This window comes from Rattus norvegicus, chromosome 2, assembly GCF_021556685.1.
Source record: "Rattus norvegicus strain SHRSP/BbbUtx chromosome 2, alternate assembly SHRSP_T2T, whole genome shotgun sequence".
Classification (NCBI taxonomy): Eukaryota; Metazoa; Chordata; class Mammalia; order Rodentia; family Muridae; genus Rattus; species Rattus norvegicus.
Window position 1 is genome coordinate 227,948,859 of NC_141535.1, and position 72,089 is coordinate 228,020,947.

The window sequence follows — 72,089 nt, forward strand, 5'->3', positions numbered from 1 at the left end:
GTTCTGGCGGTGTCTCAGGCAGGGGTCCTGCCGCTCCTGGGCCCTCCCCCACGGGAGCCCAGAGGCCTTATACAGTTTCCTCTTGGGCCAGGGATGTGGGCAGGGGTGGGCAGTGTTGGTGGTCTCTTCCGCTCTGCAGCCTCAGGAGTGCCCACCTGACCAGGCGGTTGGGTCTCTCTCTCACAGTGTCTGGGAGTAGAGAGCTGCTGCGTGCCGGGATCCGAGGGTGTGGGACTTCCGGTAAACACAGAACGTGCCCGGTCCTAGAGGAATTCTGCTTCTGTGTGTCCCAAGCTCACCAGGCAGCTTTCTTGCAGCAGAAAAGTTGGTCTTACCTGTGGTCCCGAGGCTCAAGTTTGCTCGTGGGGTGCTGCCCACGGGCTCTCTGCAGCGGTAGCCCTCAAACTTCTTTTGTTCAATTTTAATATGGTTTTTAAAAGAATAGTTTTATTTTTAACTCTGCGTGGTGTGTGTGTGTGTGTATGTGTGTGTGTGTATGTATGTATGTATGTATGTATGTATGTATGTATGTATGTATGATGTATGATGTATGCATATGTGTGGGTAAACTCTGTAGCTGCTGGAGCCAGGTCCTCAGTGAGTCTACACTTCTAGACCACTCCATGTGGAACTCTTTACCATCCACTCTTCCTGCCATCCAATGTCAGACAAGATGGCGAGAACATGGGTGCCATGCACCCCCACTTAGGTGGTCAAGGACTGACTAGGGACAGCTTCCTATTTATTATGTTAGTCCTGCTTTCATTCAGCCTGGGTAGTTTAGTCCCTACTTTAATTTAGAACACAATGGTGAATGGACACTCACTGCTGCAGTTAGTATAATAGTATCCAACAATAACGCTCTGTCTTAGTTAGGGTTTTACTGCTGTGAACAGATACCATGACCAAGGCAATTCTTGTGAAGAACAACATTTAATTGGGGCTGGCTGACAGGTTCAGAGATTGAATCCATTATCAAGGCAAGAACATGACAGCATCCAGGCAGGCAAGGTGCAGGAGGATCTGAGAGTTCTACATCTTCATCTGAAGGCTGCTAGCAGAAGACTGGCTTGCAGGCAGCTAGGACTAAGGTTTTAAAGCCCAACCCACAATGCACACCTACTCCAACAAGGCCACACCTCCAAATAATGCCACTCCCTGGGCCAAGCATAAGCAAGCCATGACATTCCACTGCCTGGCCCCCATAGGCTTATTCTCACATGAGTCTGTGGGCCCATATCTAGCCATAGCACACTTTTAAAAGTTTGTTTAGACCAACTTCCAAAGTCCTCATAGTCTAAGCAGCATCAACAATAGCAAAAGTCCAAAATTCAAAGTCTCTTCTGAAATTCATCTAATAACTTAACTCTAATCCCTTAATCAAAATAAGCAACCAGCTGGGCAAACTCCAAACTCTGCATCTCCATGTCTGATGTCAAAGCAGTTTTCAGATCTCCAGCTCCCTTTTCATCTTTGTTGACGACAACAAGCTTCCTTTCCTGGGCTGGTTCCACTCCCTGTTAGCAGCATTCCTCAGGAGATATCCTATGGCTCTGGCATCTAGAAAATCTTGGGCAAGCTTCAATGTTACAGCTTCTCATTTCGATGTTTGTGATCCACACATGATCTTCTGGGCTCCTCCAAAGGGCTGGTGTCACATCTCTAGCTCTGCCCTCTGTAGCACTCTAAGCTCAGGTTGATCCACTCCACTGCCGCTGCTGTTCTTGGTGATCATCCTATCTTACTGGCATCTCCAAAACACTGGGGTCTTCCATTGCAACTAGGCTTCACCAGTAGCCTCTCTTCATGGTGCCAAGCCAAATTCCTTGCGTGCCCCTTCTGTCCTGGGTTATCAACTACAACTGAGGCTGCACCTTCATCAATGGCCTTCCATAGCCTTTCACAATACCAAGCCTCAGCTGCTCCTCATGACTTCTTCATGCCTTCCAAAGCAGTATCACCAGGCGACTCTTACACATTACCAAGTCTAGCTGCAGCACCAGGTACAACCTTGGCTATCTCTGGAACACAGCTTCTTTGTCCTCTCAGAAAACACGTCCCAGAAGATTTCACTTAAGTGAGTGTGACTCTTCTTACTCATCATTAATTTCTTAGTTCCCGCTAACCAGCATCTATTGTCCTAGTAGTTTCTTCTTTTCTTGACTCTAAAGCCAGAGCCAAATGACTTAAAATGCTGAGTTCTGCTAATTGCTGGGGCTGGAACATGGCTCCCTTATTCTATTACCAGCTTTCTGTTTTCCAACTCCCTCTCTGCCTAAGCTTGGCTTTCCCAAAACTTGCTCCGTAAATTGACCTTGAACTCAGAGATCTGCATGACTCTGTCCCTTGTAATACTGGTGTTAAAAGCATGTACCACCACACCTAAATTTAAGCTTTTCTTTACCTAAAACCTACTTTGTTGAAGGCTGGCCTTGAACTCAGAGATCTGTTTGGCCTTGTCTCCTTCAATTAAAGGTGTGTACTACCATGCCTGAATCTAAACTTAGGTGGGTAGGATCTTGCCCCCAAATTCCTTAATCTGTTATCTCCTTGCACATAGGATTCAGTTAAATTTCAGCTCCTGGTTCCTTTTAATACTGGAACCATATAGTTTATATTTTTCCTTTCTAAGATTGCTATGCTTGTCCAAAATGCTCTTCATGAGACTTAACTGGAGTACAAAGTCTCTGCTGGGCCTTTTTGAGATTTCCTTCGTCAATGCAATTAATATAAATCTGTTTACCTTCAACTCAAGTAGACTCTTCAAACAAGGGCAAAAAACCAGCCACATTCTTCACCAAAATATGACAAAAAACAGTCTCTAGGTCACACACTGAAATTCTTCTCCACTGAACCCTCTTAGGCCAGTTTCGCACAATTCAAATCACTCTCAGTAACAAAGTCTTCCATATTCCTACTAGGATAGCCCATTAAGTCCCATATAAAGCATTCATATCCAAATTTCATATCATATAAAGCCTTACATATCCAAAGTCCCAAAATCCACATTCTTCCAAACAAAAGTGTGGTCAGGCCTATCACAGCAATACCCAAGACCCTGGTACCAACTTCTGTCTTAGTTAAGGTTTTATTGCTGTGAACAGACACCATGACCAAGGCAACTCTTATAAGGACAACATTTAACTGGAGCTGGCTTACAAGTTCAGAAGTTCAATCCATTATCGTTAAGGTGGGAGCATGACAGCACCCAGGCAGGTAAGGTACAGGAGGAGCTGAGAATTCTACATCTTCATCTGAAGGCTGCTAGCAGAATATTGACTTCCAGGCAGCAAGGATGAGGGCCCACAGTGACCTCTACTTCAACAAGGCCACACCTATTCCAATAGGACCACACCTTCTTATAGTCCACCTCCCTGGGTCATACAAACCATCACACTATATTTTCACAATGAGTAGTCAAACTTACTAATCAATCTTTAACTTTCTGTGAAAACAAATATTGTATTGTATAAACTTCCTTTGGGAGATGTCTTTTTAATTAATGATATCTGTTAACTCTCAATAAAGATGGATGCATGGTGAATCCTCTTAATTCACTTATTTCTCTCATAATTCTGAAAACCAAGGCTGCAGGTGCTCCCAATGTGTGGGTGGTCTGTGTGTCTTGGAATTCACATTATGACCATCAATCTATCTGCCCTTGATTTTAAATTAAAGTGTCTATGGATTTATACTATGGAATTTGATAGATACAGTTCAGTGTTGGTTTTTTCCCCCTCCAGAAACTCAAATATATTATTTATTTTGAGAAGTCGTCAACTTCCAGCTTGATATCAGAGATACTTCAAACCCACATGTGATGCATGCAGTGAATGGTTTGATCTAAATCTGACTTCAATCAATAAATCTAGGCATGACTTTAGTTGATAGTCACTGTTTCTATTTTATTTCTTTTCCTTATATTAATTTCCCTTCAGTCCATCTGTTTTTAAAAATTTAAATTTGCTTGGTACCATTTCCATATAAATGAAGCGGATATTTGCTTCAGTTTACGAAGCTAGCATTAGCAATTAGTAAGTAACAACATTTTGAATGTTTATAACAAACATCGTAGAGATGGATTAGCAGCTAAGTGTGCTTGCTTTTCCTCAAGGTCACCAGAGTTCTCTCCTCAGCATCCGCGTTGGGTGACTCCCAACTGCCCGTAATGCCCACTCTGAGAGATCCAATGCCTTTTTCCAGTCTCCTTAGGTAGCTGCATACATGTACATATGCACACATGAGTCTACACATAACCCACACAGGTAAATATTTAAAATGTCTTTGAAAAGTATATGACCATGCCATACTCTACTAAAAATATTCTTTTAGATTTACTTGGGAGTCACACTGATAGCTTTTAACCAAACACATCAGTGCATCTAGGATTTAAAACAATGATAAAGATTGTATCTAATACCATATTTGCATCTGTGATCAGCATTAGCCTTAATGAGTTACTCCCTATTTATTGACAAAATACTCATTACTCAATGCCCATGTACATTGGTGCATATTAGTGCTTTCTGCCAAGGACAATCTTCTGTTTCTTTTCTGACTGTCTTCTATGGTGTTTTCTCTGTGGAACCCCCTCATCACGGGATGCTTAGTACTTCTTCCTTTAGTACTGTTGTCATTGACACTGTTGTTTATAAACATGTCCATGTTAGTGCCAGACCTTGCACTGTCTAGTGAACTTTTAGTGGTGTGAGAAATGTGCCGTGTCTAAGACTAAATACAGTGCTCAGTATCCACGAAGTAGCAACTGAGTACTTCAACTTCATTCAGTATGACTGGGAAATTAACTGAATTTTTTAATAGTTTTAATTGATTTGAACAAGCTATCGGTGCATGACTAATGGTAGCCTATTGCCAGTACACATCAAGGTTTTAAAGCATTTTTCAGCAGTATACAACCCTTTCCTTTTGTGACTATTCCTGTGATTCTTAAATGAAGGACTAAGTAGAGGCTAGAAGACTGAAGACTCAACGTTTCAGCATGAAAAGTTGCATAAATCAAGAGTCCATGACCACAGCAGAAAAAATAAGCTCTTACTCTTTCCCTTGCTCTGCTGGGTTCTGCTGCTCCTGTTGAGCCTTTCCAGGGTCGTGAGGTTTAAGAAAAATTCAGGGATTAATGAGGGGATGAACTGAAGACTACGGAGAAATAAAGCTGAGGCAACTGAAAGATGAGTTCCTGATACTTGTGTCTAATGATGATTTCAGGAAAGGTCATCACCAAGTGTGCATCTGCACTGATGCGAAGTTTTCTGTGTTTAGTAACCGGATCATAGAGGGAGAGAGAGACTGTTTCAGATCTTCCCATGTAACAGCAATCGCTGCCTTCTTCAGTCTGGGATTAAAGATACTCATTGTCTTCTACTTGACTCAGTGGAAATATTGAAGCCCCCTTTTGGAAATAGATAGCAACAACAATGATAATAATGTTTTGATCAACGTGCAGGACAAAATAAGAGAGCTAATGTTTTAGGAAAACAGAATTGAAATGATATCGTCAGCAAGTCCACAGTTCTACCTTATGAACTACTTACCCTAGGAGGAAGGCAAGCAAGAATATTCTGGCTCTCTCACAGAGGGGTTGGAATACAGAAAAAAGGGTTAGCTTGACACGAGGCAGAGTGTGCACAACTTCAGAGTGGATATATGGACGAGCCTCAGAGTTTTCAGCCTTCCCATCAGTGAGGGCTCTGGTTTCATTGCATTGAATATCCTCAGTGTAACTAGTCATCCTTTATTAAAATGTCTAAGATTTTTGAAGGAGGTAAAACCACTACAGAAATCCCACTGAAGTTCATTTCCACTATCATGATACATTTTGGAAAACTTATAGATCCTTTGAATTTTTATGAATATGATTTTTTAACTCTTTGATCCAGCATTTCAATCCGAATGGGCTAACAGTGCTTCATAACAAATCACCCTCAAGATTTTAAAAATGATTCCTTTCAATGAATGGTTTCTCTCTCCTGTCCTGTGATGCTTGCCATCTTGGCTGTAGCCCTAGGAAGCTCTGGGCTCCACCTCACCAATGCTTTTTGGGTTAACAAGATAGAAAAAGTGGAAGGTTTTTATGAGAGCCAACAAGTTCAGTCAGGAGTGTCCAGACAGGTGATCGAGTCCACTGAGAGTCAGGAGTGTTCAGACAGGTGACCGAGTCCACCGAGAGTCAGGAGTGTCCAGACAGGTGACTGAGTCCACTGGGCAGTACTTTCAGGAAACGGTATTTTGATGTGACTTGACCTCAGGTTAAAACTCACTTTAAAACATCTCTGCCCATAACCATTTTTAATCATCAAAAAAATATCATATTTTCCGTAGAGTGGCTGAGAAGTTACTCTTCTGTGGCAATTTTGAAATGGCTTTTTTAGTATTAAAAAACACAAAGGAAGAAGCACATAGAAACGAGTGTATAGAGACATGGCACCGAAGCAGCTGTCACAGTCAACTGTCAAGAATAATCAGTTCTGAAACTGATCATTGATTCACCACTCAAGGAAAACAGTGTTTTCTTTCTTCCCCATAAGAAATAACCCCTCACAACGTTTCTACCTACAGGTGGCAATATTGGTGTTCGTTCCAGTCAAGCACAAAAGATGGGATAAGTGGATTTAATGACCTAATTAAGAAGATGATTGTCTCCGGAATCTTTGAGGAATGCGAAGCAACTTTTGAACTGGGATCAAATGACTCTTTATAGAATTTAGACTATCTTTGCCAAACACCTCCCCACCATTGAATTATAGATTCGAGTAGGGAAAATATTCCAATTGTTTGTGCTGGCTAACAAGCCTCAATGTTGGTGTCCTTGAATATACTTTGCTTATTCATGTTAAACTATCAGTAAAACTAAACTTTTACTTGTGCTCCCTTTTGATACATTACAATAAAACCTGAACTATGTGTCTGAGACCTGCAGCCAGTGAGGATGGTTTGCAGAACACAATGAATTTCATGCCTTTTGAGACGATGATAGCCAACAATGATGAGAGGCCCCGTGGCCCTCTGGTGCAATGCATTCTAACTTTGTAAGCTAAATTAATGTTTCTTGGAGCTCATAAATCCAAGTATGCATTGAGTCAAGAGAAAAATCCCAGGGATCCTCTCCTACCCCTTTGCAAATTATACTATAACTGCCAGTCGACAAGCAGTTTCTGTTAAGAGTGGTTTACAGCTCTTGAATGCTATAACTCACCGTTCAATTACTTCTGTATAAATTCTGTCATACTCTGTCTCTGAAGCTTCACCATTACACTGTGGCGGGAAATGAGTTTAGCTTGATAAATAATACATTGAAGAGAAAACAAAGAGATTTCAGAGACAAGAGGATATTTGGTTTGTATAATACTGACAAAAATGTTATACACTCTTAATTAGGTAATGAGCATGAGCAGTATGCAGTTTCTCTTACTTTATAGACCCAAGACAACAACCAGGAGCCATTCATAATTTAAGTTAAATTAAGGAAATGTAAAGTGTAAATTTCTTGATCACAGGAGTCCATGTTAAGTAATAGGCATCCCCCTGTCTCAGGTGGAACAGGCTGTGTAGCTATAAAGCACCCTCGCCACTGCAGAAAGCATAACCAGGCAGAATAGGGCTGCCCCGTGCTGCAGAGTCTGTGTATAGCGATGCTCTTGGTCCCTGCAGTAGCCATATGAGACACCGTCAAGTGGCATCCAGAGATTCTCTGTTTAAAGAAATATAAGTTAGACGTTCTAGGCAAAAAAATGCAAACTAAAATTGACCACTTTGCTTCCTAGGGGAGATACATAGATGCCAAGGCATATGGAAGGCGCGACACAACACGTGGTGTTTGTCTCCAGTTCAGCTTCCGGCTTCTTCTCTGGCATCGTGCTGCCGTCCTTCTGAGGGTACCATGGCAAAGCCTTCGGCGAGAACTACGTGCTGCAAGGGGACCGCCTTGTCCTGACAATGGCCTTACGAGCACGCCCTAAAGATTAACCTGACATCTGTCTCCCGCTGTATGCTTTAATTGACATTAATGAATTCATTCCTTTTTGAGATGTCAATTTGCCTGGATGATCCATTATAAATTAGAAAATAATGTGCCTAGGTAATAATTTAAAGCGCTCTCAGCTGATAGTTAATGAACTTGATTCAGGATGGGGAAACTAAAAGAATGAATTTTTAATGCTAATTTAAAGGACATCAGTTGCTACGGACAGAATGATTTAGTTGCCAGTGCTTGAAGCAGAAAAATTAGGCTGCAGTTGGCACCCATAGGTAACCAGCGACCTCTGTACTTGTAAGGAGAGCTGCAGAGGCTGTTTTCTCACGGACCTAGATCCATGTATGGTTGGGTAAGCTGGATACTCTCGTACTGCAACATGGTTCCTCCTGTTTCTCCTTGGGAACACTACGAAGCAAAGTCATATCGTAAGGTCAGTTGTGTCCACTTGGCTTGCTTCCCTCACAAACGAGAGGAGTGGCACTAGTCCTGCCTCCTTATCTCTTTAGATGTTGACAGCATTGCTCTCATTAAATGACAATCACTATCTTATACTGAACTTGACCATGCACCAGTGAGTGTATAGATAACACAATTTGAACTTGTTTTCTTTTATGATTACTATTTTTATATGTTTTATATTTGGGGGGAGATCACTAGGGTGGGGTGGACATGGATTAACTGGGAAGTGACTATGATCAAGGTGAAATTCTCTAACAATCAATAAAAATATTATGTTAAAAAAAATCCCAACTCAGTCAATTCCAGTAAGAGTCAGTTCTAAGGTTTCTACTCTCATGGTCCCAATTTGTGAGACTGCAAATAGAGTCACTGTGCCTTTAGGACATGTATTCTGGATGGTACAAGGGGTGAGTGCTAGATTCCAGGCTGGAACACAGGATCTCTCCCGAAGGCAGAGAGCCTTCAGCGAGCGCACTCTAACTAGACATTGATTTTCACTCAGGAGACTGTGACCAGTTAAAGATGGGCTTTCAGGTAACATTACATGATCCATTCACAGCATTCAAAGACCATCATCCCAGACACCATCAGCGCTGAGGTCTGCTAGAACCCAGACACTGGGTGGACAAGATGGAGAAGAGCCTTTGCTCGGTGTTTGTGGGTTCTCACAGGAGGTCCGCAGCTTGTATCTAACACTGCCAAGTGACTAGCAGAAAAGCAGAGACATCGTTTCAACAAGAACACTTCCTTTTAACCAATCACTCATATACTTTAAAAACACTGTGAACAGTAAGAAGTAGACTGGGGACTGGTCAGACAAGACTGGTCAGGGCGCCATGTGCTCTCACCAGGAAGCCTGAGGAAAGAATAGCAAATTTAATAGTGAGCTAAAAAAATAAAAAAAAAGATAATCTATCTTCTAAACAAATAGTTGTTTTCCCCGCCCCTGAAGAAAGGTTGCAGGGGAGGTGACATTTGAACTAAAATGTGGAAAATGAGAACAGGGTAGGGTGGTGTGGCAAAATTTCCACCCTTGTCATGTTTGACATTTTGCACTGGGTCATTTTTTACAGTAGAGAACTCCGTTTTCTGGAGAGACTGCCTCCCCCAACCCCAGCCCCTGAGACATTTAACCTCCACCTTGTCTCAGTGTGGTATATCAGCAATTTCCTCAGGCTATCACAATAAGAAACATCTTGAGATGTGCCAAATGTATCTTGAGGGATTAAATGCCCCAAGGTAAGGGCTTCAGCTTCACAGGAAAGTGATGACAGTGGGAGAGTAAGAAGCGAGAGGAAAATCATATAGAAGAGCGCCCCCTGGGGGCTGGGAGGTAACATGTTCACAGCACAAGCATGAGGACCTGAGTTTGGAGCCACAGTAGCTGGTAAAAGCTGTGCATGACCATGCACCCTATCATCCCAGAGCTGGAGAGGCAGAGAAAGGACAATCATAGGGTTAACTGACCATCCAGTCCGGCCAATCATGGAGCTTCGTGTTCAGTGATAAACCCTGTCCCCTGTCTCAGAGGTATGGAAGTAAGGAAGTAAGTGAACAGAGTGGTAGAAAAAGACAACATTTTGCCCCCTTACATCAGAGAGAGAGAGAGAGAGAGAGAGAGAGAGAGAGAGAGAGAGAGAGAGAGAGAGAGAGAGAGAGATACACACACACAGGGAACAAATACAGAGACAGAGATGAACACACACAGACACACACACACACACACACACACACACACACTTCCTCTATACAGTCTTGGCTGGTCTAGAACTTAGAACCTGTGATCCTCTTGTCTCCACCTCTATGTTTTAAGTGCTAGGACTGCAGCTATGAACCACCACGGCAGTTTCATTGTTGTCTCACTTTTAGAACTAAATATCCAGAGGAGATTTTGAACTATGTTGCTGCCTTCTGTCACCATTCTAAAGCATGGACAGTAATTTTTTTCTTCCTGTGAAACACAGTAACCCAGATTGCTAGACATATCTAAAGGTGACTGATCAGTTCTAATGATGTCACAAACATTTATCTACTGAATAATGCACACCAAATAACGTTCTGTCCTTCAAGACTTGTCTGCATAAGGAATGTTTGGGTCACATGTGGTTTTTACAACTATATTACTGTCTATATTTTGAAGAGCTAAGTCATTACAATTTGACTTTCAGTTAAATGAGAATTTTTATACACACATGGCATCATAATCCTTTAATGATCATCAAACTCAGAAGACAGATTGTATTTTTTTAGTCATCTAGAACTCTTCTCAACAAAGTAGCAAGAAATACAATGGCGTTTTCCAAGTGGGGAATACTATTTGGCTCAAGACTGTTTACACATTTCGTCTGAGCTCACATCTTTCTGCCTCTCTTCAAACAGGAAACCACTTAGGATCCCTTTTAAAAGGCCTCTGAGTGCTGATGGGTCAAGAGAGCTAGTGACATAAAGAAAAAGAGACAAGTGCCGCGGGACGGCTGTGCTCCAAAGGCCTGGGAAGAAAGCTGATAGAGTTGCCCGCTCTAGCTATGACACATCCCAACTCCTGGGAGGAAATCAAAAGCGGAAACTGGGCAACCATGAAGATGAGTCATAAGGAAGGAGACATCGAGCGTTCTGAAGCCGACAGCTGCAGAACAATGGAAGCTACGAGAGGCTATTTTTGTTTGGCTTCAACAATTAATTGAACCTGGTGGAGCTGACAGTATGCCTTCTCTCAATCTTCCCTTACTAAAAGTGGAACGTTTCCATGCCAAAAGCTAGCATCTCCTTCCTGTTTGAGATTGATTAAAACACCACTGTTCTCTTTCATGTGTTTATCTCCAGAAGCAACTTATTGTAAGACAAAATGTATTCAAACGTTGAAAAAAAGAAAAAAAACGGGAAGAGTGTTACTGGATTTCTAAAGCTGAACTGAGAACTCGGATATCTGTGGAACTCCCCTAGCAGTAAGTGTGGCAAGGCAAGGGATAGCCAGAGGCTTTCAGCACCAGATGGCTTGCATAGTTACAGTTATGGATTTTTCCTTTTTTTTTTTAATTTTCAATTACACTTCCACAAAAATAAGAATTCAGTCAAGGAAAATGTAGCTATTCCTAAACATGTCCCACTATTCGCCAAATAGCCCCAAAGTCGAGACAGGCATAAATTTAACAATGTACTAATCTGGAGATATCATGAGCATTTGTTAATGTCTTCCCAATCAATGTTGATTCTTTAGAGCCTACGAGTACCTACCATAAAGAGATTGAATAATTTCCCTAACTTAGAGACATCCCTTAGGTTGTAGGACAGAGGGCAGTTATGGAGAGACTAGGAGATGACTGGGATTGGGGTAGAGGATGTGAAATTCACAAATAATAATAATAATAATAATAATAATAATAGTAGTAGTAGTAGTAGTAGTAGTAGTAGTAGTGGTAGTAGTAGTAGTAGTAGTAGTAGTAGTAGTAGTAGTAGTAGTAGTAAGTTTAAAAGAAAGAAAGATCACTTTGACTGGAAGTTCCCAGATTCTAAAGGAGTTTTAACTCAAGTGGCCACATGTATCATAAAGTGGCCACAGAATTGACTTCAATGATCAAGGCTAACAGTGCCAGGAGCAGTGTGGGTATCTTCAGGTGCCTCATCTTCAAGGAGCTGTGTCAAAATTCCAGAAAGGCAGAGACAAACGTGAATGTCTCCAGGACTTGATCAGGCTTCATGGCATGTTGATGGGAGAAAAGGATGAACCTGTTAGAGTAAGTGTTAATACAATTAAGTTACTGGAGGTAGAGGAGGCTGCAGGGGAACATCAAACTGGAGAGGGGATAAACCGGAAAAGCACTACAGATCCCTCCCATTCTTGCACGTCCTCAAAGACAGCTCTAGCTTCTCATCTCCAAAATGTGATAACATTTTTCTAGTCTCTTCTTCCCAAATACACACATGTAAACACAAGAATCACGATGTTCTTGACGGCCACAAGCTGCCGTGGGACCTCATTCTATTTCCTCCTAATGAATTTTCTCTTCAGGGCATATGATATGACACCAGTTAAATACAGCCGGATGTTGCAGGCCATGACTCATGCAGTTTCTTCTGTCATTACTTTTGAGTAGAGCCTCAGAAATGATCTTAAAGGAGCCTCGGCAATGTAGCTCAGGGGCTTGCCCACCTGCATGAAGCCCAGGTTTGACTCACAGCATCCCATGGATGTTGAGTCAGATGTCAGCTTGGACCATGTGAGACCCTATACCAACAAGTGACCAAACATCAACCAACCAAACAGAAAACAGTATTGTAAGTAATTAGAAACTCGTTTCTCTGGAAGGTCATATTCTGCAAAGTCTGACTTACCATCCCCTGTCCTGTGTATGCCCTGGAGTTGAGCATCCTCCTCAACCTGGCTCTTTTGTTGCTATTTTCTTGCTGGCTTCATTGTCTTTTCTCAATATAAAATAAATTTTTATGGACTGAGAAATTTAGTTCTTCTGGAAAAGAATTTCTTCCCAAGGTACAATTACTTTGTATATTGATTTAAGACATCTTTAAAAGTTTAGCCTTGCATTTTCTATACAATGATGTCTTGGAATTACTTCTTTATTATAATGCTTATTTTTCTGGAATAAGGTTTTAGGCCTCATTTAATATTTCAGAATCACATGTGAGAAGCATAACCTTGTTGTCCACTTGGGCTATTTTAATATATTTATCATGTATTTGGTGCTATGAGCTTTACCTTTTGAGTCGATCATTTATACAGCTAAAGAGCAATCTTCCTTGGAAGATTCTGGCCTCTGGCTAACGTGCACAGTGTTCTTCTCAGTGTTTTTTTTCCCAAAGTAAATACGTGTGCCAGGCAAGAGCGTGTGCATCTGAATAGGTGCATGTGTGTGAGAGAGTGTACAGGGAATAACAGGTATTCAAAACCAAGTATCTTAGTTATATTAAGCCAGTGATACCCTATATTTTATGTGTGCTTAAGATTTCTGTGACTCGCAGGCTTACAATGTTATAATTCATGTTTCAGCTATTCCAATAAAGCCCAGATGAGCTCGCAGTGCTAACCACACCCTCCTCCTGACCCCCAACCCTGTGTTCTCACTTCAGGTATTACTTACACAATTTTAGTCCACGTACATCTTTCCAATTTTATGACCTTTAACCAATTGATAGTAAAGTCTTCCCAGCCAGCCTTTGCTTGCCATTATGCACCACGTTTTTATTGACTTGGCTGCTCCATCTCTTGCTTTGACTCCTGAGGCTGGGGCGAATGATAGCCCTGATTCCTATGGCTCTGTCCATCCTCTGTCCTGTGCTGAGCAGTCTGATGAGGAATGGAGAAGCATTGCTCACACATGCCTGCCATGGTGTTCTGGGTCACAAGCGTTTCCTCATTGTCTTCTGGGAGGAAATGGGTGTGGGGAGTCCAACCTCAGCTTAGTGTGTTCTCATCTGAAATGACCTTGACATTGCTTCCTGTTCTCAAAGATAATTTGTAAGATGAAGTGGTGCCCTCTTGGTCAAGACTTTCTTCCCCTGGTATGTATTACATAATTACCAGCGATTTCGCTTTTTTGGGGGGGGTGAGGAAGGTGGCCTCAAACTCTCAAACTCCCAATTTAGCCAAGGATGACCATGATCCTCCTGTCTCTATCCCCTGAGTGCTAGACTGACAAGTCCAACAGTTGAAAAGACCTAACCCCTTTCCATCTATCAGTGTGCTTCTATGTTCCTGCTCTTGGGACTCACACCCACGGCATAAGCAAGGCAGAAGCTATGTTGCCAGCTTCTGGGTGTGTATTGACGGTTACCAGCATGTCTTTTGATCCTCTCCTTAAGACTTGCTTCTTAAATAATTCCCCCCTTTCTGCCATTTCACTGGATTCCAGCAGTTTCCACTCTACTGCCAGACACCTTGATATCATTGTCTACCATCCCATCATATCACTCTGGATATTCCATTTATGATCATTTCAAATTGTCATGGTGAAATGTTTGGCAAATTTTATCCTATCTGGCATTATTTTTCCTGGAGATGTTTCTCTGAAATTGATTTTCTTTCCTATGATTTTGTGTTTGTTTAGGTTTTGTACTGTTGAAAAGAGTTAAATAAGTGTCCTAGAATTGCTATTAAAAAGCACTTAGTAGGGGCTGGAGAGATGGCTCAGCCGTTAAAGGCTAGGCTCACAACCAAAAAAGCACTTAGTAGATAGTTTATGTATTTATGTTTACATTTCTGTAAAAAACAAAACAAAACAAAACAAAACAAACAAGAAAAAAATAAGCCCTTGCTTTCCGTGAAGCCTACATGGACCTCCACTCTCTGCGTTGATTGCTTCTAGTTTCTGGCGACTCCCTGGTGATTTCCAAGGCACAACTTAGAGTCTTCCTCTGCAGGTAGGTTAGTTCAGCCTCTCTGGCAGTCTCCTTTCAGGCCTCTGACTTCTCAGCAGGTCACAGGTAGCACTGGATTGTCACTTTCTCATATGCACACAAAAACCAATCCTGAAAACTTACCCCTCAGGACTCTGCTTCTGAATGAACTCAGCATTTTGAAATACTATGGGTGACACTCCTTTATATAATGGGTGGGTCACACATATAGCCACATCGGGGCTATACTATTGCTTGGTTTTCATCATTCAAATTCAATTGTTCCCTTGGAAACAGAATACTTGCAAATGAGAATGCAAGATATGAAGTTCCCAGGGCTTGAAGCAAGGACATACACACTGACAGAAAGAATGGAAGGACCTTTGCACTTTAGAATACAATAATTTCATTACACAAAAGAAATAGAGACTGATACAGGAACTATCTGCTGCAGGGATGCTCGATGCTTGGCAGTGAAGAGCTTTTTTGTGTCAAATGCTCACAGGCGCCTGTATCATGGTAGCTTAGGCCCTTTGGACACAAGACTACTATGTAGTCTTTTTAGTTACTATAGTAACAATGGGGTATTCACCATCTTTCAGACAAGAATGTAATGATGTCACAGTACTGAGTGATGACTTCGTCAATAAATTGTACTTTTAAAACAGAGCCAAAAACGTATGGTTCCAGATGTAAATGAAACCCAAATTTATACCTAGCACACACAACATGTGGCAACCACTGGTCCAGGTAAAGCAGGGTACATTTCATCAGATTTTGAAAACATGTAACAGTTGTATAGTTCCCATTGGTATGCGCACAGCAAGGCTTGGTTTACTGGGATGTGGACTGTATAAGCACACATCTTAAGTCATTTCTGCAGTCAGAAGACAGTAGCGTAGAATGTGTGGTCAACTCTATCTTGGTTTACTTTAGGTTGACAGTTTCCTTTGCTGCCACCCAGGCTTACAAATAAGATTGTGTGCATAAAATAAACACTCTGTTTTACAAACAGATTAATTCAACTGTTCTTCATTTTAAAAATCTCACTGTAAATATAGTCACACACTTCTGGTTCAAAACATGTAGTGTTTTATGCAATTTGGGTAATTTTCTCCAGTACTTACATCTTCTGTGATGTTTTCCCTAATCCCTGATGGAGGACAGGCCTGTTCTGTTTCTATGGTGATGCCCCCAGAGATGACAGTCTGGAGTTTTCTGGGAAGATTTCTCTGTTCACACCAGAGCTGCAGAGGAGGGAAATGACTATCCTAAAACCCCATTATCCTTTAGCCAAAAGGATAATGAATATCCAACATTCATCCTGTGTTGCCAACTGATGAACCTACATCTCCTAATTAGCCACCCACAGTTACCAGGTATGATTCAGGCAGTTCTCTTGTATTCTAGTTATTGTGCTCCATCCTCACTGTTTTCTCAGACCTGACAAATCAGGTCACAGACCAAATGCCACAACAGTTTGGGGCTGGTTAATATTGTTAAAGAACCTTTGATTCCATTCAATGAACTGGTCCTAAGTGTTTCTATCCATTTTTAACTGTATTAAAAGCTTCTAATCTACAATTTGCAGCCAAATGGAATCATACAGTAAAAAAAATCTCCAAGCACAAGACTCTCAAATCCCCTTAATAAAATATTTAAGGCAATGGGGCACACATGTCATGTCCAAGGTGAAAATTTAGTGGGACTGGCATGTGTTTCCTGCAGCTATAGGTCTGAATTTAGTCCCATTGTTCATTCTTCAAGGAGAAGAATGGTCTAACAATGCTTCCCAAGTTTGGCACAAAATAACCCCAGTGACTTAGATGCGGTTAATGTGACTTCTCAACATTCTTCAATCGGGATTTATACCACAATTTTCTTCTCATGCTCTGGGACACGGAAGTTAAGTAAATGAAATGGAAAAAAATGTGACAACTTCCTTGAGAACTGTTACAAAAAGGAAGGGAAAAGCAAGAAGTAGTTGATGTGCCCATTGCATTCTGCTTTTGCCCTATCAGAGTTATTCTAGTCTGTGTGCTTGGGCCAAGTTCAGACCCATGGTCCAGTGCTAGTCCCTTACCCTCAGCCATTTTATGAGCTGGTTACTACGCACTGCCCAGATTCCCATGTCTGCTCCCAGGCAAGCTTCTTGGGAGCCACTGCCTTTACTGTCTGTACTTCTCAGTGTTCCCGAGGTCACTGCAGCCTCTCCTCAGGGGCATGTCTCTTCAGGTAAATCACTAACACCTTTGTAAGCGTTCAGACCAGTATGTGCATTTAAGATTTTACTGTCCTAGATCTCTCTGTTATGACTCTCGCAACAGATCTGTAGCTCCCCTTTGTAACCTGCCTTTCTCGAATGTTCACTCCTTTGCTTTGAGTCTTTTTTACATCATAATTATCCCTATAGAAGTCTAAAGTTACTGAATTGGCTCGGAACCAGCTTCCAGATTCAAATCCTTCAGGTTCGGCTTTCTCACTTTCTCTACCAGCCTTCTCTCCCTTGTCAACATTAACTAACCAGAGGAGACCACAGTCAGTGTTCTAGACTTAGTGAATTTGCGGTCTTCGCTTGAATGTTTTCTAAAACAGCCTTTTCTATGCTCTCACGTTTCAGTTTGACAATTACTTCTTGCAGGATGTATCAGACTTGTGGTTTTTTTTGTTTCATTTTGTTTTGCTTTTTTTTTTTTTTTTTGTGGTTCTGAATGTATTTACGGGATAATCCGTGAGGTTTGATCAGTTTTCTGTGGGTGCTTGTTTCTCTTTGGCGTGATTTGGTTTAATGTCAAATGATATGAACAGTCATCTCATGAGGATATGCTGCTCCTCACTTCTTCAACTCTCTGTCTATGCAAGGTCAATGGGTCCTCTTATGCTGAAAATGAGAATACCCTCCCCCATCAGACTAAATGTGGAAATTGCTATCTCAAGCATATGAAAATGTCTCTTATTATATGAGATAGATTACAGAAAAGGACTTCATTGTACCTTATTTTTCATTTTTCTTGAAGGATTAAGTTCTCTTTTATAAACACAGCTGTGATGATTTAAATATGCTACTCAATTTATATTTAACAATTAATTTTAAATTATATCAGCAATTTATAACAATAGGAACGATGCCATGTCACAATGGTCACTGTGTGAGAACTGTAAGGTGTGTTGAGCGTTTGAATAAACTGGTCACCATGAGTGTTTCATTGAGGATAAGAGGTGACATGTAGTGCTACTCATGTACAAATTGGTGTGGAATAATGAAAATAAAAAGTATTTGACAAAAACCAGAAGAGAAATACTTGCTTATGCTGGAACCCAGTCCAATTGTGGACAGAAGCAACACCTTCAGTATAGCAAAGTTGTGCACTTGGACGCTGCAGCTTCTGCGGGGCGAATTCTCTCTTCCTCCATATTGCCGCCTTCCTCAGACTCTCACAGGATGGGACATGCCTGTCAAAGTGGTGATGGTAAGTCTTCTGTCCCCGGTTAACGAGCTCACATATTAACACCTCAAAGACGATGAGACCTAGGATTTTATCAGCTGGAAAGCCAACACTTGAAATCAGCCTTCACTAGTTTCATCACAAGTCCTGTGTAAGTTAAATGGCAGAATTTTGAAGTGTTCTTATGACTTCACCTGGCCAACTATCTAGGCAGAACAGTGAGAACATTTCCCCAAATAACTGGAAATCTTTAAAGATATATTAGTTATTGATTCCTATCTTATTTTCACTGATGGATACTATACTGTTTTAATGGTTGACATTTATGGAGTCTTTTGTTTATAGTATAGCACATCACTTATTGTTGTGAGCATGCCCTGAGTATATTGAAGGAATTTCTCTGAGCCAGACCCAGTGGAAGAAGACTCTAATCCCAAGTATTCTTAGGAAGACTGTCAAGAAAAGATATGCACGGGGAAAGAACAAGGTAACAATGTAGCTTCAGGGTGAAGCACTTACTTAGCATACACAAGGCCCTGTGTTCAAACCCCATTCCCACAAAGTACAATAAGAAGAATTGCTTTATAAACTTGTTGCATAGAATATTTTATAAATGTCAGTCAGTTCAAAATAAATGACAAGGCTGTTTCAGTGTTTTTATTCCTACTGATGCTTCATAGTTTTTCTATCGATTACTGTTCTACTAATTTCTTACAGAAATCTAATGCATATGTCCATGTATAATTGAGATTTGCTCACTTTTCTTCATGGATACACCGGTTTCTAGATTAAGTACAACAGTTGGTTCTTCAGGCTCACATATTCCTATATGTTTTTAATTCTCCAACCACTCAGAGGTGTCCTACTTTGTCTCTGGCCATTCTGTTTTTCCTTGATACCTACTTTGGCTATAAAAGCCACTCGACAGATCTTCTTACTGTTCAAATAGAACATGTTTCTCACCCATTCCTTTTCAGCTGACCTTTACCTCCTCATGTCTAAGTTACATGTTTTCTCTGTCCTCTTATCTAGACATGAAGCATAGTTTTTCAATTTGAATACATGGTTTATTTTCCCTTTTACTTCGAATCAAATTCAGTTATATTGTGCTATGTAAAGTGTCAGAATTGTGTAGCTCTGTATAGTTAGTTGGCTTGGATGTTCGTATGTTTTGTCATTGTCATTCTGGTGGCTATTGTTAGTTGTCAGTGTGACAAAAAACTAGAATCACCTACATGTGGAAGATGTTCATCACACTGTTTCTCACTGACATGATGTGACTAACTATAGGGCGGTGACCACCCTGACATGAGGGACTGTCACCTGGTTCTGTGAACTGAAATAAACCCTCTTTGAAGATGCTTGTATAGGGGTATTTTATAAACAGCAGGAAAAGAAACAGAGACATTTGCACAATGTGTGTTCTTATATTGGCTATGCCTATAGTAGCACCATATGATGTAAACGACAATCGTTTAGGTTTTTTTAAATAGGCATATGAACTTGAATTGTAGAAAATATATACTTACTTATACATTTCCCTTATCTATCACTTTTCTTTTGTTTCTTTAAATGTGTGCCTCTGTTTGGATTCATCTTCCATCATTCTAAGGTAATTTATTTGGTACTGAGCTTTCCATGTCTTGTCTTGATGAAATGCTGTTTATGTCTGCATTATTTCCAAATGGCATTTTTGAGGAACATAGAACTTTGGGTTAGCTGCTATTTGCCTTATGTATTTAACACATTTAAAACACCCCTTGGATGTTTTTAGTCTTCATTCCTTCTGATAAGTCAGCCATTGTTTTTAACCACTTTTTCTTTGGTGTAATAAATCATCTGGATGTTTTCAACAACTCGCGACATATGGATTATTCTTGGCTCTGGTTTCAGCAGTCTGCCAAGTGCCTCATCGTTCTCTTTGCCTTTAATGCGAGTTGACTCCTGTGAAGTCTTTGGAACTCTGTGTTGTTCTTCATGAGAACTGAGCATTTTCACTGATCAGCTATTCAAACCTTTCTCTCATCTCTTTCACCTTCTTACCCTCCTCATAGCATTTTAGTCACACACAGTACTGTAAGGATTTCTCTATCAGACAGTGAGAACTCATACTTAGATTTTATCTCTTTACCAATTTAATTTACTCAGATTGACTAATTCTCACATAGATTTAAAGTAACATTTTAATTTTAGGTAATATCAACTTTAGCTTCTCAGGCTCCACTTGATTCTAACTTATCTGCTATGGTTTCCTATTTGTTTATTCATCGTGGTTATACTTCCTTAAGTCAGTCTCTCACCTGCTTCTTCAAACAGGTTAAGAATAGATAGCATTGAAGACTACATTTTTCTTGACTATGAATCTTATGCTTTTTTCTTATGTTTGCTCAAAGTTTATTATATGCTGAGTATTGCATATGAAACAGATTTTGAATTATGATATACACCTATAAATATGATGGTTTTTTAGCATAACAGTTATCTATGTCTAGAACCATCGTCTGAATTCTAAAGCTCCTACTGTAGGCAGGGGTTGAAAGTTTGGCTTCCTTCCCCTGGCTTTTTAGCTATAACCTTCAGCCAATCTCCTCTATCCCTCCCCTGTGTACATGTCATTCAAGGTTCGGCCAAGGACCTGAGTAGAATTTACGCAGTTTGAGGAATGTTTGCCCATAGAGTTTCTACCTACTGTACTTACAAATTACATTCTTGAGCTTTTCTCATCAGTAACACTCTAGCCTCTGCTTGAGTTTCAGCCTCCCATATATTATGCACTATGTACGCCCACAAGTAAAAGGATCCCTCAATCCAAACCCACCCACTACTGTTTCAGAAACTGATTCCTCTTCAATATTTAATCACTCTTGATCTTTTTCTCTGGTGCTTTCATATATTGGAAGGAAAACCACTAATAGCTTTTAAGGGGGAGTGGTCTTTAGAACAGTAATTGATATTTCTCTGACTTACTTGCTAAAATGAATTACATTTGAAACAATTATTTAACTATGGGAAACAGTAGTGTCATATTTAGAGAGGAACCATGTGCTAGATAAGAAAGTGCTATTCTCCGGCCACATTTTTCATTTTAGCATGTACACATGCATGCACGCACATATGTGCATGTTGGCATGTGTGTGGGTACATGTGCAGGCTGATGTTTGGAATAATCAGTTGCTCTTCCAACTTACTCACTGAAGGAGTGCCTCTCAACCAGGTCCAGGGTTCACTGATCTGATGTGTACCTTAGCACAACTTACTCTGAGGATCCCCTCGCTGCCCCAGGTGGGATGCCTCTGTCACCTGGTATTTATGTGTGTTCTGAGGATCTAATTTTTTTGTCCTCATACTTGAGAGATAACACTTCAACCACAGAGAAATCACCAGCATTTGGAAGTGTATATATGTATATCACAAAAAATATTTTAGGTTATAGTTATATAAAACTATTGGCAATTAATCAAAGGTTAAAATTTTGTCTTTAGCATGTGCTTGGAATCATAGTAAATTCTTAAAGTACTTCACATTATTCTTTCAGCTCTTCAGTATGGTAAATACTAATATCATCTGTATTGAGGAGGTTAAGAAAACAGGTTAAGGGGAAGAGAGTTGAACACCCAGAAGTGTAGACATCCTGAGACTGCAGGACAGACTACCACTTCTACAAACCTCTTCCCACATCCCTGGTCCAAGGGGAAACTGCACAGTGCCTCTGGAAACAGGAATATAGGAACAGTCAGCTGCTGGTACCTGCGATTCTGGTCTGTGTCCAGGATTGAACTGATCCTGCCAGACTGCTCCATGCATCCAAATCCTGTGAGGGAGAGAACTGGACCCTCAGAAGTGTGGACACTCCTGAGAAGTCAGAGGAGACAACCCTCTGCCCACAGTCCAGAACCAAGAGGGAATTGCCTAGTGCCAACTGTGCCCCCTGGGTACAAGGATCTAGGAGCAATCAGGCAAGACCCTTCTGATTCCTGACTGCACCTAGAGCTGGAAGACAGTCTCCAGGAGCTCTTACACACCTGAAATGAGAGCACCTGTTCTCAGAAAAGGCTAAAAGAAAACAGGAAAACAGTTCTTCAGGAGTGCTGACACAGAGGCCTACAGGAGGGTCAAGTCACTCACAAAAACAGCAAGACAAGAAAACGCCAGAGACAACCCAATGGCTATAGGTAAGTGCAGGAACCTAAGCAACAGAAACCAAGACTACTTGGCATCATTAGAGCCCAGTTCTCCCACCAAAGGAAATACTGGATATCCAAACACACTGGAAAAGCAAGATTTAGATTTAAAATCACATTTTATGAAAATGATGGAGGACTTTAAGAAGAACATAAAGAAGTCCCTTAAAAATGCAGAAAAACACAAGTAAACAAGTAGAAACCCTTAAAAACAAACACAAAAATCCCAGAAAGAATTACAGGAAAACACAATCAAACAGGTGAAGGAATTGAAAAACCCGTTCAGGATTTAAAAATGGAAATAGAAACAATCAAGAAAGCACAAAGGAAGACAACCCTGGATATAGAAAACCTAATGAAGAGACAAGGAATCATAGAAACAAATATCACAAACAGAATACCAGAGATAGAAAAGAGAATCTCAGGAGCAGAAGATACCATAGAAAACATCAACACAACTCAAAGATAATATAAAACGCAAAAAGATCCTAGCTCGAAACATCCAGCAAATCCGGGACACAATGAGAAGATCAAACCTAAGGATAATAGGTAAAGAAGAAAGTGAAGACTCCTGACTTAAAGGGCCAGTAAATATATTCAACAACTTTATAGAAGAAAACTTTCCTAACCTAAAGAAAGAGATGTCCATAAACATACAAGAAGCCTACAGAACTCCAAATAGATTAAACCAGAAGAGAAATTCCTCCCGTCATATAATAGTTAAACACCAAATGCACAAAACAAAGAAAGAATATTAAAAGCAGTAAGGGGAAAAGGTCAAGTGACATATAAAGGCAGACCTATAAGAATTACACCAGACTTCTTACCAGAATATGAAAGCCAGAAGATCCTGGACAGATGTCATACAGACCCTAAGAGAACACAAATGCCAACCCAAGTTACTGTATCCAGCAAAACTCTCAATAAACATAGATGGAAAACCAGGATGTTCCATGACAAAACCAAATTTACACAATATCTTTCTACAAATCCAGCACTACAAAGGATAATAGAAGGAAAACTCCAACACAAAGAGAGAAACTACACTGGACAGAAAGCAAGGATATAATCTCCTTGCAATGAAACCAAAAGAGAGACATACAAACATAATTACACCTCTTACAACAAAAATAACAGGAAGCAACAATCACTATTCCTTAATATCTCTCAACATCAGTGGACTCAATTCCCCAATAAAATTACATGGACTAACAGACTGGCTATGTAAAGATGACCCAGCATTTTGCTGCATGTAGGAAACACACCTCAGAGACAAAGACAGACACTACCTCAGAGTAAATGGCTAGAAAACAACTTTCCAAGCAAATGGCCTGGAGAAACAAGTTGGAGGTGCCATTCTAATATCGAAAAAAATTGACTTTCAAGCAAAAGTCATTAAAAAAGACTTCATATTCATCAAAGGAAAAATATACCAAGATGAACTCTCAATTCTAAATATCTATGCTCCAAATGCAAGGGCACCTACATTCATAAAAGAAACCTTACTAAAGCTCAGAGCACACATTGCAATAGTAGAAGATTACATGATAATAGTAGAAGATTTCAACACCCCACATTCATCAATGGACAAATCATGGAAACAGAAATTAAACAGAAACATAGAGAAACTAACAGAAGTTATGAACTAAATGGACTTAACAGATATTTATAGAATATTCCATCCTAAAACTAAAGGATATACCTTCTTCTCAGCACCTCATGGTACCTTTTCCAAAATTGACGATATAAGCAGTCACAGAACAGACCTTAACAGATACAGGAAGATAGAAATAATCAAATGCATCCTATCAGATTACCACGGACAAAGTTTGGTCTTCTATAACAACAATAACGACAGAAAGCCCACATATACATGGAAGTTGAGTTGAACAAAGCTCTACTCAATGACAAAATGGTCAAGGAAGAAATAAAGAAATTAAAGACTTCTTAGAATTTAATAAGAATGAAGAGACAACATTCCCAAACATATGGGACACAATGAAAGTGGTACTAAGAGGAAAACTCATAGCTCTGAGAGCCTTCAAAAAGAAATAGGAGAGAGCATATGTCAGCAGCTTAACAGCACATCTAAAAGCTCTAGAACAAAAAGAAATAAATAAACCCAAGAGGAGTAGAGGGCAGGAAATAATCAAACTCAGGGCTGAAATCAACAAAGTAGAAACAAAAAGGACTATACAAAGAATCAACAAAACCATGATTCTTTGAGAAAATCAACAATATAGATAAACCCTTAGCTAGACTAACCAGAGGTCACAGAGAATATATCCAAGTTAAATCAGAAATGAAAAGGGAGACATAATAACAAAATTTGAGGAAATTCAAAAAATCACCAGATCCTACTACAAAAGCCTATATTCAACAAAATTGGAAAATCTGGAGGAAATGGTCAATTTTCTAGATAGATACCAGGTACCAAAGTTAAATCAGAAACAAATAAATCATCTAAACAACCCCATAACTCCTAAAGAAATAGAAGCAGTTATTAAAAGTCTCCCAACCAAAAAGAGCCCAGGACCAGATGGGTTCAGTGCAGAATTCTATCAGACCTTCATAGAAGACCTCATACCAATACCATCCAAACTATTCCACAAAATTGAAACAGGTGGAGCACTACCCAATTCCTTCTATGAAGCCATAATTATGCTTATACCAATACTACACAAAAACCCAACAAAGAAAGAGAACTTCACACCAATTTCTCTTACGAATATTGACACAAAAATACTCAACAAAATTTTTGCAAACCGAATCAAAAAACACATCAAAACAATCATCCATCATGATCAACTAGGCTTCATTCCAGGGATGCAGGTATGGTTTAATATACGGAAATGCATCAACGTAATCCACTATATAAACAAACTCAAAGATAAGAACCACATGAACATTTCATTAGATGCTGAGAAAGCATTTGACAAAATTCAACACTCCTTCATGATAAAAGTCCTGGAAAGATCAGGTCCATATCTAAACATAATGAAAGCAATGTACAGCAAACCAGTAGATAACATAACAAAATGGAGAGAAATTTGAAGCAAATCCCACTAAAATCAGGGACTAGACAGGCTGCCTACTCTCTTCCTACTTATTCAATATATTTCTCGAAGTCCTAGCCAGAGGAATCAGACAATGAAATGAGGTGAGAGGGATACAAATTGGAAGGGAAGAAATCAAAATATCACTATTTGCAGATGATATGATAGTGTACTTAAGTGACCCCAAAAGTTCTACCAGAAAACTACTTAACTGGATAAACAGCTTCAGCAAAGTGTCAGGGTATAAAATTAACTCAAATCAGTAGCCTTCCTCTATTCAAAGGATAAACAGGCTGAGAAAAAATGTAGGGAAATGATATCCTTCACAATAGTCCCAAATAATAGAAAATGTCTTGGTGTGACTTTAACCAAGCAAGTGAAAGATTTATATGACAAGAACTTCAAGTTTCTGAAGAAAGAAATTGAGGAAGATCTCAGAAGATGGACAGATCTCCCATGCTCATAGATTGGCAGGATTAATATAGTAAAATGGCCATTTTGCCAAAAGCGATCTACAGATTCAGTGCAATCCCCATCAAAATTCCTACTTAATTAGTTATCGAGATAGAAAGAGCAATTTGCAAATTCATTTGGAATAATAAAACCTAGGATAGTGAAAACTATACTCAACAATAAAAGAGCTTCTGGGGGAATCACCATCCCTGACTTCAAGCAGTATAATAGAGCAACGGTCATAAAAACTGCATGATATTGGTACAGAGACAGGCAGGTAGATCAGTGGAACAGAACTGAAGACCCAAAAATGAACCCACACACCTATGGTCACTTGACCTAGGACAAAGGAGCTAAAACCATCCGATGGAAGAAAGATAGCATTTTCAACAAATGGTGCTGGTTCAACATACAGAAGAATGCAAATCGGTCCATTCTTATCACCATGTACAAAACTAACGTCCAAGTGTATAGAGGACCTCTACCAGATATATTCAAACTAGTAGAAGAAAAAGTGGGGAAGAGTCTTGATCACCTGGGCACTGGGTAAATTTTCCTGAACAAAACACAAATGGCTTATACTTTAAGATCAAGAATTAACAAATGGAACCTCATAAAACTGCAAAGCTTCTTTCTGTAAGGCAAAAGAAACTGTCATTAAGACAAAACAGCAACCAACAGATTAGGAAAAGATCTTTACCAATCCTACATCTGATAGAGGGCTAATATCCAAAATATATGAATAATTCAAGAAGTTAGACTCCAGAGAGCCAAATAACTCTATTAAAAAATGGGGTACAGAGCTAAACAAAACATTCTCAGCTGAGGAATATCTAATGGCTGAAAAGCCCGTAAAGAAATGTTCAACATCCTTTGTCATCAGGGAAATGCAAATCAAAACAACCCTGAGATTCCACCCCACGGCAGTCAGAATGGCTAAGATCAAAAACTCAGGTGACAGCAGATGCTGGCGAGGATGTGGAGAAAGAAGAGCACTCCTCCATTGTTGTTGGGATTGCAGACTGGTACAACCACCTTGGAAATCAGTCTGGAGGTTCCTTAGAAAATTGGACATTCTACTGCCTGAGGACCCAGCTATACCTCTCCTGGGCATATACCCAAAAGCTGCTCCAACATGCAACAATATGGTTCACTATGTTCATAGCAGCCTTATTTACAATAGCCAGAAGCTGGAAAGAACCTAGATGCCTTTCAACAGAGGAATGGATTCAAAACATATTGTATGTCTATTCAACTATCAGAAACAATGACTTCATGAAATTCACAGGCAAATGGAATGAACTAGAAAATATTATCCTGAGTGAGGTCACCTAATCACAAAAATACATGCTTGGTATGCACTCATTGATAAGTGGATATTAGCCAAAAAGCTCAAATTTCTCAAGATGCAATCCATAGACCACAGGAAGTTCAAGAAGAAGGATAACCAAAATGCAGATGCTCCCACTCCTTCTTAAAAGGGAAAAAATATCCATAGGAGGGGATATGGAAGCAAAGTTTAGACCAGCGACTCAAGGAATGGCCATTCAGAGCCTGCCCCATGTGTCCCATATGTATACAGCCACCAAAACTAGGTAAGATTGATGAAGCTAAAAAGTGCATGCTGAAAGGAACCAGATATAGATCGCTCCTGAGAGACACATCCAGAGCATGTCCAATACAGAGGTCAATGCTAGCAGCAAACCACAGAACTGAGAACAGGACCCCCTTTGGGGGAATTAGAGGAAGGATTGAAAGAACCGAAGGAGCTTGCAACCCCATAAGAACAACAATGCCAACCAATCAGAGCTTCCAGGGCCTAAACCACTACCGAAAGCCTATACATGGACTGACCTAGGGCTCCAACTGCATATGTAGCAGAGGATAGCCTTGTTAGGGCACCAGGGGAAGGGGAAGCCCTTGGTCCTGCTGAGGTTGGACACCCAGTGCAGGGGAATGCTGGGGGCGGTAAGGGGGGTGAATTGGGGGAACACCCGTATGGGGGAGGGGGTGGGGTTGGGGACCTATGGATAGGAAACCAGGAAAGGGAATACCATTTGAAATGTAAGTAAAGAAATATATCTAAGAAAAAAAGAAAAAAGAAAGAAAACAGGTTAAGTAAAGTGTTATGAATAGTTACTACATTTTTTGCAAGTAGTAAAATTGGATTTATAAATGAAGAACTTTTCTTCAAAATCAAATCTTTCTTAGCCCCATTCAGTGATTCCCAAGGGCCTCTGGAAGTATTTTGAGATTTTCAATCTGTCTGACAGGATGTGACTATACAATGAACAAAATGGTCAGATGAGATTTAAATCCCATGTGCGTTCTCTATGCCAGACAACCCACTCTGCTTATGGGCAGCATCTCACCTAAGAGACAACACGGACCTGTGAGGCTGATGTTATAGCAAGATTTTAGAGGCAAGATGATGATGATCCTGATGGGTTATAGAACAAGACCCACACCATACCTAGAGGAAGGTGGGTCTTGGGGCATAAAGACTTCAGGCTTCTATTTATTTTATACTGCACTTGAACCTACAGTCCTGCTTCATAGTTTCACTAGACTCTCCACTTCCTCTCTTATCTGCCTGTGACTCTCACTCTAGTTTAATTCGCAATCATAGGAATGAAGATGTGAGGGAGCAACTGTAGAGACCATATCCAGAAGTTATTCAAGGGCCCCAGTTGGGGGATGGGGCCACTCACCCTTCTCAAAATTTTAACCAAGAATTGCTCCTGTGTAAGGGAAATTCAGGGACAAAGAGTGGAGAAGAGACTGAAGGAAAGGCCATCCAGAGACTGCCCCACCTGGGGATCCAGCCCATATGCAACCACCAAACCCAGTCAGTATTACTGATGCCAAGAAGTGCTTGCTGACAGGAGCCTGATATTGATGTCTCCTGAGAGGCTCTGCCAGAGCCTTACTGATATAGATGAGGATGCTTGCAGCCAACCATTGGACTGAGCACTGGGAGTCCTGTGGAAGAGTTAGAGAAATGATGAAAAGGGCTTAAGGGCTTTGCAATCACATAGGAAGAACAACAATGTCAACCAACCACACCCCTCCCCCAGAGCTCCCAGGGACTAAATCACTAACCAAAGGCTACACATGGAGGGACCCATGGCTCCAGATGCATATGTCACAGAGAATGGCATTGTCTGGCATCAATAGAAGGAGAAACCCTTGGTCCTGTGAGGACTCATTTTCCCCAGTGTAGAGGAATGTCAGGGCATTGAGGGGGAGTGGCCGGATGGGGCATTTTCATAGGGGAAAAAAGGGGTTAGGGGAGAGGAGGTAACTGGGAAGTAGGTTGACATTTGAAATGTGAACACATAAAATATCAAATAAAAAAATAAATAAATAAAAGAGGAAGAAAAAAATGACAAAAAAAGAATGATGATCAAGGAAGTGAAACTCATTTTCCCTGAATCTCAAACCAAATTGAGACCTTACTTTAAAAATAAAATGAGGTCTTCATTCTAAGTATTGATAATTGCACGTAAGTGTAGCTGTCAGATGCCATCACAGGGACTTCTCTTTGCTAAAGACCATTACAGAGAACCCCTGGTCAAAAGGCTGAGGGCAGCTGAGGATAGAGTTCCCAGACCCAATGTACACCTTACAATACCAAGGCAATACAACCTCAAGTTCAGGGAACATTGAGGAAGAAGAGGCAGAAAGATATTAAGGAATCTGCTGTGACAATGTTTCCCTTGGACATGACAGAAGCTACACTCATGATACTCAAGAAATATGACTGCCTAAAGAACACGTGAACACTGACAACAGCAGTGGAAGGGGAAAATCCTACATGCCCTAACCCTAATTAAAGAACTGCAGGCAACTTAGAAATGCTGAGAAAGGAGAAAAGGAACAATTTCTTTAGACACACAAATTGACTTTCAAATACCAATTGGTTAATCCTGAAAACAGACACAGGTAACACTAAATAGACACAGGCAATTTTCTTTATGTATTTATGCATTTATACATATGTATAAAAATAACAAAGAAAATGAGGCCATCAAGGGAGGGGCACATAGAAGAGTTTGGAGGGAGATAGGGAATAAATGATGTAATTAGAGAAACAAAACTAGATATATTTTTTAAAGTGTTATCTATTATATTCTTTAAAATACCTCCTTTTCTAATTTTTTTTAAATTTTAAGGGATATTTAATTAATTTACATTTCAAACCCTTTTCCTGGTTTCTTCTCCAGAAAGCCCTTATCCCATCCTCCCTCCCCCTGCTTCTATGAGAGTGCTCACCCCACACACACACATACATACCACACAAACACTCCCTCCCACCTCCCAGCCCCGGCATTCCCCTACACTGGGGCATCAAGTCTTCTCAGGAGAAAGGGCCTCTCCTCCCATTGATGTCTGACAAGGCCATCCTCTGCTATAGTCTCTGCTCCATACTTTGTCTCTGTATTTCCTCCCTTGAGTATTTTGTTCCCTTCAAAAAGGACTGGAGTACCCATGCTTTGGTCATCCTTCTTCTTGAGCATCATGTGGTCTGTGAATTGTATCTTGGGTATTCCAAGCTTTTGGGCTAATATCTGCTTCTCAGTGAGTGCATACCATGTGTGTTCTTTTGTGACTGGGTTATCTCACTCAGGATGATGTTTTCTAATTCTATGCCTAAGAATTTCAAGAAGTCATTGTTTTTAATAGCTGAGTAGTACTCCATTGTGTAGATGTCCCACATTTTCTGTTCCATTCCTCTGTTGAAAGACATCTGTGTTCTTTCGAGCTTCTGGCTATTATAAATAAGGCTGCTATGAACATACTGGACAATGTGTCTTGTGTCTTTGTTATATGTTGGGGCGTCTTTTGGGTATATGCCCATGAGTGGTATAGCTGGGCCCTCAGGTAGTACTATACCCTATTTTCTGAGAAACCGCTAGACTGATTTCCAGAGTGGTTGTACCAGTCTGCAATCCCACCAACAACGAAGGAGTGTTCCCCTTTCTCCACATCCTTGCCAGCATCTGCTGTCACCTGAGTTTTTATCTTAGCCATTCTGACTGATGTGAGGTAGAATCTCAGGGTTGTTTTGATTTGCATTTCCCTGATGACTAAGGATGTTGAACATTTCTGTAGGTGCCTCTCAAACATTCAGTATTTGTAAGCTGAGAATTCTTCGTTTATTTCTCTACCCCATTTTTAATAGGGTTATTTGGCTCTCTGAAGTCTAACTTCTTCAGTTCTTCGTATATATTGGATATTAGCCCTCTGTTGGATGAAGAATTGGTAAAGCTCTATTCCTAATCTGTTAGTTGCTGTTTTATTGATCCATTCTTATCTTCTTGTACAAAGCTCAAATCCAAGTGGATCGAGGACCTCCACATAAAACTAGTAACACTGAAACTAATAGAAGAGAAAGTGGGGAAGAATCTCGAACACATGGGCACAGGGGAAAATTTCCTGAACAGAACACCAATGGCTTATGCTCTAAGATCAAGAATCAACAAATAGGACCTCATAAAATTACAAATCTTTTGTTTTGTTTTTTTTTACATCATGTTTGGTTTAACAGAAAATATTGAAGGTATTTTCATTTGCAGATGCCTTTTTTTTCCTCTGCAGCACAACTTTGGTTTGCTTTCTCTAAAAACATGAAGAAAGTCTCAGTGACTTCCAAGGACATGAATTATTTAATATTTTACATTAGTTCACCTCATTTACTGGAGTGTCCTTGGGACATATTCTTTACACAGGAAGGATGTCAGGGGAAACATTTTAAGATCTATGATAATGATAATAGTAACAACTGAGCAGAAATCTGAAGTCATTGTAAACAATTCTATGTTCTCAGATTGCATTTATGAGCAAGAAATATTCACAAAATGGTCATGAGGCTTTTAAGTTGGCAGAGTTTATTCAAAATGTCCAGATTACTTATTTTCATCCTGCCCTGCATAAACTGAGTAAATTCAATTACCTGATGCCTTGCTTTGAAGCACAGTAATTCAAGCCCTTGTTAATATACCCCTTCTGTTGTTTGATTATGTCATTCTTCAGGAGCAAAGTTATAAGAGCAAGTCTTGAAATGCATAAATTAACTTTCCTTGTATGCACAATGTCTTGTTAGGGAGCTTCACTTGAAATAGATTGGAGCTAATTGGGAACTTCCCACTTGTTTCTCATTTATCCTTCATTTCTGTTCCTTGTCCCCCGACCTCCAAGCAGTGCATTGCCATTCTCAGTAAAACCAGGAGAATTAACTTCCCCCCACCGTGTGCCCTGCTCATCACTGTATCAGGAATAGCGAATTGAAATTCTAGTCATGGGTTGGGTCTGTCATGGCACATGTTTTTCAAACCCTCTGCTATCTTAGAAAGCAATGGACCCTGACAGACCGCCCAGCCAGGGCACAGCTGTATTATTGTAGTTGAAGTCAACATGAAGATTAATAATCCTCCACAGCTAGCTGTCAAGTGTTCGACTGAACAAGAATACAGACTCCAGATTGTACAATCTGGCACAATGTTCTAAGCACTAAGACGAGAAGTCCTGTATTCACTCCTTTTGAGGATGAGAATGCTTAGAGAAATTATGAATTACACCTGCAAGAGTCTTTCTAAGTGGGGGATATTCCCCTGGATGCAGTAGCATCTTGTCAGGTCAGAATGAAGTTATCCATTAGCATCCACAAGGGACCACTGCATATTTACCAGAAAGAGGTGAATAGTGCTAGTCATACATACTCGGTAAGAAAGACAACATATAAAATCTACACGGTTCTCTTTCATTGAGTATTCTCTGGTTTTTCCATATGCTGCTAACTCTATCGTTTCCAATCACCATCATCATCATCTTCATCATCACTATCATCATCATCAATATATATGTGTGTCTGTATACAAATATGTGTCAATATATGACATCATGTATGCATGTGTACATATATGTGACATTGTGTGTGTATATGTGTGTGTGACAGAGAGAGAGAGAGAGAGAGAGAGAGAGAGAGAGAGAGAGAGAGAGAGAGAGAGGAGAGAAGAGGTTAATTAGGAATGGTCTAGGCTTTTGAAACCTAATATGACAAGAAGAAACAAATACTCAGTTTGACATAAAAGGTAAAGAAAAAGAAAAACTACATCTCTATTCATATATTTTTTGAACTACCGAGGCATCCATGGAAAACTCCCAAACATCAGGTTATGAATCCATCCTGACAAGCTTTCCACCTGCCTGCAAGTAGCTAAGATAGGCAAGGGAGCAGCGTTTTGATGACATTCATTAGAATGGTGATAGTGTTGCTGGATCAATTGACTATAAACTCATGAACTTTTGTGGCATCCAAACTGAGACTGTTGGATCACAAATAGCACTGACATCACTAAGGGCTCAGAATACCAGCAAACTACTTGACAAACTGCAAGGTGCCAAAGGATTTCAAGTGAGAGGCCGTCGTTATGGAGGCAGTAAAACAGGATTCTCTGGAGATCTGCTTCTTAAGATCCTAAGAAAAGTGTTTTGGGAGAGAAGAGATGAGGAAAAGTTTTAGGCAGTAACAGTGAAAGCTACCTGAATCAGAAAGTCTTTGAGCTGGAGGGATGACAACTCCCAGAGGGCAGGATCCTAAAGGAAATATGCGAGAGACGCTTGCTGTAGTCACAGTTCTCTTACCGTTGAGCTTCAAGAGATAATTCAAACACCTAGAAAAGAAAGGTTTAAGGTCTAGGTATCATAGTGACTAGAAGTTTAATAAAGCACCTGTTAATTCCTTTTGCTTCAGGAGTTTTTGCTGCAAATACATCTCCAGTCCTCAGTGCCTTAAAGGTAAAATCAAATTTCTTGATAGAACGCAAAACTTATACCCTGCTATTTTTCAAGTATTTTCTTTTAAAATTTCTATTTCCATACCATGGTTGAAATGTGCCATTTGTACACTTCGTACAGTCCTGAATCTGCACAGTGGCTGTTTCCCAACCATAGTGTCTCCTCCAGAGCGCTGCCAAGGCACATTGTAACACCTTTCTGCAAATGCACCTCGCTGTACAACAGGCACTGTTTCCACTGTGCTGGTTAGGAATGCTGCTCTGTACACCATGTGCTATACCTGATGCCACATGGATGTCCACTTAATTTCCCTAGACACACAGATGAATGGTTGGATGAGTAGAATAATATGCCCAAATGTATCACCACTCTGGAAAATAGTAGACATTTTAGGAGTAGTGTAGGGTCAGGGAGAGTGAGAAAGAAAAGGAGGTTGGCTTTCCTGGAAAGAAAAACAATAGCAAAGAAAAAATGTATTAGAACATACTTTATACAAATCAAATTATTTTCAGAAAATCTGTAATCTTTCTGTGTAGCAGGTAGCAGACATTTTGGACATGATCACTTAGATTCCAGCTTTACATATAATTTAAGATTTGGACCTTATACCCTGTAAAAGATAAACTGATATAAAACTGCTACTTAATACTGTTGGAACCAAACAGAAAGTTTAATTATCAATATTAGAATATTAATCATCAACTAAAATGTTTGATCACATCTTAATTCAGATATTAACAAAGTCATAACTGCTAATATCCTATTGAGATATCAGATTTGATAAAACTGTTATGGTTGATCTGGATAGCAGAATCTTTAAAGACACTATCATTATTATTATTATTATTATTGGAATAAATTAATAATCAACAGAAACTGACATATATGTCTTATTTCTGAATATAAGTGGAGGTAATTTACATATAAAATACTTAGTAAGGACCACAAATGACAATTGAATCCTGTGTATTCTCCAATAAAGCAAAGGATCCATGTATAAAAAATGAAAAAGGCACAGGTGTAAGATCAGGTCACAAATACTAAGAGGAGGAGGTTCTCTAAACTACAGTTTTGGACAATACAGTGCTAACATCTATCACCTGACAGACAAAGAAAACCTTCCATCAGACAGAAATTCCAGGGCATGTTAGAAGGCACACAGGTCATGTGAGACTTGGCATTTCTTAGTCTAAACATAAAGGGCATAAAGTTAAGGTTTCAATCGGCACCTCTTGCCTTGCAGGTTCCACAGCCAGTATCCCATTAGCCTGCTTCAATTTCTGCTTTGCTTGTAGAATCACTCATCATTTGCATAAAACACAAATTTTGCTCCTTGCCTACCCAGAATTTCTATATGAATAACAAGTGCAGATGTCTTCATCCATGTTCAGTTATGTTGCTTCTATGGAAGTTTGTGAACCATAGGTTGCCAAGCATCTCTGGATTAATTTTTTTAATTTAATTTATTTATTTTACTTATTCACTTTACATCCTGCTCACTGGCCTCCTCTGGGTCACCCCTTCCCACAATCCTTCCCCCATCCCCTCACCCCTTTTTCTCTGAGCAGGTGGGGTTCCCCCTGAATATCCCCCTACCCTGACTCTTCAAGTGTCTGCTAGACTAAGCATTTCCTCTCCCACTGAGGCCAGACAAGGCAACCCAGCTAGTAGAACATATTCCACGTACAGAAAAAAGGCTTTTTAGACAGCCCCTGCTCCAGTTGTTCAGGACCCACATGAAGACCAAGCTGCACATCAACTACACATGTGCGGAGAGACCTAGGTCCAGTCCGTGTACACTCTTTGGTTGATGATTCAGATTCTGAGAGTCCCAAGGGTCCAGGTTATTTGACTTTGTTGGTCTTCATGTGGAGTTTCTATTCCCATAGGGACCATAATTCTTTCCCCTATTTTTCCATAAGAGTCCCCAAGCTCCAATCACTGTTTGGCTGTGGGTGTCTATGTCTGTCTGAGTCAGCTTCTGGGTGGAGCCCTCAGAGGACACCACGCTCCTCTCTGTAATCATAATAGAATATCATAATAGTGTTAAGGACTGGTGCTTGCCTATGGGGTGGGTCTCAGTTTGGGCCAGTTATTGGTTAACCATTTTCTCAGTCTCTGTTCCATCCCTAATCCCACCTTTTCTTGTAGACAGAATAAATTTGAGGCTGAAAATTTTGTAGATGTTTGGTGTCTCTGTTGCTCCACTGGGGTTCCTGTCTGGCTACAGGAGACGGCCTCTTCAGGTTCCATATCCCCAGTGTTGTGAGTCACAGCTAAGGTCACCCCATTGATTCTTGGGTGCCTTTCCTATCCCAGGTCTCTGTCATGTCCTGAGTTGTCTGCCACCTCCTCACCCCTGTCAGTTATAGATTTTCATGGCCATCTGGCCACCTCTCCAGTCCTCCAAACCTGATCCTGAACCCCTCCCATTTCCTTCCCCATTCCCCCTTCCCTCCCGGTCTCCTCCCTCCATCTGCCTTTTAGGGCTATTTTATTTGCCCTTGCTTGCTGAGCCTCCCTTCTTATTTAGCTTCATTGGGTCTGTGGAGAGTAACATGATACCTGTATTTTATGACTTAGATCTACCTTAAGTGAATACATACCATGCATGGCATTTTTGGACTGGGTTACATTACTTAGGATGATATTCTCAACTACCATTGTGGTTTGTTCCACATTTTCTTTATCCATTCTTTTTGAGTAATATCTAAGTTGTTTCTAGTTTCTAGCTATTATTAATAAAGCTGCTATGATCATAGTTATACAGGTGTCTTTGTGGGATGTTGGAACATCTTTTGAGTATATGCCCAGGAGTGGTATAGCTGGGTCTTGGGGTAGAACAATTTCCAGTTTTCTGAGAAAACACCAAATTGATTTCCAAAATGGTTGCGCAAGTTTACACTTCCACCAGCAATGGAAGAGTGTTCCCCTTGCTCCACATCTCACTTATTTCTTTACACAGAGCAAAATGGGTTGTTGTGTCTCATCCTGGTGTCTCAGTGACAAACCCATATTTTGTAAAAATAGACAGTAGGAACAAAGAATTCCCCAATAAGTCACAAGTATTACAAAGAAATGAAAAGTGATAAAGTTGTTGAAAAAGAGTAGCTGGTCATGTCGATGTTGACACTTGCCAGAGGGATTCTAGATGGACAGAGGGGAAAGCTAGGGAGGAAAGATGTCAGTATATGTGAGGAAATTACATGGGATTGGGAGGATCATGACACCCCAGAGGAAGCAATGTCAACAAAAAACATGATGTCTAAGGAAATCTGATAGTTTTTATATTAAGGAAAGAATAGAGAATTAAATGTGAAGAATTGTAATGTAATGTAATGTCCACAGTTAGAAATCTGAAGGTATGAAACATAGTTAGAGAAGAAACGCTCTCTGCAAGCTAACAAGCAAATGGTGTTTGAATCTCTTCTCTGTAAGTTCTTGATTGAATTATAAAACATTTTAATTCCCACTATTGCTAAAGCTTTAGGTTCCAATGCACTAAAATACTCATTTTATGATTTCCCATTTTATGGTAAATTATTAATATTTTGATAAAATACACTATAACTTTTCCAATAGATTAATGAAATCCTTTTCATAGTTTGTACACAGAGTCATATGGGCAGGTACTCCTGTATGTAGTGAGGTTGATTGCCTGTTAAAGAAAGGTTCAGGCAACTACACTTTGAGTTGTGGGTCATAGGATTCTAGACTCTAAAAATAGCATATTTTATTTTTATAATATTTAAAATATTTAAAACCACAGTAGCTTCAAGTAGGTATTTCACTAGTGGGGTGTAGTTTTATTACAGACACAGTAACAATAATACTTGATATATAAGGTGCTTTACGAAATGTTTTAAGCACATCTTAAAGTGAATATCACCCTTTTATAATAGAATAAATTGATCTGAAAATATAAAAGTGCCATGACCGCAGATAAGCGATTTCTTGGTAACCTGTGATAGGACGACGTTTATTTTGGCATAAAAAGAACCCTGTGGTAAATGAAAGAGTGTGTGGATGAAAATAACTGGGCTAATTTCCCAAGGAAATTCATTTGGAGTTGGCAGGAGGCAGCTGGGGAATTATTTTGAGTTTTTTTATCACATGTGTATGTAATTTGCCATTAAAATTGCTTATAACACATTTCCTATTGCTGTCTCCAGGAGGAAAAAAGCTAAGCCACTCGAGGTCCTGAGATCGGGAGGTTCACATTTGTGAATTCGCAATGTATTCGCTGCCTTTTTGTTGCTGTTTGATAAAAATCTTACCAAAGACAACTTGGGAAAGAAAGTCTTCGTTTTCTCTTCCAGGGTATATAATCTGGCCATCAGGGAAGACAAGACTGGTTACTTAAGGTAGGAACCTAGAGGCAGGAACCGAAACAGACCACGGTGGAGTGCTGTTTACTAACTTGCTTCCCCTGGTTTGTTCAGCAACTCTCTTACACAACCCATGGCCAGCTCTCCAGGGATTGCTTTGCCCACAAGGGGTTGGACCCTCTCATATTGAGTAGCAATTACGAAAATACCCCCACAGCCAAACATACAGGCCACTCTGAAGTAGGAAATCCCTCAACTAAAATTCCCTTGACCCCAACGACTCTAGTGTTTTTTAAGTTGACAAATATTAACCCACACACTCAGTAATCAAATAAGAGAATTTTTATATTTTTGCCTGCTTTGGTAGAAATTGCATATAGGAAGCATTATAGCTCTAAAGTACACATGTGTGAGGATAATGCCGTAGAGAGAGAAAGAAATGCTTTTGGTTTAAGGGTATGTTTATTTGTTTTTAATAGCAGTATATCCAACTCTTTTAAGATTTGCTTTGATTCTGTTATTCTGTTATTACTTGAGACAGAAGCTTATCGCACAGCCTTTGCTGCTCTGGAACCTTTTTTGTAGACCAGGCTGGCCTTGAACTCAGGGATCGGCCTGCCTCTGCCTCCCAAATACACCACCATGCCCACTAAAGGTATGTTTTGTTCATATAGACGGAAATTACATAGAAGCAGTTATGAAAACACTAACATTTTTAATTAAATCGACGACCAATTTATACTATTAAAGTTCTCTGGCTGAATCCTCTGTGACACCATTGATAAACCACCATGTTTCAAACAACACGGAGTGCATGAGAAGATACATGGGTAGGTTGTTTAAACGTAGGAAACATTGTGAACGAAAGTGGAAGCAGTGAAATAGGAGAGTGAGAGGATTTATCTGCCAGAACTGCTAAGGAGGAGTGGATCATGGGACTATCGCTGGACAGACTCAACAAGCAAGGATGCTGTGGGGGTCAAGACTTGTTTAAGAGGGATTTCCAGTTTAACAAAGCTAGAGCACATTCTAGTCTGGCTGACCCAATGTATAGGCAATGGGAAACGCAGTGTGTTTTACAACCTGCGCATTTTGGATTGGTTGAACAATCCAAATATCATGCCTAAATGAAACGGCTCCCAGGGAGGCTTGTACAGCATTCCGAGAGGCAAGGGTGAATAGTTGAGCTTTAAAAAAATACTAATTTGGTGTTAAATTCTCCATGTCAGACCTTGAAGCTTAGGAGAGCTTTGCTCCTACTGACATTATTAATAGCATCAGACTTTTGTGACTGAAGGCTACCACCACCGGTGGTTGAGTGTTGCCTCTATGCCAGGACTGCTCTACCTTCCCTGTCACCACATGCAAAGAAATATTCCCTCTTGAGGACCACTCATTCTAGCAGAAAAGTCAGATGTATAGAACTGTTTCTGTGGTTAAATAAAGTAAAGCACAATAAATATGAAAAAATACTAATTTGATTATGCAGAGTCCCCTTCTCTCTACTACGTGGCAGTATGACTAATCTTTGCTCATTTTAATTGACAATTTGGCAGGTAACATTTGTGAGTTTGTATTCTTCTAATTAGAATTATCCTTGAGCTTTCTTTTAAAATGAAAAGGTTATTAGTTGTGCGTTTCATACTTCGAGCATTATCTTCCTAATGAGCGGTGATTGTGTCAGTGTTCTCTGCCTTCCTTGTGAGTTCCTGGTGTATTTGATGTGTTAACAACTTTGCACTGTCTAAAAATACATTCTTATTTTAATTTGACCTTTATTTTCATGTAGAAATATTTTAAACCGTAGGACAGTGAAGCCTCGTTCTCATTTCTAGAAAGCCACATTCACCCTCAATTTTAACACTCACTTTATATTTCTTTCTCGAACTTTAAACAAAGTATTAACACACACACACAACTACTTAAAGCTGACAGTGCTGATGGGACAGGAACGTTACTGTCTTTCACCTCCCAACTTTCCTCATTTCTCCTCACCCATCACAGCTCAACATCTTGTTCAGCAACTCTTCTCTTGCTCATTTCCCTTTTTCTAATCTAATCAGGTATCAGTCCCTCCATTCTTTCATAGTCGCAGGCCCCTAGGCATCAAAAGTATGTAAGGTCAGTGGCTTCCCAACGGGCATGTGTGCTGGCAAGTGGCTTAAGTCTAAGTTGTTTGTATGGGTCACAAGATACCAGTGTCTCCTGACATTAGTTATGTATTTAACAAGCTCTCAAGAGATGCCTAGTAGACAGCATCATCTGTCATTTTTAAGGCAGCTGAGAGTCTTGCCTGCGCTCCTGAAGGCATATGTAGGCAGGCAGTTAAGAAACAAGCATTTATTGCATGCCCATGGGGTGCAATGAGCTAGGCACTTGTTAGTTACTCTTCCACCACAGATGAGTCTCTGGAAATGGAAAAACTCGTCACAACTGACAGGTATTGACACAAGCAAGAAAAGTGAGAAACGCACACCAGCTAGACGGCATAGTTAAAATAACAAGACTAGGAACTGAATGTACAACAGAAGGAGTACATGCTGAGCCTTTGAGGCAGACGGCCCTCCTCTAACTATTGCTTATGATCATATCTGGTTCAACTCTGTTCAAGTTTATCATAAACCGGAGAGTAAAGACTCGCAGAAGCTTCGGAGAAATAAAATTATTTTTATATCAACCCTCTTTGTTGTATCAGGCAACCACATTAATTGTTATTCTCACTCTTATTTTTATTTTGCAGATTCTTCAGCAATAAGGGCTTATTAACTAGCTTTGCGGGCTACCAAAAGGAATAGCAGGAACCAGAATTATTTGGGGGATGGGGAATACTTCTGAGGCATCTCTGACAAAGAGTTCATGCAGAAATACTTAACATTGGGATTTTGGTTTATTTACCCAATTCCGTCCTTTTCTAATGTATATTTTCAGCATCTTCATCAGGGGTAGCTATAGCTAGATATATTTATGTCTGGGTCTTTCTCTATCCCATGGATCTATGTGTATACATTTGAGCTAATAACATGTTCTTTTATTACCATGGCACCGTAGTATATAACTTGAAATTAAATATGTTCATACCTTTAACAGTGTTGTTGCAGTTGTTCTCCTCCTCCTCCTCCTCCTCCTTCAGGATTTCTGTGGCTATCCATGGTCTTTCGTTCTTTTACATAAATTCTTAATGCTATTTTTCGTATGTTTTTGAAGATCAATAAAGCTTAATCGGGACTGAATTGAATCTGTTTTGTTTTGGCAGGATGGCAATTCTCCTGACATCCTCTCTTCTAACACTTGAACAAAGATCTTTCCATTTTCTTCTCTTACTAGTTTTTTCTTCAGTGCACTGAAGTTTTCACTGTAAAGGTATTTTAGACTATTGGTTCTATTTGTTCCTATGTGAGGATATTGGGTGGCTGTTGTAAATGGGATTGTTCTACTGACATGGTTTAATGTGTTTGTTGATTGTTTTAGAAAGGTAACTGATATTTTCTGTTTGAGTGTCAATTTTGTATCCCACTACTTTGCTGAATAGTTTTATCAGTTCTAAGAGTTGTTGGTAGCATCTTTGGTCTGTTAAGCATAGGATCATATTTCTTCTGCAACAAAAGGATAATTTGATTTATTTCACCCCAATTTGTAATCCGTTTATTTTCTTTTCTTATCTTATTTCTCTTTTCAAGACTCTAAGCACTATATTTAATAGCAGAGAGCACACACCCTTCTCTTGTTTCTGTAATCAGTAGGAATAGCTGAAGTTTTATTCATTTGCAACTATATGCTTATTTTATCTAGCCTTTATTGAGTTGAACTTTTCTCCTTTAATCCCTAGCCTTTCCATGACTTTTATAATGAAGGGATATTGAATTTTGTTCAAGGATTTTTCTATATTAATTGAAACAATCATGTGATTTCTTTCAGTCTGCTTCTGTGCTAAATTATATTTCTAGATTTACATATGTTGAACCATTGAGCCATCCTTATACTGTTGGAATGAAGCCCAACCTTATTAGGGTGCACATCTTTTTCATGTGATTTAAATTCAGTTTGTAACAGTTTCACAGAATTCCTTTGGCAGAATTTCCTTCTACTCTGTGGGATACTTTGAACAATATTGGTGTGAGTTCTTCTTTGAAAATCTTGTGGAATTCTACTGTGAATCTATGTGGTCCTGGAGAGTTCATTTAAGGGTGGACAAGGACTTTACCCATATCTCTTAGATTTTCAAACTGAGTAGAATCTAGGTTTTCAACATATATGCTTGTTCTTCTCTGAATTTCATCAGGATTTGTCATGATGTGTTCCTTTCTACCTCTAACTTTTAACTTTATTAACATGGGTACTTGCTCTCATTCTTTTAGTTATTTTACTAAAAATATGTCAATCCTATTAAACTTTTCAAAGAAGCACTCTATTTCTTTGCTTGTACTTTTTTCCATTACTATTTCATTAATTCTTCCCCGATCTTAATTATTTCTTTTTGTTCTTGGTTTTCCAAACCATTAAGCTGCATTATTGAATTATTTATTCGATCTCTCTCTGTGTGTCTCTGTCTCTGTCTCTGTCTCTGTCTCTGTCTCTCTCTCTCTCTCTCTCTCTCTCTCTCTCTCTCTCTCTCATTGGAGGCAGTTATTGATATAAATTTTCCTGTTAGAACGGCTTTCATTGTTTTCCCCAGGAATGGGTACATTGTGCTTTCATTCATCCAATTCAAAGAATTTTATAAATCTCACACTTGATTACCTCAGTGGTGTATTTACCATTCAATAGAGTGTTATTTGGTCTCTGTGATTTTTTTGTTTGTTTTTTCTATAGCTTCTATTGTGGTTGACATCTAGCTGTATTCAATTGTGGTCAACTAGAATAAAGAATGCTATTTCAAGTTTCCTGTATTTGTTAAGGTTTGCTTTGTGTCCTAAACTGTGGTCTGCTTTGGAGAAAATTCAATGTGCTACTAAGAAGTCTGTGCATTCTCTATTGTTTGGTTGGAATGTTCTGTAGTGACTGATATATACATTTGATTTATACTGTCATTAAACTACAATGTTTCTCTTTTTAGGTTTTGTTAAAATGAGCTGTTTATTGGTGATAGTGGATAGTCGCCCACTATCATTATTTTGGGACTAATCCATGGCTATATATATATATATATATATATATATATATATATATATATATATATATTATCCATGGCTTAATATTGTTTGTTTTATAACATTGGGTATACTTTGTGTGTATATATTTAGAATTATAATATCTTCTTGATGGGCTGTTCTCTTTATTACATGAAGCAGTTTCTTTATTTCTCCAGACTTGTTTTGGCGTGACATTTATTTCATTAGACATTGGAATATACCGGCTTGTTTCCAAGTTCCATTTTCTTGTAATATCTTTCTTCCATCCTTTTGTTCTGAGGTGTTTTCTATCCTTGATAGTTCCTTAAAGGTAGCAAAAAAGATGGATCCTGTATAATAATCAGTCTGTTAATCTGCCTTTATATTTGGAAACTGAGGCCATAAATACTCACAGTTATTTGGGAAAGGTGTATGATGACTTTGTGATGTTTTCTTAGACATCTTTTGATTAACTCTTGTAGATTCTTTCTCACTGTGACATCTCATGCTCATCTCCCCCCCGCCCCAGACTGAAGAACTCCTGCCATTCTCCTCTATAGAGCTAGCTTCGCGTTTGTAAATTCCTTTAGTTTGTTTTTCTCATGCTACATTTTTTTTATTTTTTTCATTTACTTATAAAAGATGACTTTGCTGAATAAAATATTTCAGATTTGCACTTGAGATATTTCAGAGCCTGAACTGCACCTTTCCTTTCCCATTTTACTTTAAAGGTTTCTATGGAGTAATTAGCCATTATTCTAACTGCCTTTATATGTGGTGTTGCCATCCTCTCTTGCAACTTGCAATATCTTTTCTTTATGTTTTGTTTCTGTGCTTCAACTCTAATATATTTTGGGAAATTTATTTTCTGGCCCTTTTTGGTTTTGTAGGTCTCTTGTCTCTGAGCAACTCTTTCTCAAAAGTTGGGAATTTTTCTTTAAAAATTTTAAAAGATTAATTGGACTTTGAGTTTAGTATTTTAAAATATCAATAGTGTTATATGTACAACATATACTTTAGAATTAACTATTTCAAATATTACCATATTCATAAACTTTTTATAGTTTTCAAAAGGTTTATTTAATTAAAATAGAATAACATCACTTTATTTCATTATTTCCCTTCACCCCTCTGAGGAACCCTCCCTTCAAATCTTCCATGTTCTTCCCCTTCAAGCTGAGAGCCTCTCTTTCTCTCTCTCTCTCTCTCTCTCTCTCTCTCTCTCTCTCTCTCTCTCTCTCTCTTTGTGTGTGTGTGTCTGTGTGTGTCTGTGTGTGTGTTTCTCTCTCTCTCTCTCTCTCTCTCTCTCTCTCTCTCTCTCTCTCTCTCTGTGTGTGTGTGTGTGTGTGTGTGTATGTGAGGCTACTTGCAGAAGCCAAGAGGTCAGCTACTATGGAGGTAGAGTTACAACTGGTTTTGTGAACCAGGAAAATAACTTCTATACAGGAAAAGAACTTCTGTCTTATCCACTGTAGCACTTCTCCAGCTCCTGATATTTTAATTTATCAAACTTGTCTCTTGTACAGAACCTTGACTAGGACCATTCAGACTCATCGCTATCTGTGTGCCTAATTTTGGTTCTTTAAGTCAGACAAATGATTTTTTTAACTCTCAGTAGGTTCCGGAGTTCTATGGTAAATCAATCTAACAATCTCTAGTTGTGTTTGATTCCTCTGTCTGTTATTTCCTCATACCCAATTAGGTAGTAAGTGACTTTCATTTTACACTGTGATCCAATGGCTCTTTTCTTAGTGGATCTTTCCCCAGGATTTCCCACAAATTCACTTGGAGCAGAGAAGGCAAGGTAATTGTTTTTTTTTTCTTGGCTGCATCTTCTGTTGTCATATTTTATCTCTATCACAACAAGCTCTGCTTCCTCATTATTTCAACCTTATCAAGGGCTACACTGCAAATATGGTACCATTCCCACATTCATATCTTGTGAACTTCACTATGATGTTTTTCGGGGTGTGGTTTCAGAAACTAATTATAAGACCAGAGCAGAAACTCCAGAGAAGCTACCTTTTGAGAACAAAGTGGGAAGGCACTATCTAGAATCCACAATGTGGCTTCAGTAGATGCTGAGGATGTCCTAGCCTACGGACATATGAGAAATAATTCCTGTGGCCCTAGACTTGCCTAGTTTATAGTATTTTATAATACCATATCCAAATGACCTAGGTCAAGTAAAGCAATTAGATGATTTTTTGATTAGCCCTTTGAACCTTTGAATGGATCCTTTTATAAACAACAGACTTGGTCAAACTACTTTCAATATTCTCAAAGTCTCAGGGTCTATGGGTCACTAAGGACTGAATGATTGCCTCTGCCAAGAATCTACAGGCTAGACACTCTACGAAGGAAGAGAAGTTAAGGTAATACACACCTCTTCTGTGCAAATTATGGGAAATACTTGACTCAGCTTCCTTTAATGGATACTGTAAGAACAATCCAAGAAGCAGAAAGAGGTCTTACACAACCACATCTGTGTGCAGGAAGAGTCGTTAAAACCAATTCACTCAACAATTTTCTGAAGAAAAACGCTCAGCTCTTAAACCCTTGATTTGCAGCTTAGATGGTGGAGTGCCAGTTGGATGGGCCTAATAGGTACCATTTGTAATCATTCCCCTTAATTTTATACACAGCACTAATAAGTAGGCCTCTTTCTCCATTTAGACTTGTGAGTGGTTGGGAAAACGTTAAAAAGGCTAATATAAATTATTCAAAATAGCTCAAAGCCATCCACCAGGAACTCTCAGGATTACTAAAATGGTTCAAAGAAATACCTCTTAAGTACCAATTAAGTACCTTCTTATTAATTTCCTTTAGACATCTGCATCTTTGAGTAATCGCCCTTTTAAGAAAACTTTCCACCCGTATTTAAGTGCTTCTGTCCCTTTGTCCCCTCCCTGGTTTTCTGTAATTGCTTATTTTAAGTTTATTAAAAGTTCAGGGATCATTGCATGAACACAGTGCTCTGTGACTTATTCCTAGAATGGAGGGTTCTACCAATGTTTTTCTTACCAATCTTTGTAGCAAGCACATCTGCTTCCTCTTTCTTGTTCCTTACTTACTCTCCATTCATTTCTCCTCCATTTACTTTCTACACTGCTTATGAGAATAATTCTAGTAAGATAATAATAATTACCCTACACCTTCTATGTAATTTATTTCACTACATATGCTAAAGACCATTTGACCATTTAACAGTTAAAAATCTCAACAGTTTTCTAACTTTCCTGCTATTACAAAGACACAAAGTAAAACACAAAAGAGTTAAATAAATTTAATAACCCTTTTCCCACATCTAAACTTGTGTTGGTCTATTATGGTATTGGTAGGGGTAAGAGTTTTCAGATAATCATAAAAATTCCCCTCACCAACTTAACGATTATTCTAGAACAGCAGGACCTTCAAATCACATGTTGTAAGGAATGTCTCTTAGAATAAAGTTCCTGGCAGTGGAATTATCTACAAGATCCTGACTTTCCTAGGACATAAAATACTTTGTTTACCCTCCCTTAAGATACTTCTATCCAGCAAGTTTCCCCTAAAAGATAATGCCCCTGGAGATTGAAATTCTAGACACATAGAAAAGAAGAAACTTCTGCTTTGCCCTTATTTGAGTTTGACCTCAAATCTGTATTTATACTTTCACCATATACTTGTCAAGATCAATAACAGAGGGAAACTGACAGTTCCATAAGGAAACTGTCATTGTCAACCTCAGGAATATGACTTTCTCTTCAGACAAAGAAATAATGAAATGTAGATATATAACCGTGTGCGAGAGAGAGAAAGAGAGAGAGAGAGAGAGAGAATGTGTGTGTGTGTGTGTGTGTGTGTGTGTGTGTGTGTGTGTGTGTGTGTGTTTTCATTAAATTTCTTGAGGCCTGGGTCATCTAGCATTGAGTAAACAGTCAAGATCTGTGTAATCCAGGTTGAGTTTCTTCAGTCAGCTGGTCTTCTCCAGAAGGCAAAGTGAGTTTCTTAGGTCTATCTCCTCATCTGCCATAGAGGCCAAAGTAGATATAGGTCATGTCTCCATAGGATGAACAAATATTGTAAGTCACAGGATATCTGAATAGCATGTGTTTCAATGGGATGTTTCATGTTAGTACAAAGAAAGAAGGCTCTAAGTCATAAAATACATGTGTGCTATTATACAGAGTAACTTAACTCCTTACAGCATGGTTACCAAAGGATCCATTTCAGAAAGGATACTTTGTGTACACTCCTAACATCAAATTTAAAGTACAATTGTGTACAGATTAAGCAATGTCTCCTCACATTCATACCTTTATAAAACCAATGAATACAACCTGTTTCAAAATAGAGTCCTTGAGGTTATAAGAACTTGTAATAAGGTTCTACTAAAGCAGAGCTCATGACCTACATGCTGAAAAGAAGAGGGAAATTGGGACATGGGCATTCACAAGCAGAGGGGCATTGAGAATGAAGGAAGCAATATTAAGTAATGTGTCTTCTTATCTGTGAATATCAATGGCTGTGGACTACTAAAAGCCAGGGGAGATTGAAGGTTTCTTCTCTAGACTTCTAGTTAGACATAGCTTTCCAGTGCCTTGACTTTGGACTTCTAGTCACCAAAAGTGAGAAAATAAATCTCTGTTGTTTTAAACCATATTGTTTGTGACATTTTGTTTGGGCAGCTTTAGGAAGCCTCAGTGCAAATTATATGCATCACTTTATGGTGTATTTGGCAATTTCATTTAGCTTTTTACTTTGTGGATAAATCATTTCCTAAGCAATGAGATTATAAAATTTATTCAAATCTGTGTATATTGTTAATTATGTTGGTTTCATATCTGACGATAATGAGGTTACTGAGTTCTCGATGTACCCTTTTTTGTATGATATTGGGAAACAAATTAACATCTACAGCCAAATAAAAGGATAAGAACTGTAAGTAGAGTTTACCTCAAGTAATAGTATACAGGTGCTTTACAAACTCTAACGGATATAAGAACGAATATAGTAGCCAAAATATATAAATAACTCAAGGAATAGGATATCAAAACCCCTAATAATTCTGTTAAAATGGAGTACAAATCAAAACAGTTAATTTTCAATAGAGGAATGGCTGGGAAACATTTAAATAAATGTTCAACATACTTAGCTATTGGGAAAATGCAAATCACAACAAATTTCAGATCCCATCTTATACTTGTCAGAATGGCTAAGCTCAATAACACAGTGACAGGTCATGCTGACCAGGATGTAGAATAAAGGAAACATTCATCCATTGTTTCTGGGTGTGCAAATTAATACAGCCCATATTAATACTAGTACAGTGGTTCCTCAGAAAGATGGGAACCAATCTACATCAAGATTTAGCTACACTATTCTTGTACATATGCCCAAAGGATACTTCATCCTACCACAGGGACATTTGCCCAACCATGTTCTTTGTTGCTCTATTCATAATAGATAGAAATTGGAAAGAAGTTAGATATTCTTCAACAGAAGAATAGATAAAGAAAGTATAATACATTTACACAATGGATTCTTACTCAGCTCTTTTAAAAAATGATACCATTAAATATAGGGTAAAAGAACAGATCAAGAAAAAATCCTCCTGAATGAGATAGTCCAGATCCAGAAACATAAATATGGTGCACATTCTCTTACATGTGAATATTGGCTGTTTAACATATGATAATGAAGCTACAAGCTGTAGACCCAAAATGGTTAGAGAATGAAGGAACTAGAGGGGACACATGGATCCCTCTTGGAGGGGACAATGGAATCTATTTTATGGGAGCACTGGGGCAGAAAGAATGAAAATAGGAGGATCAGGAAGTGGGGATAAGATGGGGTCAAGAGAGAAGATACAGGGAGAGATTGCTAGAACTGAGGGACATTAGAAAGGTAGTATCTAAACCTAGAACTGTGGAAACTTCTTAAAATATATGAAAGCCATCTTAATGATGTCTCCAAATAATAAGGGATACAGAATCTCAGTTGCCCATTTCATGTCATCAAACTAGTACTGGGACTCAGTTATATCCATTAAGTTGTTAGCCAAAGGGGTCTGATGGAAATCCCCAAACAACCTAGGCTATTGCAAAGACAATACATTGCTTTCCAAAAACTGACAGCAAGGCCTTTACTGAAGACAACGCCAACAAACTCATGGAACATGGAGAGGTTGAGTTGGTTCCTATAGAACTTTGACCCTCACATTCTAGTTTCTTTAGTACAGGAAGGTACTTAGCAAGCCACAAAAGGAGAAGCATAAACACCAACCCAGGCCTAAAACCTTTGATCTACAATGCTGTCCTGCATGAAAAACATGCTAGGGCAATGGTGGCACAAACTTAAAGGAATAACCAACATCTGATTTGATTTAAGGCCACCTCTACTAGATGGAACCCATACCTGACACTGCTTAGATGACCGAGAACCAGAGACTAGATAGCCCAGAAATCTAGGTCAAATCCATATACTTCTGGTCTTTTAGAAAAAATCATACTAAGTGAAATAATCCAGACCCAGAAAGACAAACATGGCATGTACTTACTTATAAGTGGATATTAAATGTTAAATAAAGGATAATCATGCTATAATCCACAAACCCAGAGAAGCTAAGTAACAAGGAGAGATCAAGGGAAGATGCATGGATCTTCCTGGAAAGGGGAAACAGAATAGATTTTGTTGGTGGACTGGAGGCAGACAAGGATAGGAACAGAAGTGATCAGTGGGAGAGATGGGGAGAAAGAACACTGGGAGGAGTGACTGGAATTTGGGGACATTTTCAGTGATGTAGAAACCTGGTGCAAGGGAAATTCCCTGGAATCAATGAAAGTGCCTTCAGCAAAAACTCCTAGTAATAGTGGATACAGAACCTAAACTACACGTCTTCTGTAATCAAGCAAGGCTTTCAACCATGGGACATCAACACAATCATAAAATCATTGACCCAAAATTTATCCTGTCTGCAGGATGTGCTGCGGTAATGGTGGCAGCATTTGTGGGAGTAGCCAACCAATGACTGATCCAACTTGAGGTTCATGCTATGAAAAGGAGCTTACCCTGGCACTGCCTGGATGGTCAGGAACCGTAAGGTGGATAACCCAGAGATCTAGGACAGAATTAAATGCAACTATTTAAAAGAAGCCAGATATTTTGCTGAGTCAAAGAGGGGGCATGGAACACTCAGCTGTAAATAGGATGTCTCCTGTAACCATTTGGGCGTTTCTGTCTGCCACATTCCACAATAATTGAGGGGAGGCTTATTTATTTATGATTTAATAACTAGGCCTTAAGCTAGGATTGTTCCTAAAAATGCTCATAACTCAATTATCCCATTTATGCTAGTCTAAGTTCTGCCATATGGCTAGTTACCTCTCTCTCCTCAGTTTTATACATCTGACTTCCTCAATGTCTTGGTGGCAAATCTTCTCACGTCTGTCTCTTTCCCAGAGTTCCCACCTTCTAGCTCCTGCTTTTGCTACATGCCATCAGCTTTTTAATAAACCAATCAGAAGGAGAGAGAGGAACTGTGTACAAAACACTGAGACAGGTGGTACCTAACAATACCAAAGTCCAGCCTATAATCAGGTCTCTGTTGTTCCCAAAACCAGCATTTATATAAATCAAGAAATTCTTTACACAGTTCAAAAAAAAACTTCACTCGATATTATCCATCAGGTCTCTCCTCTCAGAGCTCAGGCAGCCCTGCAGAAGAGGAGGTGGAAAGAGTGTAAGAGTCAAGGTGAAGGATGGAGGACCCCAAGGAAGACAAGGCCCTCTAAATCAACCGAGCAAAGCTCAGATGAACTCCCAGTGAATGAAAAGGAAAGCGCGGGGCCCCCACAGCTCCACATTAAGTTTTCTGCATATGTATTGCACCTTTAAGTTTAGTATTTTTATGAGATTCCTGAGTCTGTTTACCAATGGGTCTCTGAATCTTGTGCCTTGTCTTCGGACTCTTTCTCTTGTTAATTTTCCTTTCCCAACTTCGAATAATGGTCTTTTATGTGTCTTATTATATTTTTCTTTGTTTTGTTTTTATCATTTAGGAGACCATTATTTTCTAATGAAAGACAGAAATATAGGGAATCCAGATCGAGTGGTAGGGAGAAACTGGGCAGAGAAGGGGACAGGACTATAATCAGGACATATCATACGAGAAAACGAATCTATTTCAATAAAGGAGAAAATTACATGTAATTTGACATTAAACAATAAAACAGATCAATTAAATATCATCTCTTTACATGTAGAAGTGTTTATAGATCAGACAAGGACTAGACATTTATTATCAGTTCTATTCAATATTAGGGTAGAGATTTTAGCGTTTGCCCTGAGAAAAGAAAAAAAAGGGAGGAGCTTAAAGGATATAAGGGGGAGTTGAATTTGATTTTAGAAAGACAATATAATTGTTTCTAAATGATACAAAGATATTATATTAGTGGAACCAATGCTCAAAATCAGCAAAATTTCAATATACATTGATAATAAATAAAATTGTTATAAATTAACACCATGATTACAAATAAAACTTAATGTCTAAAAGTGAGATTGTTCAAGTAGCAATCCAACTCAAAGATGATATATTCTAAAAGCTTTCTAAACTCTTTCAATGAAGACTATATGGCATTACTGAGAGTAATGGAGTAGTGTCTATACCACCTGAAAGACTTGGTAACACTGGCATAGGTATTTTCCATGATGTTATGTCCAAATTCTGTCCTATCATTATCAAGTTACAAAGGGTTCGTATTCAGTTTTCATAAAATATTTTTACAATGATTTCAAAATGTATGTGAAAATATAAAAAATTAAGAACAAAAAAGGTATAATAATGGAAGTGAAGTACTTAATTCACAGTCACGGCCTTGCTTATTAAATGAATGTACAAAGTACAGAAACGTGTAAAAATACCAAATATAATTCTAAATACTATGTGTGGGGTGTCGTGTACGTGTGTGTGTGTGTGTGTGTGAGAGAGAGAGAGAGAGAGAGAGAGAGAGAGAGAGAGAGAAAGCATAATTTTTATCTTTAAAGGTGCTGCATTTTAAAGAGAATGACTACTATGTTTTGGGATGGTTGTTTCACGTGATATCTGTGTTCTAACTGGGTTGCATCATGATAGAAATAATAGATGGATTTTTTAATAGATTTTGATCCTTTTTCCCATTTGTTTATTTATTCATTTTACAGCTCGACATCAGCCCCACTCACCTCCCAGTTCCCCCTACACAGCCCCTCCCGCCATTCCCCACTCCCTTTCCCTCTGAGAAGAGGGAGACCCCCTTGGGTATCATCCAACCCTTGCACATCAAGTCGCTGAAGGACTAGGAACATTCTATCCCATTGAGGCCAGAAAAAGTGGCCTACTTAGGGGAACAGAATCCATAAACAGGCAACAGATTCAGGCCTCTCTCCAGTTGTTAGGGAACCCACATGAAGCCCATGGTGCACAATTACTACATCAGTGCAGGGGCCTAGGTCCAGTTCATGCTTGCTCTTTGGTTGGCGGTTCAGTCTCTGGGAGCCCCTAAAGGTCAAGATAAATTAAGTCTTTTGGTCTGCTTATAGAGTCATTGATCCCTTCAGGTCCCTCAATCCATCTGCCAAAACTCCAGTAAGAATCCCCAAACTCTGTCCAATGTGTGGCTCTGGGTCTCTGTACCTCTTTCTATCAGCTGCTGGGTGGAGCTCTCAGAGGACACTTCCTGTCTACAAGTATAGCAGAGTTATTAATAGTCTTATCCATGAGACAGATCTCAAACTGGCCCAGTCATTGCTTGGCCATTCCCTTTGTCTTTGCTCCATTTTTGTCCCTCCGCATCTTGTACGCAGGACACATTTTGGGTCAGAGGTGGTTGCTGTTCTTATCTGTCCACTGAGAGTCCTGCCTGGCTAGAGGAGGTGGCCACTTCAAGCTTCATGTCCCCCAATGCTAGGAGTCTCAGCGAGAGTCACCCCCATAGATTCCCTGAGGCCTCTCCCCATCATAGAGATTGCCCCCACAGCCACCACCAACTTCCATTCTCTTTCCCCTGCTCCCCCTAAACCTGATATCCCCCCTTTCCTCATCCTCTCTCCCACCCAGTTCTTTCCCTCCTTCCACCTCCATTATTTATTTTATTTTCCCTTATGAGAAAGATTCGACCATCATCCCTTGGGCCTTCCTTCTCATTTGGCTTTTGGGGGTCTGTAGATTGTATTGTGGCTATCCTGTACTTTCTGGCTAATATCCATTTATAAATGAGTACACACCATGCATATCCTTTGGGTCTGGGTTTCCTCATTCAGTATGATAGTTTCTAGTTCCATCCATTTGCCTGCAAACTTAACGATGTCAGAGAGAGAGGAGGATGGGTGATGTGCATGTGGATGTCAAAGGACAACCCCTTTCACCTTGTTTGTGTAGGGTCTTCTCTTCACTACTTCAAACACCAAGTTGTCTGGACCATGAGCTCTGAGATTTTCCTGTCTTTACCTTCAAGTTCACTGTATGGGCACTGAGATTATAGGTGAAAGCTACTTATCCAACTTAACATTGCGGCTTGGGGATTTGAACTCACGTCCTCATGCTTGTGCCGCAGCACTTTACCCACAGAGCCATCTGCTCAGCTCATGCAATTTTAAGAGCTTTCTCTTCCATCACTTCCTCCTTCTTCTCCTCCTCTTTGACATCTTCTCCTTCTCCTCCTCCTCTCTCTTTATTTCTCTTTCTCTTGGTTTCTACTTCTTCATCCGTCTATCCCTACTTTCCTCTCTTGCTCCAATATTTTTTTCTTTTTAAATTTCACAATGGGATTATACCCCAATAAGAGTCTCACCATGCATCAGTCCATCAATCATAGATGTCTGTTCCCTGAGCTCTGAGCTGAGAAATGTGTTATTGTAAGTTGCCTTTTTTTAGGGATTGTGTTACATCAAAATATTTTAAAACAGGGAGCAGAAATACAGACAATTTACAAAATTAAATCTTAAAGTGATTAATTGTAAAGTTTGATAAAAGAACTTAGAAAGTTCAAACATCCTTCACAAAATATTGATGATCTGAATTAAACTTAAATGATTAATTCTTCTCATTAAAATTCATGAATAAATTATGAATTTTTTTAGTAGGAGACAGTCATTTTTTAAACTGAAGATTCCACACTAAACCTATCCTTGGAGTTTCTAGCCCAGAGGGTGAAATGGTGGTATATCCTATTCCTAAGGAACTTAAAGACAAATGCGTAAGAGAGAAAAACTTGGAACACGTATTCATTGCTCTTGCTTTGCTTTAGTCAGGGTTTTACTGATGTGAACAGACACTGTGACCAAGGCAGCTCTTATAAGGACAACATTTAATTGGGGCTGGCTTACAGATTCAGAGGTTTGGTTCATTGTCATCAAGATGGGGACCATGGTAGCATCCAGGCAGGCACGGTGCAGGAGGAGCTGAGAGTTCTACATCTTCATCTGAAGGCTGCTAAGAGAAGACTGACTCTTCTGCATTGGTTAGAACTTCAAAGCCCATCCTTACAATGACACACTTCCTCCAGCAAGGCCATACCTTCTAATAGTTCCGCTCATCATGGTATAATAGTACCATCACATGCTTGTTTCATTAAGACAGGATTTTACTTACTTGCCCAGTCTAGTCTCAAAGTCATGACTATTCTTTTCCTTTGCCTTTTGAGTGATGTGTTTATGGACGTGTACTACCACACCTAGTTGCGAAGGTATATTCTCTTTTACCATAATTTCAACAAAACCTAATAGGACTAGAAAGATGATTCATTGCTTAAGAGCACTCGCTGCTTTTGAAGAGGACCTGGGTTCAATTTCTAAAACCCACATAGTGACTTACCACTATCTGTAAATCCAGTTCTGGGAGATCTGACTTCCTCCTCTGGCCTCAAGGGTACCAGACATGCACATGGTGCCCAAATATACAGTCAGGTAAAATACCCATAAGCATAATATAAAAACAAATAAGTAAATCTTTTTAAAAATCCAAAAACCAATTAAACATAACACAAAACCTTAAACTTAAGCATGAGAATATAAGAAAGAATTCAATTTATTTAAAATTTCTATGTGCCAAGTCCCTCCCTAGAAACAAACCAAATATGAGCTATTTACGAAAAGCCAAAGTGAGTAATTTTAAAAGTTAAATGAAAGGAATTGTCATTCTTTTTCACTTGTAAACTTGGACATAAGATTGCGCTTTAACTGAGCCACGTAATCTGCTTTTAGTAATGAACCACCTAGATTAGATGGTCAGAGTTGGAACTCTGTCCTGGTCTCCAGACTCTAATTTTTATTTAAAAATCTATGGCTACCAATATAAAAAAGCAAACACTCTACACTTCACCAGTTGCCTGCTTCAATACTCATTCTATAACTTGGCACTGATTTAGAGCCTAAGACTACAGCCATGTCTCTTCTGCCTACCTTCTATTCCCGAGCTCTCAAGAATGCCCCTTGCCTTTACAAATAGCCACTCAAGAGCTGACACAGATCTTGGTTTCAGCAGCTTTCAATGCTTCTCAGGGTTCTCCTTTTGCCGGGCTCCATCACTAGTCCCTAACGGGTTAACCTCCAGGCATCTGGAGAGAACCACCTCCCTGCCATCCCTCCAGCTTCCCTCAAACTCCTTCCTGCATCTGAAACTTCTCATACTCATCATCATCTAGACTCTTAAAAAACCTTTCCTCAGATCATTTAAACTCCTCTTACATTATTTATTTACTTGTGTGTGTGTGTGTTTATGTGCATGTGTGTGGATGGGTGTGTGGATGTGGGTGTGTGTATCTGTGTGTCTCTGCGCATGTCAGTTCTGCCTTTTATGAACTTTGTGATGGCTTTCAACCTCTATGTATGACTTCTGACTGTCACCGAATCTCTATTCCCTTCTTGTTTTAAAGACATATTATAACATCCATCATTAATTCTTTCTTCTTTCTTAGTCCTTGGATATTTGGTAAATGAATACCCAGTAATTATCATGCTAGTTAATGTACAACAACAAAAAGAAGATAGAAAAGAAACCTTCCCTGAAATCCCTGAAATCACGAAGCTCTGACTAGAAACAAAGTAAAGCCTAAAGGAGCACACACCACAGTAATCTTCACCCCAGGACATTGCAATAATAAAACCAACATTTACTGACTAATAGTCTATCATTTAACCAGATGCATGGATGCCATTTTAAGTATATTATTTGTATCAGCAGGCTGTATGAAAGATATCATCAAGTTCACTACTCTAATTAGAAAAGAGATGACCCAAAATATTGAATGTTTACTCAAGATTCAGAAGCTGTGCCCATGTCCTGAAGAACTTGACGGCTAGCCTGCACCACAAAGGATGTGGTCTGTCTTAGTCATGGCTGCACAAACATCATGACCAAGAAGCAGGTTGGGGAGGAAAGGGTTTATTCAGCTCACACTTCCACGTCGCTGTTTCATCACCAAAGGAAGTCAGGACTGGAACTCAAGCAGGTCAGGGAGCAGGAGCGGATGCAGAGGCCATGGAGGGATGTTACTTCTGGCTTGCTTCCCCTGGCTTACCCAGCTTGTTTCCTATAGATCCCAGGACCACCAGCCCAGGGACAGCACCACCCACAATGGTCTGGGACTTCCCATCTTGACCACTAGTTGAAAAAAATGCCTTACAGCTGGGTCTCATGAAGGCATTTCCACAACCGAGGCTCCTTTTCTGTCATAACTCGAACTTGTGTCAAGTTGACACACAAAACTAGCCAGTGCATGGTCTTAGTTTATATTTTGTTTCTTTTATAAATTAGTATACTATGGTCCACGTGAATAATGAGTCTCCACCATGAGTCTTATACGTAACTTGAGACTCTCTGGGAGCCATGTTATGAAGAAAGAAGCAAAAAGCAGAACTTTACATCAACTTTTGTTTCCTTTGGCTCATGTACTCTTTCAGCACAATACATAAATGAATCACTGAATTAATGTTTTTAGTTACATTTGCTTTAAAAGGAAGTCTTCAGAATCCTGTGGAGTTCTACACCTGCCCAGCTTCTGGTCACTCCCGCTGTACATTAAGCCCTTAACAAGCCATTTGCGCTCTTGGCAACTGTGTTAGTCAAAGAACTGTTAAGACTGTTGCCTACAGCCGGCCGGTTCACTTTTGTTGATTGGAAGGCGTTGGGTCCAATGCGGGAGCACAGCTCTTCTTAAATATGAAGAAAAAAAATCCACATACATTCAGAATGATTTTGAACTCTTTACTAGTGTTTCCTGAGAGCCAGAGAAGTGGAGGATTTTCCAGATCTTTCTGCTATGTCCTAGCTGCCAAACTGGCCCTTTTATGGTCTTGTCATTTCCTGATTCTTTAGGAGCCATGACACTGGCCCATTCCCCATGAAGCAGAGAGCTTCTGTTTGGGGAAATGTGTTCTCTGAGCCAGTGGAGCACAGATGGAGTGAGGACAAACTGAGTTCAAATTTCAACCTGGACAAGAATGCATGCGTTCTCTCCTGTTGGAAGAAGCCGTAAGGACAGTAGATTCTTGGACTTAAAGAGGCGCTTCATCAGAAGTCACAAAAAAAGGGACCTTATACAAGGGAAGGAGAAAGGTGGCTGGAGGCTTTGTAATTTTTAAAAGAATCAAATTATACTCCTTTAGTCCTCTGCACAATTCCCATGAAGCAGCTGTTAAGTATTTGCTTTGTGTCATCCTTAACAGCAAACAAAACAACAAAACATCCTTACTGAGCAGAGGAGGCCAACTTAAATCCTCTGTAAGAGCAGTCGTGCTTGAGTCAATGTCCCCAGGCGTTTACTTGGTGCAAAGCCTCTGCCTTCTAGGTCCACTTTTAACTTCTCTCTTCCTGTTTCCTTAAAAAAAAAATTCTTTTCAATCTCTAGGTTTCCTAAGCAGTGAGCCAACCTCAAGCCTTTCCTCTGCTGTGGCCTGATAACTCCTTGTTCAAAGCAGCCAATGCCCGCACTTCCTCAGCATTTCTGGTCTTAATACTGTTCACATGGTTTTTATTGTTGGGGTTTTTGTTGTTGTTGTTCCTGTGTGTGTGTGTGTGTGTGTGTGTGTGTGTGTGTGTGTGTGTGTGTGTGTCTGTGTGTGTCTGTGTGTCTTGTGTTCCCCTAGGACCCAGTATGATTTCTGACACATAGTAACCCCTCAAAGCATGTTTGCTTATGCCTCTGAAAATCTTTATCAAACTCTCCATTTACCCAGGCTTTTGGTATCAGTGTTACTTAAAAAAAAAGTCCCAAGTCAGCCTGGATCTTTCCAGTACCCAGCAGCAATGATGAGATGCAGGTACAAATGGCGATTTTTTTTTAAGGTTTTAATCACTAAAAATATAAAGAAGTTTTGAAGTCTGTCTTACTGAACTTTCAACAAATAGAGAAAAAACATTGCTTTTGAAAAAGAAAAAAAATGTCATTTTTATATTTCATCAAGAAAGGCTTTCACAAAGGAGAAAAGCTATGCTTTTTGCTGGGGTTGTTTATTTTTTGTCTCAGTCTTCATACATCCCCCCAAAACCACTGACAGACATCAATATTGGGATAACTAATTAGTGTGTATTTTTGTTTGGTTTCACAGAAAGGCATTCTATATTCACATAGAAGGCATTTAGTGGCAGAGAGGAGGAAAGTCAAGAGAATAAGGTAGATGTTGAATTTTAGCAAAAGAAAAAAAAATCAAAGGAAGCATTTCATAACAATCAGCCAAAAGCAACTTAGATTATCCTGTAGACGCCTACTTGAATTATCCTTGGAAGATTGGGAAGCACCGCTCTTTACTCATTCCAATAAAATAAGATGCAAACCAAGTAACTCTGTTTTAATGAACTGTCCCCTGAGGCTTGAGTGGGTCCCCTAATAGCAAGCATCGTGTTCTTTCTCATGGACCTCTCCCAGAAAATAAATCAATTTTGGTTTTGCAAACAGCGAAGATTGATATTCCTGTCAGAGCTGATTCCTACTTTCTTCTTTCAGCTGTTTCCAGAGGAAGGCAGAAGTAGAAGCAGAATTTCACAACCACATCCTTGGGGACTTTTCCCCAGGGAACACAAGCTGAAGCCCCTTATTTGTAATGTAAGAGCCATCACATCTCTGCAGAAGCAAACTGAACCACTCCCCTCAGCTTCCTGTGTCAAGCAGTCTTCCTTATCTATATTTGTGACTCTTAAGAAATGAATGAGTGGCATTCTGTCCTGGGTCTATCAGAAAAGAGTTAGCTGAGGTCATCTCTGGGAGGTTTACATGCGATCGCTCAATTTGTTCAAGGTGGCTAAGCTCATCTGCAGGAAATGAATTCCATTTCACAGCAGGGTTTGCAGCAGAAATGGTTCCTTGCTGACTTTATTTCATCTCCTCAGTACCCAGAGATACACATGTAGGCATTCAGTACTGGAAAGGGGCTGGGTACGACATGAGATTGTGCAGTAGAGAAGAAAAGGGCATGTGAATCAAAGTTCACTGGCCTGATGTGCTACTCGCAGCACAGAGAGTCATTGCAGAAAGGCTCAAATCTGAACAGAGTGCCTGAAGCATTAGAAACACATTATACCTGAATTTTAAGGAGGCAGAAGAGCTCAGTTGTTTCCCAGATGACAACATTCCTTAGGGTCCTTATAATAGAAATCTAAACTCATATTCCATAGACTGGAGAGCTACATTCCAAGGTTTTCTTGAACCTGCTTCCTGGATACCTCAGTGTAGAAGTACTCTCTTATGCACTATGTAAAAGCATTCACCTGTCACTATAAAGTTGATTGGCTAATAAGCTTAGGTAGGAAATCAGAAGATAGGATAACCAACAGAGATAGAGAGAGGGATGCTGGGGGTAGTGACAGGAGGGAGATCGGCCCTGGAACACTGAGGGAGATAGCAACAAAGAACTGAGAACCAGGTAACGAGCCGGGTGGGAGAACTTGGAATAGAACAACAGGATGACTAACTTATGAGCTAGTCAGCGAACAGCCAAGACTTGTGGCCTAATGATGTGTAAATATATTGGAGTCTCAGTCATTATTCAGGAGCAGAGGCGGGGAAGAAACACACAAGCATACAGAAAATGCACACTACAAATGATGTCAGTTAAGGCCTAGGTAAAATGCAAATGCCTAGGTAACTGTTGCCTCTCTAGCCTGCCATTTTGTGCTGTTACTAATGTTATAAGGAAACTTTCTCATGCTGTTACTATTGTTACTAGGAAGCTTTCTCAGGCCCAAGTTGATTGCATCTCCTATTGTGTTCTGTGCTCTTAGAAACCAGTCACAACGGAAGTCAGTAGAACTGCTTTGTATAGTGAGCCACGATAAGTTTGGACCCAAACCAACCACCAGGCAGCACTTCCCACACCTATGTATAAGCTTCTATGGTTTTTTATTTTTCTAGGCTACCCCTGGGATGGAGTCCAAGTAAGAGAAACACCTGTACCAATATAAGAAATCACTTGGAATAAGACTTCCATTTTGAGTAAGGGTCAAAGAAGTTTAAGTTCTCAAGACTTCCCTGGGGAACTGACATTCTGCTTGGCAGAAAAAGAAATACACATAGGTAACTGGCGTCCTGATTGGCAAGTTAAGACATTAATGTCAGGCAAGGCAAGTCCTCTGCCACAGTTGAATACCTCAACCAATGGAAGCAGGATAAGTGTACAACCAAGATACGTTCCTACGGAAATGCCCCATCCCTTAATCCTGATTTGTGGAATAATTTAGCACAGATGTTTGTGGTTTTTAGGCTTAAAAGTCATGCAGAATCATAATTCAATGCCAAAGCCAGCTCCCTCCTGAGTCTGGTCCATGTTTCTGATCAATCAGTCTTGGGGTATGGCATTCAATAGACCATACCTATTTGACTGAGATTGGTGTCTGAATGGTTTATGCAGCAATTCCTAGACCCCAACAGCATCCACTATCAGGCATAGAATTCAAGCTTTAAAAAGTTCCAGACATTGGGAGCCAGACTAGAAAGGCAGGCATAGGCCCTTTAAGAACCCCTGCAGGAGCAACCAAGCTACTGAGTGGCAGTTTATGAACAACGGCAGATAGTAAGCAGAAATGCTCTCCAGCCTGCAACTACAGCATCTATGATGGCCTTGCTCTCCCGAGGCTGCTGAGAGTCAGACAATGGTGCACTAGAAACCTCAGGTACGCCCCACAGGCAAACAACTACTCAGAGCTGCACAAAATAAACACAGCACACAGAGTGTGATCCACAGCTGGGACAAATAGCCCCTGCTCCCAGCCAGTGGCTGCAGATTAAGGCCTTAGGTTACGCAGAAGCATGACTGGTTGGAGAGCCTTGGCTAAGGCCAGCAGAAGGCAAAACCAATGGGGCAGCCTTCTGAACTAAGCCGAAGGGGTAGAGTTAACCATCAAAGATTGTGCTGCTGGGACTAAAAGGCTCCAAACTTCTAAACTTCTAAGGAATTAAGTTTGAAAACAATGAAAGAGGAAAGATGCTAAATGCAAAACGTTATTTATAAACATTTTTAAATTGGTAAATTTAAGTCTTTAAGGGGGGAGAGAGAGAGAGAGAGAGAGAGAGAGAGAGAGAGAGAGAGAGTATTTTCTATGCCAAAAATAGAAAGAAACACAATGGCCTGGGGAATATCGATTCTATATAATTTTACGATAGTTATCAGCACAAAAACAATTATATTTTTCCATGATGATTATAATTCTATATATCTTTTTAAAAAGAGATCAAAAGAAAGCAGTCACAGATAAGGAGAGGACTGAAACTAGGTTACAGGCCTTAGAATAAAAATTAGAAGCTTTTATAAATAAAAACGAGGAAAATACTACTATAGTAGAGATAATAAAAGAAGGAAATATGTAAAATGAAGACAGGCCTAGGGCAAAAAAATGGGAAAGATTTATACATAAAAGTGAAGAAAATACTAAGATAGTAGAGATACAAGAAGAAAAATATGAAACATGGAGACGGGCCTTAACAGAAAATAATTTAAAATAAGAATTAGAATTGAGGAAGATAGTAAAATAGAGACAGAGGAAGGAAAATTAGAACATACAGCACTGCCCTGTAACAAGACCACAGAAGGGTAAGGTTTATGTTTAAATATCGGAAAATGGCTTTCCCAGCCTTCGTAAAGGAATCAGGAGATGAGGGAGACCCACAGGCATATGAAGAATTCAAGTGACAACCTATGAAAGCAGAGGACTTACCAAGGCTTAAGGAAGCAGTAACAAGCTATGGTTTACGCTTGCCATATGCCAGAGACTTAATAACTGAGCCTTACAAGATTGTCTAATTCCAAAAGATTGGAGAGATTTGATGACAGCCATTTTAGCACCTGCCATCAGTTACAATGGCTGGCATTGTAGAAAGATGGGGTTTCAATCATGGAGCAACAAAACAGGACTAGAGCCATTGAAATTGTCAAGGATCAGTTACTAGGTGAAGGTCTGTATTTTAAATTGAGAGTACAGATTACCCTTAATGATGCTGTCCTGGAACAACGCCATGTAATACCCTTAAATGCTTAGGACAAGGTTGGACAACAGGGATGTGCTGACTCATTTACAAAGATAATCCATGGTGCAAATGAATCTTCCACTGACATTTTGCAAGGATTAACTACACTCTAAATAGAGCAATATGAGATCTACCTGCTAGAGAAATTTTAATTGAAAAAGTGCTAACTCTGAATGCAAAAAGGCTATTAGACTTGTAAGGGCCAGGTCTGTACCTGTTTTATGAAAGGAATAAGCTTCTGTGGATATAGGGTTTAACACTCACAATTCAGTTACAGTTAGACTAACAATTACAGGAGATATAAAGACACAACTACCCGGTAATATGGCTATGGAAGATTAGATCATTCCTCAAAGGACTGTATATAAACAGTTACTAAATATAAATTCTCCAATAATAATAATAAAAATAATCATAATCATAATAATTTAGGTAGAAAGTTTCCTATGAAATATAGATACGGAAGAAACAGACAGAAGGCTCATAAATGTTGATAGGTCAGCAAAAGATATTCAAGGCAATTCCTTAATGTCAGAAAACTGACTAAGAGGGTTTGCTCAGGGCCGAACCCAAAACCAAACCAAAACAAAAAATGATGAACCATTTGTTTCCTGCTCACAAAACCTAAGTGAGTCATTTGACAGAGATAGAGCCATTCCTATGAATAAAATAAGACACTCTAAAGATACCAAAAGAGAGATATTTTGACAAACTACTATAAATGATAAGAGAGCAAAGTTAAAATTATAGTTGGACAGAATTGAAAATAAAAGATTAATGGACACAAAACAGCTACAACTTTAATAGAAAAGATGATCTTTAAAGGCTTTAAGAAAAATTAAAAATGTCAGATGTGTTCATTGTGGTAAGCAAGGTCACTTCAAAAGGGATTTTAGGCAAAGTGTTTCTAGAAACAAAGTTTTCTAAATATAATTCAAAAAAATTAAAATAAAATAAGGCCCTAGTCTCCTGAAATACGCAAAAGGAATGGCGAAGGCCAACACTGGACTAATGAAGGTAAATCAACAAGAGGCAGGCAGTGTAACACCTTGTCAGGGAATGCTCAGAACTTGTCAAGCTATCCCTTCATATAGCATGGATGAAAACTTATATTATAGTGTGGTCATACAATCCAAAGCAAGTTGCTCAAGATACTCAAACAAAGAATCATCTTTAACTGACCTGTGAACACCACACATTCCATACCTGTGTTAATGCAGAATTATATAATGCATTTGACTGTTTATATGTTTACAGAGAAAAACAACCAGAAAAGCAGCCCTGACAAGATTCACCTTGAGGATGCTGAAAAGGATCCTGAGATACCGAAGCATATTTATTCCATCATCCTGCCTGATCCTCCCTCACACTGCCTCAATGCCATTTTCCTAAAATTCTGCATCCAGGACAGCGTCAAAAAAGCTGCCAACCCTAACTGGTCCAACATCACAGACTGTCCCAGTTAGGACTGCAGTTAAGCCCTGAACTTTCTGAGCACATAGAGACTAGACAACAACTTTTACAGCTAGCTTTCTTAAAACTTGATTGATCACTTTCCCAACTTTCTTGACCCCTCAAAATGTAATCACATGTAAATCAGCAGGAAGCAATTCAAGAGAGTTATACCTCAATCTCCAAAGGCAGAAGGGGTGGGGTTTTTTGATCGTTAGGTGGGTTATAGATGTCTGTCATTGTTTATGGGGAGTGGTTACAGTGTTGTAAGAATGGTTGCAATGGTCTTGAACCATGGAGGAAACAAAATATAGGAGATTAGAGACAGGAATTTTTCTTTCTCTTTCTTTCCTCTAAGCTCCTTTCTTTCCCATATAGTATTAAGGGGAAAGTGGGGGAAGGAATAAAAAAGAAAAAGTAGGGATATAGGAATAATAGAGAAAAAAGGTAAATTATTGAATCTACATTTAGGCCAAAAAGTACTAGCCAGGAAAAATATTATATTGATATAGATCTTTGTATATTCATACAAAATTGAGATTTTATTTTGTTACATTGGTATAGATTTTTGTATATTGATGCAAAATTGAGGTTGTATTTTGCTACAACATACTATGTATATATATATAATATGCATATATTATATATATATTTTCAACTCGTATTAGAGGTATTGAATTAGGTGATTCTTTAAAATGCAGTGTTAAATCTACTTCCTTTAAGCTGCTATTGCAAACAGTTTAGGATACAAACTGTTAATATGTTATGTTATGTTAAGTAATATAAGTTGATAATCAATCGAACGTGGGATTTTAGGTACTAGTTTAGTTTTAATCTACTGTAGATGCTTTCAAGTTTCATTGGAATGAATAATTAGAAGCAAATAATTCAGATATTCTGTACATGATCTTCAAAAATATCAGAGATCTTCAGAATAAAGCATTTAAAGAAGTTTTATTGTTAAAAGGCCTTTTGGACAGTGAGACATGTCAACTTCTGATAGTACCCACTTTCTACTTCAATGGAGATGATAAGCATCAAAGAATCTCCTTATGAAGTTTGCTTCAAACGTGGCAGGCTGACACTGGGCAAAACTGCCCTCGCTTCAACGGCACACAGAATAGGAGGCAGGGAAATTGACTGTTGAGCTTTGCACAAACAAGGTAGGCAAGTCCTTCATAACTCCTGCTTCACAGAAAAGGCTGTCAGCTATGATGGGCCACAGGCTGAAGATAGGTGCTCCAACATTCTAGAGGCATTTGGGAGGACTGTCAAGGCAGCCAACGTTCTCTGTTATTTCTATATATTTGCAAGCTGCTTGCCTGCATGTCCTACAGACTCAGGTAATATTTATTCCTTCTTAGGACTCTAATGGGGTTGAAGACTAAATAGTTATAAGCTTATATTGTTTAGGCTTTTTAAAAATGTCGTTGTGTTTATGAAGATGTTTTAGTTCGGTAATGCAATTTATCATAGAAACTGATGTAGGTGCAGAGTTCTGAACTCACCAAGACAGGATAGAGAATAGAATGCTTTCCCCAAGGATGCCAAAATATATGGACTGAACATTATGAAAGTAAATCTTACCTGACAGTTTTCATAATTGTTACTATTGTATGTGGTTTGTCGTTGTAAGAAAAGGAGCCTTTCATTGGACTAAAAGGGGGAAGCGTAGAGATATGCTCTTGTGCTCCAGTAAAAGCATTCACCTGCCAATAAAAAGTAATGGGCCAATGAGCTTAGGGCAGAGAGAGGAGGGGAGGTGCTAGGAAAGAGACAGAGGGAGATTGGCCACAGAATGTTGACAGAAGCAGCACCAAAAACATGAGGGCCAGGTAACCATGGTTACCAGACATGTGGCAGAAGTTAGAAGAGAATAACGGGATGATTAACTTATCAACTAGTCAGGGAACAGCCAAAGCTGTTTCCTAGGTATGTGTAAATATATTTAAGTCTCAGAGTTGTTATTACAGGAGTAGGGACCAGGAGAAAAACACAGGCATAAAGAAAATGCACAACCATATCTTTGTTTGTCTGTGGTTCCTATGAAACTGGGTCAGCATTGACACAAACAAGTCCTCAACAACTATTTACTCAATGATAATTTGATCTGGAAAAAAAATAAAGAAAGAAATTAAAGACTTTTTAGAATTCAATGAAAATGAAGGCAAAACATATCCAAACTTATGGGACACAGTAAAAGCAGTGCTAAGAGGAAAATGCATATCCCTGAGTGCCTCCATAAAGAAATTGAAGAGATCATACACTAGCAGCTTGACAACACATCTAAAAGCTCTAGAACAAATGAAGCAAATATACAGAAGAGGAGTAGATGGCAGGAAATAATCAAACTCAGATCTCAAATCAATCAAGTAGAAACAAAGAGTACTATACAAAGAATCAACAAAACCAGGAGCTGGTTCTTTGAGAAAATCAACAAGATAGATGAACTGTTAGCCAGACTAACTAGAGGGCACACACACAGAGAGAATATCCAAATTAATGAAATCAGAAATGAACAGGGAGACATAATGATAGAAACTATGAATAGAGAATTCATTTTTATTTTTCTTCATGAAAATGTTCTCACCTGCCCACTTCAGTATTGCTTGGCCCTTCCCTGATTCTTCTTTGCTCACATCTCTTTGTCTCTCTCTCTCTATCTCTCTGTCTGCCTCTCTCTCTCTGTCTCTCTGTCTCTCTGTGTCTCTCTCTTTCTTCTTATACAATATATTTCGATCATCTTTCCTCTGCCAAACATTTTCCAGTTCTTCCCCACATCTTACCTCTATGTTCCATGCTTTTGCTAGCATGTTTCAATTACAACTAGTGTATTAGTGAGGGCTGGGACCCTATGTCCATTTCTCAGTCTTGAAGCTGCTATTTTGTTTGGCTTGAAGCTTTACAAGTCATATGTGCACTACAACAGTCTCTATCAATTCATATGCACATCTATACTGTTGTATATGGAAGACACTGTTTTCTTGGAGCCTTCTATCACCTCTGGCACATACTGTCTTCCTAAATTCTCTATCAGTTAGGCCCTTGATCCTTTGTTATGTTCTCTCTCTCTCTCTCTCTCTCTCTCTCTCTCTCTCTCTTCTTTCTTTCTTTCTTTTGTAATTGGTTTTTTTTAAAAAATGGATATTTTCTTTACTTATATTTCAAATGTTATCCACTTTTTCAATTCCCCTTTGGAGTCCTCCTTTCCCTTCCCCCCCTCACCCTGCCTCTATGAGAATATTCTCTTACCCACCCACTGACTCCCTCCCATCACCCCATCATGGCTTTCTCCTACACAGGGGCATTGAGCCTTCACCAGGCCAAGGGACTCTTCTCTCATTGATGCCTGATAAAGCCATACTCTACTATATATGTGACTGGACTCATGGGTCCCTCCATGTGTACTCTTTGGTTAGTGGTTTAGTCTCTGGGAGCTCTCAGGGGTCTGGTTGGTTGATATTGTTGTTCTTCCTATGGGGCTGCAAGCCCCTTCAGCTCCTTCAGTCCTTTATCTAACTCCTTCATTCTCAGTTCAATGGTTGTCTGTGAGTGTCTGCCTCTGTATTGTTAGGCTTTAGCAGAGCCTCTCAGGAGACAGCTATATCAGGCTCCTGTCAGCATGGATTTCTTGGCATCCACAATGTTGTCTGGGATTGTTGACAATATATGGGATGGATCCCTAGGTGGGGCTTCTCTGGAAGATCTTTCCCTCAGACTCTGCTCCACACTTTGTCTCTGTATTTCTTCCTGTGAATATTTTGTTTTCCCTTCTAAGAAGAACTGCATCATCCACTCTTTGGTCTTCTAACTTCATGAGCTTCATGTGGTCTGTGAATTGTTATCTTGGGTATTCTGAGCTTTTAGACTAATTCCAGAGAATCAAATAACCCTATTTAAAATGTGGGACAGAAGTAAACAAAGAATTCTCTACTGAAGAATATTGAATGACCAAGAAACAACTGAAGAAATGTTCAACATCCTTAGTCATCAGGGAAATGCAAATCAAAACAACCCTGAGAATCCACCTCACATCAGTCAGAATGGCTAAGATAAAAAACTCAGGTGACAGCAGATGCTGGCAAAGATGTGGAGAAAGAGGAACACTCCTCCATTGTTGGTGGGATTGCAAGCTGGTACAACCACTCTGAAAATCAGTCTGGACATTCCTCAGAAAATTAGACATTGTACTACCTGACAACCCAGCTATACCACTCCTGGACATATACCCAAAAGATGCTCCAACATATAACAAGGACACATGCTCCACCATGTTCATAGCAGCCTTATTTATAATAGCCAGAAGCTGGAAAGAACCTAGATATCCTTCAACAGAGGAATGGATTCAGAAAATGTGGTACAGCTACACAATGGAGTACTACTCAGCTATTAAAAACAATGACTTCATGAAATTCTTAGGCAAATGGGTGGAACTAGAAAATATCATCCTCTTACTTTCTTTTAACAGAATAATAAATAGTATTAGATTTTCATCTAGACTCATAACTGGTATATCATGGACTAGTATAATTCCTAGAGTTTGTGACTAGGTGCCATTGATGATTACTGTTCTTTTCTGGTGGCATGCACAGTTTCTTCCAATACTGTTAACTTTAGGTAGTAGCGATAAAGTTTCTAGTTCAGCACCACTTGACTTTGACATGTTTAGTTACAAAAGCAAGTGTAATTTCAGCAATAGGGCCTTACCACCAGGTTGTACAATTCAACCATAGCATTAGCCACAGGCTGTGATATGAGGAAGTTTAATCATTACTTAAATCATTTTAATAGTTAATCAGTTTAATAGGATTGTTGAATCATTGGCTAATGATTCAACTAGATATAATCCAGGGACTGAAGACCTAACTTGATGACATGACATGCCTACTTGGGAAACTCTCTCCCATATTATTTGGTGACTCTTTGTAGATTTCTTCCATGTGTTTGTGTGTGTATGTGAATATGAAGACTGTGTAATCCATGTTTTCATGAAGTATTTTAAATGGCTTTAATGTTAGTTGCCTTTCCCTATATTATTGACTTTTCTCATCCCAACCATTCTGTACTGAAACTGTTGACTCTAAAAACTGCAATTCTGTAAACAGAACTCTAATATAGACAATAAAACCTACTAAAAAACCAGGACAACAAAAAGGAAATGATGTTCAATTTGCAATTAGCAATTTTTAAAGTGATGCTATTGTAAATTATTAGTTCCTACTTTGAAAGAAGATAAGCATTGCTTGTTTTAAAGGACTATAAAGCAAAGAAGATGGCAAGCAAGAGACAAGGACAGGAAGTAGAAGGCTTTAGAGTTGTAAACCAAACAAAAACAATTTTGTTTTTGAGTAAAATTTAGAAATGCCAGAGAAAGCTTCCTCTGCCTCTTTCTCTGGACTTTATTTGTTTTGGTAACAGGAGGTAAAGAAATGCACACACACACACACACACACACACACACACTCACACACAATTTTGATACAATGTTCATAATCAGAACAGATCAAAATGGGAAATCTGGAGTATTATGGATTGGGAATACTAGTTACAAACGTCATAACAGTTTGCTGTACTCAATTGTGTTAGAGTACTTTTTGTGTATGTTGTTATATGCTGATGTAAATAGATTAATACCTATGTGCCTATAGACTATATAAAACATATACATATATATACATGTATATATATATATATATATATATATATTTCCAAAGATATAATCCAATTTTTTTTATTTTTACACTCCAGATTTTATGCCCCTCCTGGTGCATCCCCCAAAGTCTACACCCCATACCTTCTTCCTGTACTCCCCCATCCCAACTCCACAAGGATCTCCCCACCCCACCCACCCCACCATAACTGTAAACTTCTTGGGACCTCCAGTCTCTTGAGAGTTAGGTGCATCTTCTCTGACTGAACCCAAATCCAGGAGTCTTCTTATAGATGGTATAAATATAAGGGAAATAAAGGGGACCCAGAAATGAGAGTGAATGTAAAAAGAAAAATTCACCTAGAAGGACCCCATGTTGCCCAATGCTGATAGAAAGCCTTGTAAGATGTCACTAAGTCCCCATATTTATGATATAAACAAACAAAATAATGCTATTCTTACTGTTCAAGAACAATTACATTGTTTCCATATTTTCTGGTATAGAAAAGTAAATGTGAATGTTGGTGAGCAAAACAAATTAGACTAGGATGTTGGAAATACCTATGTTGAAAATATCTGGAAGCATATTTTTACATTAATTGTTATATTTTGGGCAATTTGAATTGTTATATTTCTGTACCTAAATATAATTTAGAAGACAAAAATAGTTTTTTATAATCAAAGAGAAAAAAATGACTATTCCTACATATTGAAAGGTAAAGAAATACACTCTTTTTTTTTCCTCTGTTCTAGGATGTCTCCTGAGCCGTGCATGTGTGCATGTGTGCATGTGTGCATAGGTGGTGTTTATGTGTGCACATGTGTGCATAAGTGGTGTTTGTGAGTGTGCATGTGTGTATACATGGTGTTTGTGGGTGTGCATGTGTGGAAATATACATGTGGTGTGTGTGTGTGTGTTTACATACATTCTTTCTATTACGATGTACCTATACTCACTAATATTTAGCACTTTGACCAATGCTGAGTCTTTGCATTAACCATACCCAGTACAATATGAAGATTCTCTGACCAAGGTTGAAAACAGCAGAAATCTGTAATTGAAACATAAACATTTAAACAAAGTTGACACTTTGATAACATGACTATTAAAAAAAAACAACATCAGTAGGTTCTTTGTTAGGGACTATGGTTTCAGTAGCCATATGTTTTGATCATGTTTATAGTAACAAGCAAGTGGGAAGAGGGTTGTGCAATGTTGTCCTGTGGGTATGACATGGTTATTGTATACATGGACTCACAGCAGCTATATTTTGTCCCAGATCTGCACAAGATCAATACGCTTAAAATTCTAGTTTGAATGGGAAATAGATCTAATGATTCCACCCCTAGATGAGGAGGTTGTCAGAACTGATATCTGCTAGGGAAGAGAGAGTCATTTTTCTTCAGAAGCATAGGTACTGGGTGTTTCCCATGCCCCAGTAAATAAAGATATAAGCACATAAGCAGAATGAATTAAACTCAGTGGGTTAAAAAATGATAAAAATAATAAGTGAGGATGTGATTTTGGGGAGAAGATGTGACAGTAAGGTCTAAGAAGAAGTAAGGTCTAAGAAGAAAGCTGGAGGTGGGAGTGAGGACTGCTTATGGTTAAGATGTATTTGTATGTATGAATGAATTTTTTAAAAATATTTTTTGAATTAAGAAACAAAGTTAAGGGATAAACAGTTCTCTGCACCCAAATCCCGTGGGAGGGAGAGCTAAACCTTCAGAGAGGCAGACAAGCCTGGGAAACCAGAAGAGACTGCTCCCTGCACACACATCTCGGACGCCAGAGGAAAAAGCCAAAGACCATCTGGAACCCTGGTGCACTGAAGCTCCCGGAAGGGGCGGCACAGGTCTTCCTGGTTGCTGCCGCTGCAGAGAGCCCGTGGGCAGCACCCCACGAGCGAACCTGAGCCTCGGGACCACAGGTAAGACCAAATTTTCTGCTGCAAGAAAGCTGCCTGGTGAACTCAAGACACAGGCCCACAGGAACAGCTGAAGACCTGTAGAGAGGAAAAACTACACGCCCGAAAGCAGAACACTCTGTCCCCATAACTGACTGAAAGAGAGGAAAACAGGTCTACAACACTCCTGACACACAGGCTTATAGGACAGTCTAGCCACTGTCAGAAATAGCAGAACAAAGTAACACTAGAGATAATCTGATGGCGAGAGGCAAGCGCAGGAACCCAAGCAACAGAAACCAAGACTACATGCCATCATCGGAGCCCAATTCTCCCACCAAAACAAACATGGAATATTCAAACACACCAGAAAAGCAAGATCTAGTTTCAAAATCATATTTGATCATGATGCTGGAGGACTTCAAGA

General features: G+C 39.3%; 1 long non-coding RNA gene across 4 annotated transcripts; it reads right to left on the reverse strand.

Moving 5' to 3' along the window:
* Positions 1-11,941: 11,941 nt before the first annotated feature.
* Positions 11,942-35,710, reverse strand: LOC147996570 (uncharacterized). Of its 4 annotated transcripts, XR_015678336.1 has the most exons (6): positions 35,427-35,710; positions 33,485-33,615; positions 28,799-28,921; positions 21,997-22,060; positions 18,106-18,256; positions 11,952-12,178 (listed from the first exon to the last, which is right to left on the reverse strand). It is a non-coding gene; the product is annotated as an uncharacterized LOC147996570 (long non-coding RNA). The 4 variants fall into 4 exon arrangements; XR_015678330.1 differs by lacking the exons at positions 21,997-22,060; positions 28,799-28,921 and having other exon boundaries at positions 11,946-12,178; positions 18,110-18,256; positions 35,427-35,694; XR_015678331.1 differs by lacking the exons at positions 21,997-22,060; positions 28,799-28,921 and having other exon boundaries at positions 35,427-35,699.
* Positions 35,711-72,089: the final 36,379 nt, after the last annotated feature.